Raw genomic sequence first — 72,089 nt, forward strand, 5'->3', positions numbered from 1 at the left:
CCTAGGTTCTTCACTTGGTAGGGTGTGGTTCAGTCAACTAGCTACCGGCTGCGCTCACCTCGAGATGGGTCCTGGTGTACATGCTCTGCAGAGTTAAAACTATACGTATAGCCGCGTCCTCGGTCAAGGACAACCCTATGACATCACGACTATCCATTGTTTTGGGATTCTCTACCTCTCCTTTTACCTACTTGTGTGAGATGTGAGCCACAACTGCAGTCGGGAAGAGAGAAGTTGCTCCCTTCTGCCTTTAGGATCCGACTGTGGTTGTTAAGAGGCGAAGAGAGCTGAGTCTTCACCTCGACCCTAGTTTGGAGTTGAGGTGTTGGTGATAGGGACCCTGTCGAGATAGGTGGGCCCGATGTGTTGAGAGATTGGGATGGTGGTTTTGATGTTATCTTTATGCTTGCTGCTACATAGGAAACCTGAGCCTTTCCCTTGTCTATTTCTTGACCCTTAGCAATAGGCCACTTAAAGCTTGCATACGGTTGGTGACGTGGACCTATCCCATTCCCTGGAGATAGCTCGTGAGTTTGCAAGTTACGCGAGTCCGACTTCGACAACAACTTTGATGGATGGTACGATTGAGAGCTGAGTGCTACACTCAAGAAGCCTTTGGAGATGACCGTGAAGATGGAGGAGTCGCCGAAAGCTAGTTTCCACTGCATTGGTTTTCTTTATGTCGTTTAGCTCAAGGGGCTTGTACCAGACCGTACTCTCATATTCTGGGATGTAATAATTAAATATGTACTATTATCGTGGTATGGATTTGATATTTATGTTGAAATGAGTTCTGTATGTGATAGCTACTGATCCAGGAACTATCATGAGGATACAGGGAGTCGAGTTTTCGGGAATGAAAACCCGATTCGTTTCATTCGTCTTGGACAACCACCATGTCATCAACCCGCAAGGATGCAATGTTGTTTTTCCGACTACGATGGCAAGCTTGTAGGTGGAAAAATTTTGTGTTCACGAGAACGTTGCCGTATTATCATCCATAGCAACAATGACAAAGCTAGACATCTGAGCTTCATCTTATTCCTCAGTGCACGCTTGTGATCCGCTAGCTGCATGTGGTCTTGAGCAGAATTGAACCTGTATACCAGCTCCTTGGCGATCGCAAGCTGAAGGCGAACGCTTCCTACATGTTTTGCACTCCACCTCTTGAGTGCAACGGCCATGTTGCGCAGCTTGTAGTCTAGCACCCGGAACGCATCTGCCTCCAGCCACGGGCAGTGCCATGCTTGTGCCACCGTCTTCAAGTACCCATCATACTTTGGCCAGATATTCTCGAACCTGAAACGCCTGAACGACCGAAGTGCACAGCTTGTTTGGAGGAGCAGCGGCGCGTGGTTTGATCCTTCCGAAGAGAGTGCAGTGAGGTTGTAGTCAGAAAAGGATTCGGTCCATTCTCTGTGACGAAGGCGCGTCAATGCGCTCAAGGGTGGGGTCAGCCTGCTCATTGCTCCAAGTGTACAAGCGACCGTGAAGACAGAGTTCGAGCAGCTCAGTGTCATCAAGAAAACGCCTAAAGCAGTTCATCATGCAGAATTGTTCTTATCTTCAGCTTTGTATATGAGATTAAAATCTCCGCACACAAGCCATTGTCCTGAGCATCCTGCACGTACCTCACGCAGCTCCTCCAGAAATCTCACTTTGTCTTCATCAGATTGAGGGCCATACACACACATCATTCACCGTTCTCCAGGAATCTCACTTTGTCTTGAAAAATCACGAACAAGAGGGTTTGAAACCGACCATATGTCAAGCCGTGAGGCCAGAAGCACCCCACCACAAGTGTTTGTGGCTGGTAGAGTAAAAAAACCAAACCCTGCTGCAAATAAATCTAAGATCATCACATGGGCCGGGAACACGGGGGTTAGACATGGGTTTTTTTTTTGCCATTCCCTATGCTTTTTGTTTTCTTTTCTTATTTCAGTTTGAAAAATGTTTTTTTCTTAACAAAAGGCATCCACAAACTCTAACTGTCTAGCCGTGCTCGTAGTTGTGTCTACTAAATAAGGTTTTCCTAATTCATATCCATATCCAAATTATGGATATCCTGATGATATTAGCATGTTTCAACTTTCTGTCTTCGAAGCACTCCTACCACTCTACGCAGAGTGGTAAACAACTCAAGGAATTTGAATGTAATTAGCAAGGAACTTGACATGTGATTCACAAATTATTAGTTTTAGAACAAGTTCAGCTTATCTTTTGTATGAGATTGTGTATTTTATTTTATTTGGAATTGAGTGCATTGAATGAGGAGCTCTCAAAGATCATACTTTTCAAATCTTTCATGTACACAACATCTTAACGTTTTTTTTCCTATTTTGCCTACGCACATCTTAGGCCACTTCTTTTTTTTTCTTTTCCCATTGAGCATATATCTCAAACCGTCTTAGTTTAATATTGGTGGAAGTGGTGAGTAAAAGATTTTCATAGAAAGGATGAGGACCCAGGGAAAAAAAGCAATGTGGGGTCGTGAAGTGTGGATGCTCTGAATTTACGAACCATGGGACCCAAATGTAAGGAATCGCTAAACATAAATTTAGTACCATGAAATTCGTATCTGAAAGACCTGTATTACTATATTATAAGGAATTACTATAAACCCACTACTATTTTACTCATGAGGAATGTAATATAAATCACATTGACGATTAATATACAGCTTTGTATAATACACTGGACCCGATCGTGCCTTGCATTTCAATGGTAGTTTCATCAGTAATCTTTTGGCATCCGCTCAAACTACCACCTACAAACTCATATTGTCTAGTCATACTGCACACGAATGCTTGAAGGTATTGCACCAACATGTTTCCATTGCAATGGCTTCTTTCCTGTTGCAGTGGCTTCTTTTCCGGTATGTTTACTAGTTTCAGCTTCATATTTGTTTTCTACACGCATCATTTCCAATTCAAATTTGGAGGCAGACTATGAATGTCGGAGTGGTTAAGGACATTTCCTACAACTTTTACCCTATTCCACAAGCAGTGACCGCACGTCGCCCGTGTCGAGTTCCATTGCCACGTGCAAAAATTAGGCAATTCAGGCCTTGTTCAGTTGAATCCCGTATTAAAATGGATTGAAGGGGATTAGGATCTTGTTACCTCCTAGAGAGAAGGATTAACCGGAGACATCATCAAGCTTCCTATTTACTTTTCGGCTTCGCACATCACTCGTGGGGTTGATGAGGGGGGTGGACGGCACTTAATTGCGCGCACCCAACTCGCCACCCACGATGCACAGCAGCCAGCAGCCAGCCATCACGCACACGGCCGGCCGCTGCATAATGCAATTGCAAACGTGGCCGGAGTTAATGGCCAACGCCGGCGCGCCAACCGTCCGCCCGTCATCCCCATCTACACGGTACACGGACGGAAGCGTGGAGATCTTCTGTAATGAAGCTGCGCTGGCCGGGACGTGCCGTACTACATTTACACAGCAGGGTGCCCGGACCCATCTTGTCTAGTGTAAAAACGAAGCGCCTTCTGGCATATGTCCTTCAAAACTCCAGTTTTTCGGATTCGCTGGATAATGGTTTTTCGGATTGCTTGGACGATGAACAGGATGTATCAGGTATTCAGGTTAACAAATTGCTCGAGGATTGATTTCACGGTAGTGTAATTTTACGAAATAGAGACCAAAGCTGCTACTAGTATTTTGTTACATCTTAGTGGCCCATAATGGTACTTATTGCAAGTAAACAGTAGCGTAGATATTGAACTCGATAAAGATGACTTCTCGTTTTGGTTCGAACGATAGGTTACGTATTTATACAGGGTAAAGAGACAATGTCTGAAAATTATGATGTCTTTTCAGAAATTGTTTTCTGCCCCAAACAAATATGTTCATTCCGATAGATATCTCTATCATGTGGTGTCTTGTAACTAATGGACACAACCTAAATGATTGTGAGCTCAAATATGCCCTGCATCAGAAGTTATCTGGGTCATAAGCAATGTAATACATATATACAGTGTTTGATTATCTAAATAATTGTTGATTTGCAAAGTCCCTTAATCTTCCAAACACATATATATTAGACATATGTAAGGTAATTATTTTTTTGCCGTGTGGACATTTTATTTCCTGATGTTAGTACTATACTAGCACTATCAAAAATAAGTACACAATTAATAAGCATGCAAAGAATGGTGATCCAATTCATTGCCTGGCTTTTATTTTTAGCATTTGTTAACATGTGGTACAAGGAGCTAGCATAAGTTGCCTGGTGCCACTAGGTCAATGCGATTGCAAGCATTGCCTCAATTCTAGAATGTTTTGCATATGCTGCGTTTTTGCTTCCTTTTCATTCACTGGATAGATTATACATGATAATACTAAATAATACCACTTGAAGACAATTTCTTTCACAACTGCACATCATTTCTAGCAATCGGTACAGAGAACGATGGCCATCTTTTCGTAATATCGTAATAACCTCACACAATTTTCACCCCTGGCCAAAATCTACCACCATTGGAGGAAAAAAACAGAGAAGAACCTACACTGTCTCTTACACTGAAACCTTGATTCCTTTAATTACCGAACAAATAGAAGAGGTAGGGTACCTATTTCATTGAATAGAAAATAATTTTTTAAGAAAAACATATAGTATATGCCTCAAATCAAAACTTTATGAAACTTAATTTCATAACCTAGTACTACTATATCTCCCTAGATAAAATGAATAAAGCATCAAAGAACGCACCTTGTACTGCCGCCTCACTGCACTGCACTGCACTGCACCGCATCGCGTGGCTTCCCCTCCTCTGCCTCTGCTCTGCTCCGCCCTGCGAGAATAAATGCCACGCCTCACCACACCCCACACAAAACCCCTCCTTCCTCTGCCTGCACACCCTGCCACAAGATGGCTTCCTGTTCCTCACCACCATGGCCACCCATCCCTCTCCTCCTCCTGCTCTTCTTCCTCCTCTCCTCCTCCTTCTCCGTCCTCACCGCATCAGCAGCACAAGCCTCCTCCCGACAGGTACATGACGTCTCCCTCCCTTTCTTGCTCCGTGTGGTTGGTTGGCAGCACCATCATTTTCTTGCTCTGCGTGCGACCTGCAGGCTGAGAGCGGCGGCAATGCGACGGCAACGGCGGCGCAGGGAACGGAGACGGCGGCGTGGACGCCGCGGCTGCGGAAGACTTTCCTGGACGGCGGCGTGGAGCGGTGGCGCGGGCGGCGGCTGGTGGGGCGGTTCCAGGTGTGCGCGGTGTGCACCTGCTGCGGGGGCCCGCACGGGATGTGCATCCCGGCGCCCTGCTGCTACGCCATCAACTGCAACATCCCCAACCGCCCCTTCGGCGTCTGCTCCTTCACCCCGCGCACCTGCAACTGCCTCAACTGCCACCTCTAGGCAGGATCTCCTCCTTGCTCGGTTCCTGGCGACGAAGAGATCGATCGATTCATGGTGAGGGATTTGTTTGTTTGGGGTCTCAGGTTGGAAGAACTCATATAGTGGTAGCAGTACCAGTAGTATATATACTCCTACATTGTAGTAGCCATGACTCGTAAAGTAGCGGTATGGCGATGGTTGGATTAATTCAGCTTTTTTGTGCGATTTGTTCGTCCTCTTGAATTGAACTGTGGATATAAATCAAGTCAGTAGTATCTTTCTTTGCAGTAACTTTTATTGAATTTTTTGCCTCTAGGTAGTGATGACCTTTGTTTTTGGAATTTGTCGGAACTAGTAGATGTAGGACTACATTTGTGGTGCCAATTTCGAGTGAATTAATATTAGGAGGAACTAAGTACTTACTATATAACTTATTAAAGTAAGAAATCTTGTGGCATCTGTGGGTTATTAGAGTTTATAAAATGATTTCTTCTGGTATCTAGATGATGATATGGTAGATTCGATAATTGTTTCGCATCATGAATTACCAATTGTTACGCTCTTTCCTCTGGCCATGGTTTTAATTGTTTGGAATTGAACGTTACTGATGCAGAGGAGCAGCAGGCAGTATCATGTGGTTGTTGTGCAGTTGCAGTTTCTTGTTTTAGTGATGGCCATTAATTTTCATTATCACAGTTATAATGAGAATTTCCTGAATTTTATCTCACCAGTTTTAATAACCAATAACAAATGAATGTTGAAGAGCACTACTTGCATTTTTAGATCCTTTTCGTTGCCTTTATTTTGAACTTGAGACCTGATATATCATAGAAAAGAAAGTTTGGCCTGACTGCCATGTTGCATAGAAATGGCATAACATGCCTCTGTTCCTGTTGTCCTTAAATTCCTGTACCTATAAGCCGGATCTCTTCTTCAGCGGAAGTCAATGGTGTGGTTGCGCACTGTCTGTTTTACACTCCTGTTTCCGTCCCAAGCCCTTGTCTCTGTTGACGATACGTTCATGCTTTCATGGCATTGTCGTTGACAGTTGACACACGTCCTAAACTCGGTAACTGTCCTATTCGTCTCTTCCATTTTCGCTTGCCAGTTGCTGCATGTGTGTGCCTTGATTGAAGGATGGAGGTACATATCAGTCAATGTCTTTCCAAAGCATTTTTCTCTCCATGTTACTCCTTCAAATCGCAGATTCGTAGTCTTTTCATTGCATTGTTCGCTACATGCCTACCCCTTCTAATCCCAAATATAAGTTTATTAGGACATTGAGATGGTCTCCAATTATATTGTAATAAAATAATATTTAAATTGTATTATCTTATAGAGAATTGCATTGTGAACATTTTTTTAGAGTGAATCCAGATACATCCGCCTTACATTGATATATTTTTAAATTATTAATTGTTAACCTTTACAATGTTTTACTTAGGTTAGACCTGAATGCATTTGTTTTAGACAGAGGGAACTACTCTCTACAACTATGTACTCCCTCCGGTCAACTATGTACTCCCTCCGGTTCTTTTTACATGTCACATTAGGTTTGTCCTAAGTCAAATCTATCCAACTTTAACCAGATTTATAGAAAAATATAACAACAATTTTACTACCAAACATATACATTATCAAAATATCAAAATATATTTCTTGGTGCCTTCAACGAAACAAATTAGATATTGTAGATGTTGTTGTATTTTTCTATAAACTTTTAAAATTGAACATGCATGGCTTAAGACAAACCTAATATGACATATTAAAAAATCGAGAAGTAATTTTCACCTCACACCTCTCCATATAGCGGTTTCATGGCTACAGTTGGCATGTTTGCTTTTTCATTATTAGCAAAAAGTGACTTGGTGATTATTGGCTGAAAGTGATCTTATGGATAAACTCTATAAAAAAAAAAAGCGATCTTGTTCTTGGAATTAAATTAGTAGATAGTCATTTCAGCTCTATCTTGGTTCATTTTAGAAAATCACTTTATAGAATCGGTTAGGAGTGGTTATTTGTAGAATATCATTTGCCAGAGATCCCCCACTAGTCAACCTATGAGCAGCTTTCGAACGGCTCCGGCAAACATATCTTTAACTTCAGTTGAGAAGCATGGGTGATTGACACTTTTAAGAGGGTTTGTTTTTTCTCATTTTCACTTGGATGATAAACTAATTAAGAACCACCATTCATGTGACGAATTACATCACGCTCACGTGAATCATTATTGGTCAAAGATTCAAAGCTTTTTTACCGAACGCACGTTATTAGAGTGGGAGTTTCATAGAGGTTTTATGCACATTAAATACGGTGACACATCAGCATATGTGATGACATGGCATGGTAATTATGAAGTGAGAAAGGGAAGGAGTTTCATCAGGATGAAACTGTGTATACATTGTTTCCAAGACTATGAAACCTATTGAAACTTGCATTGGGGGCTATAGAGTTTCATTTCATCTAACCATATCCAATCACATGCCTCACACTTAAATGTCATGGGCATCCTATGAAATCGTGAAATGAAACTGTGCATTGGGATTCCCTATTTCATTCATGAGAATATACCTTATGAGATGATGTGGCATCTTTGGAAACAGTGTAATGAAATCTTGCACTAGGACTAGCCTTAGGACCACAACCACTTTCGAGTTTGGACCTAGCTAGGAAAGTTCACCGTCACCAAAGGAAATTGTGTTGGATGGAAACGAAGGAAAACCGGCCAGCCCTGCTTATGTACACGGCATGTTGATCTCTCTTTCACTTTTTTTTTTACTTTTTACGTACAAATGGCATGCCAATCAGCCAATGCCGTTGATCTTACACGACGATCCGAGTGGCAATCTTTTGATACACGACACGACGACTGCAGCTGAATCCACCATCGGCCATTCCCGTCCAGGTCAACAACAGCGCCATGGCACTGTCCTTTTGGCGCAGCGTCGTCCTCCTGCACGGCCACGACCAGCTCGGCATGCATGCGGAAAGGGCCGCTAGTAGCTCACCCACATGGCTCCCGCAGGCGTAGGACTCCTCGGTGGAGACCATGGCCATCTGGTGTTGTTTTGTCCAGACGCCAAAGGTCCGCCACATGCCAAAAACTCGTGGCCGGCCTGAGACGATGCCTATAAATGATGTCCCTGGCGTCATTCGTCCATCAACGAGCAAGGAGATGCTTTTTTTTAAAAAAAAACGCCTAGTTAATTTGTAGATCAATTAATGGACCGTCAGCATAAAACGTTGGACATTTTTGTGATTTCAGATCATCCCTGAAGTGAACCGTAGAAGCCGATAAAGCTAAAAGAACTGGTTTCGTTCGCCGGCTCTCGCGAGCCAAAGGGGCTAAAGCCCTACCAAACGCGACCGTGCTAGTGCTACTTCTACTAGTACGTGGGAACGCAGTTTGGGGGCAGGCAGCCGAGCGCGGAGCCAAGGCACTCAGGTGATAATTCTGGCGGGTCGTCGTTGTCTCGCCAACCAGAAACCTGGGAGCGGGAGGGCGGAGGGTGGTTGGGGGTTGTGCATTGCATCCGATGGGGGTGGGCGGCGTCCCACTGCATTGAAGCACGCCATTGATGCTCCTTGCTCGCTTGCTTGCTCGCGCAGGGCAGGGCAGGGCTGGGCACATCAATCATCCATGGATGCAGGGGACCATCGCCGAGGCCCGGCCTGGCCTGCCTGCCTGGCTGCCCATTTATAGCGGGCACCCTTGATGGCCTCCCGTTCCTTGATTCATTTGCTGCTCTCCGTCAGCAGCAGCCCGGCGGCTTTGATTGCGTCCACTGCACATCCTTTTGACACTGCGATTCCGCGATTGATTTTTATCGTAGGATTTGACATTTTGGCATGGGGCCAGTAATTGTTTTCCGGATATGCCGTGAATTCCATTGTAGCTCCACCACGGCTGATGACTTGAGAGCCGGAGAATCGACCTTTTAATACTGGTGACCCGTTTAGTACGTACCATGCATTTTGCGAAAATTGACGAACAGTCGGGAGATCTCCACACACGCGTATCGTCACAAGTACTAAGGGGGTGTTGGATGCGAGGTACTAAATTTTAGGAGGGTCACATCGGATGTTCGGACGCTAATTAGGAGGACTAAACATGAGCTAATTATAAAACTAACTGTAGAACTCCTATACTAATTCGCGAGACGAATCTATTAAGCCTAATTAATCCATCATTAGCAAATGGTTACTGTAGCACCACATTGTCAAATCATGGACTAATTAGGCTTAATAGATTCTTCTCGCGAATTAGACTCCATCTGTGCAATTAGTTTTATACTTAGACTATATTTAATACTCCTAATTAGTATCAAACATCCGATATGATAGATACTAATGTTTAGGGGGTATACACCCCCTAAATGCAAAAATTGACAAACAGCCGAGAGGTTCCCGCACACGCATATCGTCAGAAGTCACGCAAATTTGACGTATAATGTGCGCGTGCTCGGTCCATGGGATTCGAACCCACGACCTCAAGCATCGTGCGAATTTTCCTTACCATCTCACCTACACAACACATATGTGATTGATTTAGATATATTTTTTAAGTAACCCGTGGAGAAACCTTTAGTATCTTGCCCAATACTAAATGTAATGTTACTGCATGAGGTACTGGTGTTATTGTCCGGTACTATTCATTTAGTACCGGTTGGTGTTATGACCCGGTACTAATTTCGCGTGTTAGCACGTCAAGAATGAAGGCAGTCAAAATTGAAATAAAAACATGTATCGACATGGAAATTGACTGGTTGGCAATCTCACAGCACCAGCCAAGCCACAGGTTCAGGTCTCTTTAACAGCTAGGGCAAATTTTTTTTGGAAATGGAGAGCTAGGGCAATTTTCCAACGCATCCATTAAAGACATACATAAAATTGGAAGAAAAAAATGACAAACACATCCATTTTGAATTTTGTTTCTTTCAGAACAACGAATTATTTCCACAACCAACTCTCAACAACTTCAATCTTAAAACAGCAGCCGTTACAAGCCCAAAGGACAAAAAAAACTTGAACAGGACCCTCTAAACAAAATTAAAGCTTGCTTCGAGTATACGCCATCGGCATAACACAACATCAGAATGCTTAGAAAATATAAAACGCAGAAAGTAATATGACAGCATTGTACGCAGGGTTGGAGTTTTTTCCTTTTTTACAAAAAAGTGAGCCCAACCAAGATTTATGCACTGACAACTCCAATAACTAAAACACACACCTATTACCCAAATAATAGTAGGCTACGGGTTACATTCTCCAATCTCCATCCATCCATCCATCAATATCAATTTCCCCTATAATATATTGTTGATGGATACAAAATCAACACCAGCTTACGAATATTTTAAATATGGATTTGCAGATGTAGTGCAATCAGTATGCATGGACAGTTATGGCTAATTGTTTCTTGATATTTACAAATATGTACAATTACGACTAATTGTTATTTACAAATATGGTTTTCACAAAATGAAATAACCCCTACAGTGATGGAGAGGGAGTACATTTCTGATGCCCCAACCCCATCAAAAACTTGCCATCGAAGCAGCACGGCGCCCTAAATCCTAGCCTGGACTGCAAGGGCTAGACTCCCCATTCCAGCATACAGATCACGCAATATAGCATAGCAGATAGGAAATGTTAACCTCCACATAACCGATGTATCGACCACAACATTAACAGAAAGGAAAATGAATCCTAAAGACATACCCCTCTTTACCCTCCAACTAGGTATACTGTTTACAAAAGCAGGAAAAGAGACCAAAGAAGTATACTCCAAGCTATACGACACCCTTGGAGAAGTGTCTGGAAATTCTCAAGGTTGCAGTGAGACCAAAGAGACAAACTCAGTGCTCAGCCCCCCAGCATTCCTAATGTTGATCACGAAATGCTCAGGGTACTTCCTTAGCAGCAATGCAAGTCCATGCCATGGTCTACCATCAGTTTGACTCCCTGGATAGTCTTCCGATGTCAGATATTTTCGCACCCAGCTGTGGTGCCACAAATTGCCGTACTTATCAAACATCTGCGACAACAGAAAGCTTGTTAGAAATAAACAAAAGGATATAATAGCTAAGAAAAGAAAGGCTAAAATATAAAATAGAGTGAATGACTACAGGAAATCTGATAACAACGACCTTGTGAGCCATTGGAAGTTTGAAACAATAATTGCAACAAGAAACTGTACAGCACAGAATAGGAAACAGAGAAGGGCACCAAATGGTCCTTGATCATGATCCAATAAGAAAGAGACCCACTGGTTGTGCCCAGAGCTATTAGTGCTGGAAAATAAGATAGCAGCTACCAGCTTCTAGAAGATTTTAGCAACCACATTCGCAGTAGACAATCGTCAAATACTAACTAGTCATTGACCATGGTACGGAAGCTTTCAGCATAAAATTAGTAGAAAGGTGCTGACTATGTCCAGTTTCCAGTAGAACACAGTATCTTGTTTAAAAGCTTTATTGCTTTACAGGAGAGAATGACAGCAAAGTAGAAACTACCAGCAAAATCTATATAGTAGTAGCATGATGTATTTATCAGGTGAAGATGCAAAAGCTAGGAATACGTCCAATTTGCTGAAACCAAACCTCAGGCTGCTCAAGAAACAATTCAGAAGCTTAATTATCTTGTATTTCATGATTGTTTTACAAACAAACTTCTGCCATCAGATTATTGGTTCTTAATTCACTTGGACTACAAGGTTGACTCTTATTTATCAAGAAGCTTAGATCATCATATGTAAGATTCTTTTCTCCTGGGATTGCACAGATACACTTAGCATAGACAAGAAAATGGGTGTCTGTGGGTGCCATAATTCGTCTCAAAGGAATGACAGTAAAGTGGAAGGGGTAGGCTAAGGCTGTTATGATCATGGTTTTAAATAGCAGGCTACAGTACCCCTATAGTGACCTCAGCAGCATCTATGGTAGGCTATAGCAACCTCTGCAACTGCTATAGTGGGCTATAGCGTTCTATAGCAGCGCTATTAGTGGCTAGAGAAGGCTGGCCATAAACCCAATATCCTGCTATTTAAAACACTAGTTATGGTATAAAGGTAAAGGGACTGACAGCATCCATAATAACAAGAATTTAACCAAAAAAAGAACAACAAGAAACAGTATCTGTTGACACTCATCCATGAGAAAAAAACTTTCTTACCACTTCATGAAGATTGTTCATAGAAACCCATTCCTGAGGTCCACAGAGATCAGACAATATAGTAGCAGCTGATGAGATGACATCTTTCTCCTCCAACTGAAGCAATAGTTGATCATCTGATTCCCTGTAAGCTTTTGATCCTGCAGCGTCCAACCTTCTTCCTGAAGAAAGGAACAGCTATTTGTCTTCAACATGATCAAAAATCAGTTTGATGACGCTGGAAAATATTAAAAAAATGTGTGTACGCGTGATTCCATGGAAAAAACATGCAATTCTACTGAAAGTGCTGAACAAGAAGTTAAGTACTAATAATACAGTATCTAAAGCAAATACTAGAATCTAAACAGTTCATGATACTTCAAATGTATTATGTGCTTATTTATCTATACTGAAATGTTTTGCACTGCAGGCAACAGAAAGCTATATATATTTGCCTTATAACAATATTTCAATCTTCCAAATCAAACATAGCTCTCAATCCAGGTCCTATTTCAAATTAAAACAAGGTGATGGGGGAATGTGTGCACGAGCTATCCTGTCAGCAATCAGTTTTCCTAGCATCAGCCTTCGGGGGTGGGGGTGGGGGGGGGGTGGGGGGGGGGGGGGGGTTAAATCATATTTAAGATTGGTATCTAATCTATTTTTCCTGGCAGCAATAACTGCCATAATGTGGCATTATTGAGGCTCACAAAAAAAAACCACAATCCAAAGATACTGGCAATGTAGGATAATACCACACACAAAATGGAGTGATAAAAAGATCTGGACACATGCCCCGAAATGCATACTACATTTGTTTGCAATAAGGTGTAAATTTTCATGACAACAAAGAACTCCAAATCCGGCAGGAACAATAATTCTAGCACCAAAAGATACCAATGCCAGTAGTCACCTCCAACTATTGTTGCAAAATAAACCTATGACCAGCTAGAAATAACAATACAAGATGACAGACGGTCATCGACAAAACTCAAAAGCAATACTGAACTATTGCACATTCATTCTACCCTTTTCTCCCCTTATCTCTTGCACATCCAACAGGACAAGAACAACATCTCAACCATGAATTTCACATTGCCACCCATTCAACAAACAAGATATAATGCTATTACTGTGCCATCCACTCTCTTCATCCAATTGGCAGACACAGGTGCAGTAACTAGACCCAGCAATCACCGACTAATCAGTAGCAATAGGTACATGACAATGCAAAGACATTAAAGCGACGAAGCGCTATTGCCACCAAATTCAGTCATGTCTCCTATGATGTACCATCCATTTCATTTAATTGAAATATGCAGGAAGAATTACGGCAAAAGCATGACATATGGCCTCATTTCCAATAAGTTTATCAATCAAATGAACAGTATAAAACAATCCCAATTTCAAACAGTGATTCATTGTATAATCAAATAAGTAGCAATTCTTCACATCCAACAAAGATCAAGAGATGTAAGAATTCAATACCGTTATTCCCGTTCCTCAGATGCGTTGCCGCCGCCACGGCCTCTCCATCTTCCTCCCCTTCATCCTCGTCGTCATCAGATGGAGGCGGCGGGATGGCGCGCGGGACGGCGGAGGCGCGTCGCGCGGTGCTGTTGCCGAAGACGGAGCGGGTCGGGAGGAGGAAGTAGAACTTGGCTTCCCCCATCTGGAGGAGGTCCTGCGAGTCCAGCTTGACGTGGGGCGAGCCGGGGAGGTGGTGCACGCCCTCGACGAGGCAGCCGTTCTTGCCGAGCACCTCGAGCGCGAAGCGGCGGCGCGGGAAGTCGTAGAAGATGCGCGCGTGGCGGCGGGAGACGTTCATGCCGCCGCCGAGCGCGCCGAGGTCCACGTCCACGCCATCGTCGGCCTCCACCACCGGCGGGGCCGCGGGGTCCTTGCTACTGCGGCGGCTGTGGCGGCCGAGGATGATGGAGTAGGTCTGCATGTAGTACTCAAAGCACTCGCCCTGCAGCTTCGCGAACCCCACCTCAAACTCCGCCGACGCCGGCGCCGCGGCGGCGGCGGCGGCGGGGCGGCGCGGGTTCCCCATGTGGGTGCGAGGGGTGTGTGAATTGGACCGTTTGATGGGGATTAGGGCAGGGCAGAGGGGTCCCACCGGCGGATTGCACCACGGAGACTAGTACCCCGCCGGCGGCGAGAGAGGAGGGTATTTCCGTTGAGCCTAGGGCTAAAACCTTGGCGGCGAAAATTAGCTATGTTGGGCTACATCCTGAAATAAAATCCGGCCCATATAAGATTGCATACTAGCAGCGTCGTCGGGTGGTGTAGAAATTTTGGCTCTTTTTCTTGCGAGGAGCATTTGTTGAATTGATCTTTTTGTTACCAATTTCTTGTGAACATTTGTTTCGTTGGTGAATATTTATCTAGTCAGGGTTTTAATGGAAAATTCATTTAGGTTTGCATAATTTTGGTAGGAATGTTGTTGCACTGTACTTTTGGATGAGTTGTGAAATCACGAATGTATACTTCCATGAGGCTGCTCCAAGGAGCGGATTTATTCATAAGAAAATGGGTAAGGACTTCATGTGTTCCTTTATTATGTTGGGTTTTGTAGAATATTAGGCTATTATGGCCAACTACATTACATCTACTACAAGAAGAGGGATGGTGTAAGTAGGGGGTGTGCAATCTTATTCATATAGAGAATGATTTTGTGTTTATGGAATCTCACAAGATGTGAGCTAATGATGGAAGGACTGGATGGAGAAGAATTGAAAGAATGAAGAGGACATGTGCCAAGAATCATATCATGATGATTCAGAAAAGATTGGTTTTATAAACGAAGGGTGAGCTGAGGAGAGAAAGTAATTGGTTGACATGAAGAAGAAAAGTGCTTACCCTATATATGTGAAGGTGACATTAAGGTACTGTTTGGTTGGACTACGGAAACACAAACGTAAAGGGAACTGAAAAACTCTGGTAACATAAACAATGTAAGTGATTACTTGATATGTTTGGTTGGCGCTGGTAACGGCAACAGAATGAGCAAGAGCCCGATTTCCTATTACGCCCGATTTGCAGCGGAATCAAATTCCTATAGCGCTGTTATCCGATTACATATAGCACTATTATCCGATTACAGGGGATTTGATTACAGAGCTGCCAAAACAAACACGATCTATCATAATTGGTTAACGCTGTAATCCGTTTACGTTACAAATCATCGAACTAAACAGTATCTAACATTGAGGACTGAGAAGGATGAAATGGCCTTTGGAAGCTTCCTCCTGATCTTCTTTCCTAGCTCGCCTTCCGTCTCTATTTAATTTCTTCATCCATCATGGTCATAGCCATACACACTTCCCTACTCATTAACCAAGCAATGTTGTCCCAGAGGTGTTGCATGATTTTCTTCACCCTTTCATCCAACTTGGCATCCACCCACTACATAGGACCTCTGGTCCAAAAAAACTTAAAGACATGAAACATGTCGGGTTACCTCAAGGGGGCATCTACCATTGTACTCCTATTCTGAGCATACATTCTTTCATGGGGTACAAGCCATGGTGACCCAGAATCAAATTCCTTGATTTGTCAAGTGTTCCAATCCTATGCCCAAATGATAGGAACCCGCTAGGGTTGGTTCCCAATCTTTCGATGAGAGGGCATGGGGTAACTCAATTGGTGGATGGAGATGACGTTCACGGCCCGACTACAGCCTTCCAAGCTGCGCCTTAGCAACCGGTACACCACCTCCAATGGATGCCGCGATCTTGTGGAGCGCATCACCCGACCAATAGGGCACTCGTCTTGCAAGAAATCGAAGAACTAGTAAGAACAAGTATAACAAGTACTGAATTTACTAGATGAAGATGAATGTTTTAATCTCAATCTCAATAAGGTGGGGTTTTGAAGATAAGAAGACGGGCGGCTGATCCAGCACGCACACTTACAAGCAGTAGCGAGAGCTAAACTTGATCTAAACAAAACCTAACTGTTCTTGGTGACGACTAAGGAGTATATGAAGGTGGGAGGATGACCACCAGAGTGTAGAGGTCGTGCTCCAACCCTAGGACGTGTCCCTAATGGACCTGACTTGATACACGGCACATTGGGCCAAATTAAAGTAGCGCAACATCTTTGGACAGAAAATGTCTCAATAGTAATTTGGTCATTGCGGCCGCCTCAGACAAGATATGGCCTTGAGTCTAGATCCATATGAAAATAGACTTCATAACAAATCTGTGAAGTACTTGAACACCCAAATCCGAGTCCGTATGTGACCGTGGTGACCATCACAAGTTGGTGTTGTCCTGGAGTCCGAATCCAGCCTACGCGAGTCCTTTTCCCTTTCGGTCTTCTCCCTGGTTCCTAACCAAAACAAGAGTGCACGCGTTTCCATGGTCTAAATGTGATGGACAGGAACTCAAGAGTGAACTTACTTGATGATTAAGTTGATGAGCACGGTCGCGAGTAATAGGACTGGTACTTGTGTCGGCGTAGAAACTGGTACTCGTGTCGGCATAGATGTATTATTGGTGTTGATGTTCTCATCATCCTCCCCTTCTTGCATTTGAGTCATCCTCGACTCAAGCTCTTCTTCTTCTCCTAAATATGGCTTCAAATCTGCAATGTTAAATGTAAGACTAACCCCAAAATCTGCAGGTAGATTGAGCTTATATGCATTATCGTTAATTTTCTCTAACACTTTAAATGGTCCACCAGCTCTAGGCATCAATTTAGACTTTCTCAATTAAGGAAACCTATCCTTTCTCAAGTGCAACCAAGCTAAATCTCTAGGTTCAAATATTAGTTCCTTTCTACCTTTATCACCAGCAAACTTATATTTAATATTCATACGCTCTATGTTTTCTTTAGTTGTTTCATGCAGTTTTAACATCAATTCGGCACGCTTAGTAGCATCAAAATTTAGTTTTTCAGAAGATAGCAAAAGCATCAAATCAATAGGAGCACAAGGCAAGAAATCATATACAATCTGAAATGGGCACATCTTTGTAGTAGAATGCAGCAAACGATTATAGGCAAATTCAATATGAGGCAAACAATCTTCCCACATCTTAATGTTCTTCTTTAAAACAGCCCTTAACATGGTAGACAAAGTTCTATTTACAACTTTAGTTTGACCATCAGTTTGGGGATGACATGTAGTAGAAAACAAAAGCTTAGTTCCTAATTTTTCCCATAAAGTCTTCCAAAAATGACTAAAAAATTTAGCATCACAATCAGAAACAATTATGTTGGGCACACCACGCAAACGAACAATTTCACAAAAGAACAAATCAGCAATATGAGTAGCATCATCAGTTTTATAACATGGTATGAAATGTGCCATCTTAGAAAATCAATCAATAACCACAAACACACTATCACGTCCCTTCCTAGTCCTTGGCAAACCCAACACAAAATCCATATAAATATCCTTCCAAGGAGCTCTAGAAACAGGTAGAGGCAAATACAAATCGTGTGGATTTAACCGTAACTTAGTCTTTTAACATGTCGTGCAACGAGCAACAAATCTCTCCACATCTCTTCTCATCTTTGGCCAAAAGAAATGACCAGCAAGTATGTCCTCCATTTTCTTGACTCCAAAATACCCCCATCAAGCCACCTCCATGCGCTTTTTGCAGCAACAACAAGCGAACGGAGCTAGCTGGAATGCATAGCTTGTTAGATCTAAACACAAACCCATCACTAATGATGAATTTGTTCCATCCTTTCCTATCTTTGCAATGCAGCAACACATCTTTAAAATCAGCATCATTAACATATTGGTCTTTAATTGTTTCTAATCCAAAGATTTTGTAATCAAGTTGATTCAGCAAGGTGTATCTCCTAGATAAAGCATCAGCAATAATATTCTCTTTCCCTTTCTTGTGTTTAATAACATAAGGAAAAGATTCAATAAATTCAACCCACTTAGCATGTCTACGGTTCAATTTCCCTTGACTACAAATATGCTTTAAGGATTCATGATCAAAATGAATAACAAACTCTTTGGACCACAAGTAATGCTGCCATGTTTCTAATGTATGAACAAGAGCATATAATTCCTTATCACAAGTAGAATAATTCAGAACAAGTCCGCTCAATTTTTCACTAGGTTTGCCTTTTTGTAGCAAAACACCACCCAATTCAATTCCACTAGCATCACATTCAAGCTCAAAAGTCTTATTAAAATCAGAAAGTTGGAGGAGGGGTGCATGTGTCAACAACTTATCTTTCAGCATGTTGAAGGAGTTCTCTTGTACTTTGCCCCAACTAAAAGGCACTCCCTTCTTCGTAAGCTCATTCAAAGGTGCAACAATGGTGTTGAAGTCCTTCACAAAATGGTGATAGAAACTAGCAAGTCCTACGAAACTCTGCACTTGTGTGATAGTCTTTGTTACAATCCATCCCTGTATAGCTTCTACCTTGACTTGATCAACCTCAATTCCCTGTGAAGTCACAACATAGCCAAGAAAAGACACTCGATCGGTGCAAAAGGTGCACTTCTCAAGGTTACCAAATAAATGTGCATCTCGTAAAGCATTAAAAACAGCACGTAAGTGATCAAGATGTTCATCCATAGATTTGCTATAAATCAATATATCATCAAAATAGACCACAACAAATTTTCTAATGAAAGCACGCAGAACCTCATTCATTAATCTCATGACAGTACTAGGTGCATTAGTTAACCCAAAAGGCATGACTAACCACTCATATAAACCAAATTTAGTTTTAAAAGTCGTTTTCCATTCATCTCCCAATTTCATACGAATCTGGTGGTACCGACTACGCCAATCAACTTTGGAAAACACAACAACACCACTAAGTTCATCAAGCATATCATCCAAACGTGGAATAGGGTGTCGATATCGAATGGTGATATTATTGATAGCTCTACAATCAACACACATACGCTATGTTCCATCTTTCTTAGGCACTAAAATAACCGGAACAACATAAGGACTAAGAGATTCACGCACATAACCTTTGTCGAGTAGTTCTAGCACTTGTCGCTGAATTTCTTTTGTTTCTTCTGGATTTGTCTTGTATGGCTCACGATTTGGCAAAGATGCACTAAGAATAAGATCAATTTGGTGCTCAATCCCTCGTATTGGTGGTAGCCCCGCTGGTATCTCACTCGGAAACACATCAGAATACTCCTACAAAATGTTAGCAACAGAAGGGGGCAAAGAATGCTGCATGCCGTGAACTGAAATCAATGCATCCTTGCATACCAAAGCATTGGCAACAGAAGTGGAAGCAACCAATTCATTAATATCAGATTTAGTAGCAAGCAAGCAATATCCTTTCAATCTTATATCATCTTTCTTATTACTAACAGATTTGACATTTTTATCGCTCTCAGTTTTAGTTTTCTTAGCTTTAGCAACATCATCACGCACAATAGCTTCAGGAGACATAGGAAGTAAAACAATTTTCTTATCATGGTGTATGAGAGAATACTGATTTGATCTACCATGATGCATACAATCCGTATCAAATTGCCATGGTCTACCTAACAGAATATGACAACCTTCCATAGGCACAACATCACATTCAACAACATCATAATATGATCCAATAGCAAAATTAATTCACACCAGTCTCGTTACCTTAACCTTACCACTATTGTTGAGCCATCGAATGTGATATGGATGTGGGTGCGGTTTGGTTTTAAGTGCAAGCTTCTCCACCAAATCGTTGCTAGCCAAGTTGTTGCATATACCTCCATCAATTATCAAACGGCACAAATGCTCTTTAATGACACACTTTGTTTGGAACAGTGTATGCCGCTGATTTTGCTCCGCCTTCTCCATTTGTGCGCTCAGCGCATGCTGCACAATGAGATTCTCATAATGATTTGCATCCTCTGCACCAATCTGCTCTTCTGGTTGTTCCTCACTACCTGCGTGGTCAGTAGCAAGCAAAGCAAGAGTATCTTCAACAAAATCAGTACCAGAGGAATACCCACCATCTTCTTTGACCACCAAAACACGCTTGCTAGGACAATCACGCTACACGTGTCCAAAGCCCTTGCATCGTGGCACTGAATATCTCTTGTTCTATCCGTGGATGCAACTGAATAGATACTAGTGGCTGGTTTCTGGGCAGTCTTCTGGGAGGAGCACGTTGCTTGTCGCTGGATGGTGGTGGTGGTGCCGACCGACTCGGGGATGGAGAGGATGGAGGTGCATGTCCGGTCAAAGAGGTAGTCATGTGTGGCTGCCATGATGTAGATTTTCCTGCAGAAATATTAGTCTTGGTACTAGCATGTCACCCCTGCATTTCCCTTTCAGCTTTACAAGCAAGATGAAACAAACGGGTTATGTTAGTATAATCTTTATAAGCAAGGATGTTCTGAATTTCACGGTTTAAACCATCTAAAAATCTAGCCATAGCAGATTCCTCATCCTCCTCTAAGTTACAACGTAACATACCCATTTGTAACTCCTGATAATATTCTTCTACACTTTTAGCACCCTATCTCAATTGTTGCAACCTCTTTAAAAGATCACATGCATAGTAAGAAGGAACAAATCTAGCTCGCATGACCCATTTCAAAGCATCCCATGTTTGTGGCATGTTATTAGGATTTTTCTTGCCATGTTTTATCCACCAAACAGAAGCAAAATTAGTGAACTCACTAGTACCAGCCTTAACACGTGTATTTTCAGGAAATTCATGACATGCAAACTTTTGATCAACAGCAATTTCCAAGTAATGTAAGCATCAGGATCATATTTTCCATCAAAAGGAGGTATCTGAAATTTTATCTTACTGAAAGCATCATCATTATTATTTTCCTAGCATCGTCGGTAAGCATCCATACCTCTGCGATTATTGCGTAGGTATCGGCGAACATGAGCGTCTGGGTCTGTTCAGTATCAGCATCCCAATTGTCCTCGACACGCTCATCCTTGTTGTTATCTCCATCATGCCCATTAGTGGTTTTGGCATGCATCTCATCAAAACGCCTCAAAATAGCAGCAAGGCTTTTGTCAATACGAACAACCGACGTTTCTAGTCCTGTAAGCTTGGTGTTGGTGGCAAGCTGTGTGACCTCCAATTGCCCAATCTTCTCATTCGTCACCTGCAAATCATCATCAAGCCCTTCCACGTGCCCCTTCACTAGCTTTTCAAAATGTTGTATGATGCTCTTGGTGCGGGGAGAATGTGGCATATTCTAACTATCCTCTGATCTTGTCATGGTTAGATGAACAAAGGCAACAAGAAAACAGGTGAAGAAATAAAAAACCCTACAGCTATTAGGATATAGCTATTGCAAGGCGCTCATTCTCAACCTGTTACACAAGCTCTTACCAATTCTTACCTTGCTCAACAGGAGGGGACGACAATCAACAAGTCTGCAATTGTGGAATGAAGTGCATCGGTGCTGCAACAACAAGACCTGTCAAGCTGTAGTCGAAATATGTGGAGCTGTAGGTGGGTTGAAGCAAGGAAGTACTAGCACCACGTTAGTCACAAAAGCAAGCTAAATAATCGTTCAACGGTGGTATTGTGCTAGTCCTAGCTTAGTCCGTGCTAAAGGCGCGAGCCTGGATGCAACGAAAATCACAACACACCATTAGAAAACAATAGGCAAGCACAATGAACAACCCCTTTTTCTTCCTGTTTTTTCTTTCTTTCTTTCTTTTTTCTTTTTTTTTCAGGGGTCCTTAAAACTGATTATATGAACAAAAAAGACTTCACAAGAGCCACACACCACACAAGCTTTTTTCGAAAGGACAAGGGTATTCCGGTAAAGAAAAGATGGAATATGCACAATGTGGAGAAGTCAAGTATATGCATGAACTACTGCTGCAACCAATTCGGATATATATAGAGTACAAGCGCAACAGGATTTGGTAACACGGCGTAGCAACCAATTCGGACTCAAAACCGATTCCAACTCGAACTTCAACACCACGTGGGATTCGATCTCAAACAAACTCAGATTCCTACACGAGCTTGAACACAAGGATGTACTCGGATTCAACCAACAGAAGGTTTATATGGTAGCACATGGCTGTGACTAGAACGTGATAAGAACTCGAAACTCTAAAGGACTAAAACTAAGACCAGCAACTCGACACAACCGATGCAACAAAAAATTCAACAAACCCTAACTAAGCAGTGCTAGCAAAGGCTCAAATTGTTGGAGGTATGCCCTAGAGGCAATCATAGAGATGATGATATTCCATTTGTATCCATGATTTGTATACTGTGTTCATTGAATATCCATTAAAGGCTACTTGAATTGATTTGCAATTATGTGAATTGTATGTGAAACTCTTTACTTGTATGGTTATTCTAAAGTTGTCCCTAGTCGGAGTTCATGTGAGGACACACATGAATATTAGACTAGCACATGTATTAGTTGATGACTATGTTTCACAAGTCATGGACATGGAGATGTTGAACTAATAATGTGGACACATGTGGAGACATGTGTTAGGACTGACCCAACACGAGAAGTAGTTCTCTCTTTAAACAACATATACGCTTTGTCCTTAGACCTGAGATTGTCGCATGTGTTCTAGATGTGGATTGACCTACTTAGGGGCTATCAAACGCTACGCCGTAACAGGGTAGTTATAAAGGTAGCTTTCGGGTTTGTCAAGAAGCATGCTATGAGACATGGTCAATCAAGATGAGATTTGCCCCTCTCTGATTGAGAGTGATATCTCTGGGCCCCTCGAGTGATCGGATCAGAAAATGCATGGCCATGCTACGTACGGTTAAGAGTTAACCTACAAAGGGATTCCGAATCACAGGATCGAGAAAGAGCGGTCGGCTTGAAGCTAGACCAAATATCGTGAGGCAAAGGGAATAGCATGTATATTATGTTGTGATGGTTCGTCTAATATGATCTTCGTATGCGTATAGGAGTTGGCACGTCTTGCTAGAGGCCGCTACCGACTATTGGGCCGAGTAGGAGTACTCGGGCCATGTCTATACGTATCCGAACCCATAGGGTCACACACTTAAGGGGCTGGAAGCCCAATTCGGATCTGATCCGAGTTGGATTAGGTTTAGGAGTACTAATGGGCCTCGGATCCAGAGGCCCATCAGGAACCCCTATAAATAGAGGGGTGGGGGCGCCCTAGGGTTTTACACCTTTTGGCTGAACACACTTGCCGCGCCTCCCACGCCCTCGCTTGTTGCAACTCGCGGATCTAGCAATCCGGCTTGCGACGCTTCCTCCCTGCACGTGTGGATACCTTGGAGGTGTTGCGCCTGCAGCACTTGGACGAGCCATCGACGAGCCGCCGACGAGCCACGACGAGCCGACGACGAGCCGCGGCACCGGAGGCGATCTTGCTGTGCACGTGGACGAGCTGCTGAGGAGCTGCTGGACGTGATCGACTACGTACGACTACGTTGATCGACTACGTACGACTACGTGATCGTCTTCACTGCACCGACGCATATCTACATCTTCCGCACCAGTAGTGCGTCGAGTGGTAATCCCGTGATCCTTATACGGCAGTTCTTCCTGGTTGTACGCGGTAGAAAATTTTGATTTGCGCTAGCGTAGCCTACCTCGTATCCCAACACAAATGGTTTATAGCATTGTGGGTAAACTAATCTACTTTTTTTTAACTTTTCTGGACTATAAGAAAATTAAAACAGTGAAGGATTGGAAGTCTCTCACTGATAAACCTTGCTCTGATTACCAACTGATAGGAACCCGCTAGGGTCGGTTCCCGATCTTTCGATAAGAGGGCATGGGCTAACTCAATTGGTAGATGGAGATGATGTTCATGGCCTGACTACAGCCTTCCAAGCTACGCCTTAGCAACTGATACACCACCTCCAATGGATGCCGCAATCTTGTGGAGCGCGTCACTCGACCACTAGGGCACTCGTCCTGCAAGAAATCGAAGAACTAGCAAGAACAAGTACTAAATTTACTAGATGAAGATGAAGGTTTCAATCTCAATCTCAATAAGGTGGGGTTCTGAAGATAAGAAGACAGGTGGCTGATCCAGTAGTCGCGCTTACAAGCAAGTAGAGAGAGCTAAACTTGATCTAAACAAAACCCAACTGTTCTTGGTGACGGCTAAGGAGTATATGAAGGTGGAAGGATGACCACTAGGGTGTAGGGGTCATGCTCCAACCCTAAGATGTGTTCCTAATGGACCCGACTTGATACACGGACCATTGGGCCAAATTAAATTGACGCAGCACCTTTGGACAGAAAACGTCTCGGTAGTAATTTGATCATTGCAGCTGCCTCAGACCAGATATGGCCTTGAGTCTGGACCCATATGAAAATAGACTTTATAACGAATCTATGAAGTACCTGAACACCACAATCCGAGTCCGTATGCGACCATGGTGACCATCACAAGTTGGTGCTGTCCTGAAGTCGGAATCCAGCCTGCGTGAGTCCTTTTCCCTTTCGGTCTTCTCTCTCGTTCCTAACCAAAATAAGAGTGCACGTGTCTCCATGGTCTAAATATGATGGACAGGAACTTAAGAGTGAACTTACTTGATGATTAAGTTGACGAGCACGAGCGCGAGTAATAAGATCAGAAACTGGTACTTGTGTCGGTGTAGAAACTGGTACTCGTGTCGGCATGGATGTATTGTTGGTGTTGATATCCTCATCACCAAACCTCCATTACAAAAGTCCAATTGCCCAGATCCCATCTCACAAACCCCAACCCTCAAGTCCAATGATCAGAAAGAATAGGCCCCAAAATCACATGATCTGAAATAATAGGCCCCAAATTGCATGACCAGAAATACTAGTGCTCAAGTCGCATTCGCAACTTCCATCATGAACCATCCGATCGTAACATAATCATAACTCAAATCAGTTCAACAACAAAAAAGCCAATACTCCAAATTTATTCCTAACCTAGGATATAGCATATTTAACTTACCATAAAGCCTTAGTTTGCCACATCGTGCCTATTTTTCATAGATCCTTGATTGCTTTCCCTGATCGCCCCTTCTCTCCGCTTGCCGATGCCATCGTTGTGCTTGGTTTGGGTTTAGGAGGGGGCAACAAGAGGTGGACAAGAAAATGGTTGGGAGTGCGGCGGCGTGGAGGTGTTAGGGTTACTATATATGAGGATGTTAGGTTGGGTTGCTAACTGGGCTGGCCCGGGGGATAGTCGTATGTGTCGGATTGCCCATATGGTACGGGCCTATGTGCGATGTGGTAAGTCAAAATAAGGTGACCATCTATATATCTAAATGATGTGTAGGTCCTATGGTCGAATATATCGTAGATTTTGAAAGTTGTATATCTTTTCTAAAGGGGCCTAACTAGTTCTACCTACAAAGTTCACACTACAAGTTAATAGTTCCTAATCAAAGATATTGCAGTTATGTAAACTTAAGCATGAAAAACTTGCAGGAAAATAGTCTAAGGAGTTGGCCTAAAACACCTTTTAAGTTTTAACGAAGAGGAATTTCTGGCTACAAATCATTTTAAGCTCCAACCTTTAATTTCAATACCAGACAACTTGCACCACTTAACTTTTAAAACAAGACCCATCCTACCCTATACATACATGTGTAAAGTCAAATTTTCATCTAAACTTGGTACAATTTGAATTGATGGATGACCAGAGGAGGAATTGACGGCTCGCAAGAGAGGATGCCATGTCGGTGCTAGGTGGTTCAGCTTCAACCAAATCTGGTACAATTTGAATTTGAAATTGGAAAGAAAATGGAAACATGAAGCTTCAACCCTGTGGACCCGTCACCCCGTCTTCGTGCTCTTTTCGTCTCCTGTAAAAAAAAGATAAGAAAAGGAAATCTTTGCATCCCCGCGGACTCTCCTGCACAGATTCTCTCCTGCATCGATCCCTCCAACGTCCGTCCTGGCCTCCTGGGAGGAGTAGGCGCACGTCGTCCCCCGTCCACCTGAGAGGTGTGTTTAGAGAGTTTTTGCTCTGTTTAAGAGGAAGAGTAGGGTGCGATGTGGGTTCTCAGAGTTTTGTGCCATCTGCGGAATGGGGGTTGCTTTATCAGTTTGTCTAAATTCGGGCGATCCCGAGTGGTGACGAATTGATTCCCCATTGCAGGGTATGGGACTTTGGATCGCTTCTTCAGTCCTTGGAGATGATTCCTCTAGGTATGCTGTAGTCGATTTTTTTAGCATTCATGTGGATTTTGTTTATTGTTTAGATGAATTAGGTGTTAGGGTTATTCAGTGTATTAGTGAGACGGCTGGATGCAAATGGAACTAATGCTATGCTTAGACATGAATGAGACTGTGTTTTTTGTTGTAATACTATTACGAATATGCTTGGAGCTATTCCAATAAAAGATTAATCTAGCTGGTTTCAATTATCTAATTGGATCTGAAATACTGTTGCAGGTTGAAAGGAGGAACGTTGATGATTAATGATTTAAACTTTTAAAGGAGGAAGTTTGAGAATTGCGATACCTCATGTGGTAACTGCTGCTTTCCATGTTATGATCTTCTCTTGCAAAAATCAGTAGTGTTTATTGTTGGAAATATATGCCTAAAAAACATTCCAGATTTAATTTGGAGGGAAAACACATTGGTAAAAAATGATGCAAGCAAATAAAACAAGTAAGCAGGCAACATACTGTTTAGAACAAGATTGCGCAAGGAAATTACTCAATGATCCTGCGCAGAACGTAGTCGAACGTGTTAAAGCAGATGTTGCAGAATCACCAAGCAGTCGCGTGAAGACGCTGCCAAAAACCTGATTGCTGCCCCGTGCAGGAGTCTCGTGACAGTGGTTTCAGAGATCCCGCTTTCCTTCAAGCCCGGTGTACGCCGAATTCGAAGGTCGACGAGGCGCAGCAGCAAGAGATTCAGCACAACGAGTGGGAAGATGAGCATGTAACAGCGTCAATTCAACCAGGACGTCTCTTGGTGTTATAGACCTTAGTAGTGCATCAGTTTTCCCATTAAACAACCTCATCAAGCAGTAGAAACTGCCAATTTGAATGACAGAAACTGCTGCCATCAAATTGTTGAAACTGACACACCTTATTGCTGTTTTAAAATGGCAGTTTCAATCACAAACATTAGCATGCTGTACCCGCACGCGTCACAAGTCACGCGATTTTTCACGTGAAAATGCGCGCGAGCTGCGTGTGTGTGTAGCAACAGTCTCCTTCTCTCTCATTTGCACCTATTTTGCATAGAGAGGAGACTCCCATATTTAAGCAAGGTAACCTCTCCTTGAATTTGCGCATGCTTTGGAATTTTTAGATTGGCCCACGTATGGGCCTAAATCCAACATTTATTGCTTCAAAGAAATAACTCTGTGCCAGTTCTAGCATATGCACACCCTGCATTAAGGTTCTATTTGGAAAAATAACTCTGTAAAAGTTCTGGCATAGGTATACCCTGCATTAAGGCTCCATTTTTTTACTTCGTAACTTGTCCAATTTATCAGTTGTCAATTCTCTTGTGGGCTTTTCCAGTGCTCAAAGTTAATTAGTCAAAGTGCCCAATAAATTTTCCATCCACTTTCGGTTCTGACAGAGTCGATCATGCTACTTTCGTAAAGTTATTGGCAAATTGAACTCGAAGTAAAGCTTAGCATGGTAAAGTTGAAGTGCTGCAAAATAATGATTGAAGTCATCTGATGTTGCCACCCAGTTCACCACAGGAACAAATAAATATCTGCTCTTGTTGTTCTAAGCAACTTTGGAAGGAAACATTATACTTTCATATTGGTGTCTGATTTTTGTTAGATGTTTTTTTCCTTTTGCTTTCTGATCTCATTGGTTCTATGGTATGCATGCTGAATAAAAATAACTGATGCAGCGGGGACATTTTCAGATTTCCCATGTTGAGTCATGGCGTATGACATGCAAAAGTAGATCAAAGGATTTTAATTTTGGAAGTGGATCACAGTAATTTTAAGGGCTTGTTTGGCTAGACAGGGTTTAAGCATCACCTCTTCGGATTGGAACGGACGCAATGGATTTTTTTTCATCGCAACCCAAAAGTATTGGTCCGATCAAAAAAATGGATTGGTCCTAATCCCCATTCAAAATAAATCATAAGTGGAATACAATATTTATGCCATACACAATAACTATGAATTTATCTCTTATTTTTTTTAATTCTGCTAGATGATTTGTTTTTCAGTCTTTCTCTCGTATCCATGAATTTAAACCTCAGCTGTCACAGTTCATTCTCTATTTACATGTATGTTCAAATTAAATCATTTGGGAGTGATATTTGGCAATGAGACAATTGCATAGTCAAGAAAAAGAAGTCATCTATCCTTCAAATGCAATGGAAAACAATTTGACTATTAGCCATTTAACTTGATGTAACCCTTGTTTTGGGAAAGAATGACTGAAAAAAACTCAATAAATACAATATAGCATATTGTATTTATTTAACAATTTGACATTCACTTTGATGAACATATCATTTAAAACTACTTTTACATATCTGGCATGTTTACTGATATTCTGAATCAAATAGAGTCACCAATAGAAGTACAGAGGACAACAAATAGCTGAGCATTTTTAAATGCCAGCTACCAAATGATACTGAAGATGAATTAAATGCAACATACTGGTTTGAACCTCCTGCATGCATGGTTCCAAAACCACCCTGTGCATATTGGTGCCATGATTCGGATGCTGCATGAGACAATGTTTCAACAACTTTGATGAATTAAAGGTATATTGCATTAATTTACATATGTTTGCAGAATTCAGTAGCTACTGACCTTGCTTTGATATTGTGCTGTTTGAATCGTCGAAGCCGATAGTCCAGAGGAAGTACCCAAGCAGCTGAGACCTCACTGCAAACTCTATCTTGTGCTGCACCACCTGTGCACTGTCGAAGCTGACCCAGAGGTCACCGTTGTAGAAATACTCTGCCACTGACTGGTTGTCGTACGTAACAACGGTGCTTGCAGAGTTCATGTAATCTTCAACCTCTGTATACGCAATTATCCCGGTCTGGTTGCTCTTCCTCTGTTTTGTCCCAGCAGCTGCAGTTGGTGATCCTATTCCATTCTTGGCCTTGTTTCTGAGGAACCAGGACCTTCCAAATAGAGGTATACCCATCACCAGTTTACATGGTGGGAGTCCAGCATCCAGCCATGAGATGACCCCGTAGCTCACCGAGAAGTGCGAGGTTGTGTCATATAGAGGTGCGTCGACTGTAGTGACATTGCTGCCCCCATGGAAACCGAAGGTGAGAATGTTCACCCAGTCGAGGTTGTTTGAGATGTCATCTATTGGGTAGTCGAGATTGCTGTCAGGCATGCCAAACAGGTGGTTCGAGAAGTAGAGTGTTGCTGTAAGGAGAAGAGGCTCGGACAAGGAGTTCGTGGCGGATTCCTCCATGATCCTTGCCCGCCATTCCGCAAGCAGGACCCCAAGGTTCTCCATGTCCATCTGTGTGGCTGGGAAAATCCATGACATGTCAATACCGTCGAAGCCGTTGGCTCGAGCAAGTTCCACCGAGGAGTTGATGAACACTCCCCGGAGGTTCTTGTCCGAAGCCATTCTGGAGAAGGCGGCATTTGACACGTCCACCTTGTACTCATCTGTGCCTATGGACAGTATGGTCTTGACGGATGGGCTCCCGGACTTGACGGTACTGGAGAACGCAGCGAGCAGTGAGCTCTCATCGGTCGGTGGAGGCGCGACAGCATAGCTCGTCTCGTCAAAGGATACCGAGCTGTAGTAGAGGTGAGTGTACAAGGAGGTGTCAATGCTACTGACCGGCGAGTAGCGGCTTGAGAACGGCGACCAGTAACCAGCTCTCACTCCAGCAGGCATGCCACCACTGTCACTGCATTGCTGCTGCGACTTCAATCCAGAAGCAGAAGTAATTGACAGGAATTCAACAAGGGGGATCAAGGATATGATGAAACACCATGCCGGCTCCATCTGTGTAGTGGGAAGGTGGTGAGGTGGTTGCAATGGAAGGCTGGAGTGAGGACGAAGTGGTTACAAAGGTGAGCATGGCTCTGAGGGAGCACAGTTTAGGAGGGGAGAATCTCAGAGTTGTTGGTGGGAGTAGATGGATGGCGATCACTGAGTGCATTGCGCGGCTGTCCCTCATCAGGCTGCCGGATGGAAATGAGGGGGCTTTTGCTATTCGTCTTCTCCTTGGTTATGGCTGATTAGCTTGAGGGTAACAAGTAGATTAGCACTGTGTTCTGGGGCTTAATCGCCCTGCCTCTGACTCTGTACTCTCTACAGGAAATGCGTGAAGGGAGCTGTTGCTTCTGCTGGCAAGACATGCTTGGCCTTGGCCGGCGACCGTACCCCTGCTGGCATTTTTGGGACTCCTTCTGAACCCTTTCAGTTTAATATATTCTCATTGTCTAACCTCGGCTTTGGGCTCTGCGAACCAGTTTTTAACTGCAGTAAACAAGCAGTGGTCAGCACAATTGTGGCTGTGCGACCTTTTTACAGGCTTACAGCACACCTGTTGCATCTTGATGAAGCGCGAGGCTACTGCCATTGAGTGTTGACCGACCGCTTTCGTTTGAGCTGCCACCACTTTTTTTTTTTTTGGGTCTGGCAATCAAATAGGGTTGGTAAAATGGGGTTGGCATGTTCTGGTACAACTTTCTGTTAATCTACTGCTTTTGTTTAAGAGGATGGTTAACTGCTCCTTTTTTTTTGAAACATTGGTTAACTGCTCCTTGAATTGTTGTTAACTTGTTATCCCCTCCTTGTACTGCGGTCCACGTAGGTACGTGCATGCAGGCAGGCCATGTGCTCAGTGCCCAGAGTGTCAATTATGAGGTCAGCGTGCGTGGCGACGCCGTGTCCTCTTGTGTTCTGGCGCTATTAGGGCCGGAACATTTCTGAGGGTTCTGGATTCCGCTTCGGGTGAGGCGAGATGTGTTGGGAGGAGAGCCTGTTCTCCAGTTCGTCATGGATCCATGCCGGAAAGCTGGCTACATCACGTGCTCGCTGTTGTGGCATGTTGTCTGCCGCGTTTTAGCTCGCAGAGGCTATCGGATGCATGGATGGATAGACTGGCTGACACGCCATGCTGTCGAGATTTTGTTGAATTTGTTTCCTATGGAGATCTTTTGTTTGTACACTTCTTAAAGACGTGTTTTGGGATGGACAAATAATGTTCTTGTTTGGATATATAGATTAAAGAAATGTCCTTGGTTGGATATTATATTGGTACAAAGAAACGAGTACTTGTTTGGATGTGCAGATGCTACACTTTTTTTTTGGCGAGTAAGTGCAGATGCTACACTTGAATTATTGTATTTGCAATGTTCGTTGATTCTTGCTCGTTTCGAAAAGATGAGCTCATACCCATATCCATATAATATACTAAGATGTTTGGAGTGGAATTTACTTTGGAAGGTTGCAATATTACAAAAATGTTTGGATGGTACCCAACCCAAACTGATACGTCATTTATGTAAATCTATAAGTATCGCTAACCATTCCAAAAAAATTCCAATCACCTAGTTTGGAGGTCTTCCCAAAAACTGTTGGGATAAAAGACACTTCCGCCATCTTCGACAAAAACGCGAGTCTAAAAAAATATTTTACTCACCGCACCTATCCACTTTGTCCACTTAATCTCTACTATAAAAAAAGCAAAACTAAAACTATTTTTTCGTACGTCTTATCCTCCGTTAACCCATCCTCCCGCACTATATTGATTCTGCACCATTCGTGGCAGAAGCGGCGATGCTAGGCCCTTGATCTTTCCTGAGATTCTTTCCTCCCATCCGCCCCCTGCCCCCCGCCCCCCACGCCATTCGGCCTTATCCGCGTGCCTTGCTGCCTCGCCCCGTCACCAGCCGCCTCTCCTCGCCCTACGCCGTGGTCGTCTGGCATGCCGTGCTGCCGTCGCACCACCGCTCGCTCCGTTGGCCGCGCCACCGCCTGCGCTGCCGACCCCGTCCCCCATCCCCCAGACCTGTGCGGCCGCCAATGGTGAAACACCGCCTCTCCCGTGGGATCAAAACAGAGGTAGCCAGATGCCTATGAAGGGGGCGGGCTCAGTTATCGGCGCCCCGAGGACCGCGACTTCGGCGACCACTGCGGCGCGGTCGGGGGTCGGGTGGGGTGGTGGCGCGGCGCGGAGGGTGGCCAGCCGCCTAGGGAGCCTCCTTGGTGCAGCGAGCGCGCCGTCCCTACCTCCGTCCTCCAGCTGCGGATCTGGCTGCCCTCTCCGACCGAAGCCCCCCGCTACCCCGAGCCGGGTGCCGAGGGGTGGGGTGGGGAGCGGTGATGGCGACGCACAAGCGGAAGACGATCAATTTGGGGCAAGGTTGGGAGTTCATGTAGAAGGGCATCACCAAACTCAAGAACATCCTCGAGGGCAAGCCCAAGCCAGTTCGGCTCCGTAGTCCGTACTCAGATTTTGTATTTTTGCTCGATTAGTTGTTGCTTCGCTGATCTAATCGAGGCAATGTTCCGATGATGCAGGATGATTTACAGCATGTGCACGCAAAAGCCGCCTCATGACTACTTGCAGCAGCTCTACGAGAAGTAGCGCGAGTCATTCGAGTACATCACGTCCATGGTCAGAGTCTTGTTGAATTGATTATCGGGTGAATTAGCTCAGCTCCATTTGATTGTTCATTCTGCTAGCTTGCGTGGTTGTTGAGTTGGGGGAAAGATATTCATGGAAATGTTTGCCTATTGCGCATAAAGCGGTGGATGGATTGACATCACACATATGCCTAGAAAGCTCTCAGGAAGTCTGTCTACTTATATGTTTCTGAATGGTGAGGGTACAATGATAGAGAGCTACCACATAATGATCTTACGTAGTCCATTATATTTGATTATTACCTCCTAATTTTTGTCCGCTTCTTTTCTTTTCTTCCTATCTTGCTTGTATGTGATCGGTACAGAGAAAAGCTCGAGACAGCATGACGAGAAGAAAGGGAAGCTAGGGCTGCTCATGGAGATAAGAAGAATGATTTAAAAGTCTATGTGATAGGAAAAATGCACCAAGCAAATTCGTTTGAAGAAATTGATAAGTTGGTAAGAATTCTAACTTTGTTAGCATCCTTTTAATATTGCACTATGGTCCTCATGAAGCACCGTGCCGTCACCGCTGGTGTGGCAACTCAGAGGCCATGCTACTGCTTGGGCCATATGGCAGAGAAGATCGGCGTGACCTCCGCGGCCAAAGGAGCGGAATGCGAGCGGCCGAATAATTTGTAAGAAGATGGGTAGAGTTATAATGGTGAAAAGATTGATCACAATTTCTTTTGACTCATTAGATTGCCACAGGAGCATGTGCATATTTTAGGTGGTGTGAGAGGTAGCATGCTTAGAATGTGTTTGTTATTTAAGGTGGCATGAGATGTAATCAAGATTTAGCAGGTACTTTTGGCTTTAATGACACCTAAATTTCTTAATTATATTTTAACCTCATATTTTTTCTATATGTCATATTGTTTTTCTTGTATTCTTCTACTCATAAATAAAGTTGAATTTTCAAGCAAAGATTAGAAGACAGGAAATTAATATGTTTCCCCCCAAGAGTTTTAGGTCAGAGGTGGCAGTGTAATAGTTCAATTTTTCAGTTACATCGATCTACTTAAACTAATTTATAATTTTGGCTTATTTGATGATTGTGCATTTCAGGCAGCTCTGGTGATCGGAGATGGCTCCATGAGCAGCAACAGCAGGAGGAGGATGTCATCTCTTTAATTCCTTATATGCTTACCATTTTCTTTCAACCTTAATATATATAGCAATCTGCCCAGAACATCTGCTACAAATCCCGTGCCTAATTGAAAATTGTGACTTTCTGGAGATTGAGGAGATCAATGCCATTGTAATTAATCTTGTCCTTTGCTTCATTTTTTTCCGATCATGTTGCATTTGCATCACAAGCTCAAGTCCCATTTTGTTTTGTTCCTATAGGTTCCAAAACCAGTCATCTGACTACCATTGTTTCATATCCTATTGATTTTCCTAAAGGTGCAGGCGAGGTGGACCTGGACCTCATGCACTCTGCATGGCGTGGCCGTGCTCGCGCTTCCGCATGGTGTTGTGGTAGGTGAGCGGCGCTTACGCCGTGCTCCCTTGATAAGCTCGCCGCCATTGCAAAGCTCTTGGAGGGCCAAGAGATCCCTGAGGCCAAGACTGGCTCTCGGCCGGCCTCTCCGCCTTCCCTTACCTCTACACCTCCATTTTGGAGGTTGGTTTTTTCTGTACATATCAATCTTGCAAGGAAAAAGTTCTAGAAGAGTAAGTATTTTTGTTATATTACCTGAATCTTGGGCCTAAGAACAGAACTATCGTTATCTTAATCTGCAACTGATCCTTATTTTTTTCTATGATTCAAAGGCAGCACTGGGTGGATGTGCAACTATTGTTTATGTTTTATTGGGACTAAAAGGCAGGATTGTTGTTGGATGTAAGTTATGGGTTCTCTTTTGTTTGCAAACATCATATTATTGCTGCTTACTGATTAAATACTGCTTATGATCATTAAATACCGCCAAGTATTAACATACTCTACTATCACGCTGCCATTATATTCATACAAGCAAATGGCATTTTATGCATCTTGCACTGAATTTTTTTTATTCACTATGCTAAAATTCACTGACTAACTTTATAGTTTTATTTTGCTATATACTTATTTTCCTTGTACAGTTGTATGTGCTCGAATCTTTGCCCTTTGTAGAATATAAAAACATTTGAAATTGTTTGCTCTATACTTTTACGGACTTGAGAAATATGTTATGACAAAGCTGTATAATCGGGTATTTGCTTTGGTCCCTGAAGATGTGAAGAGTGATGAAGAGCTTTTTGAGAAAATGTCTTTGCTACAGCAGTTTATAAGGCCCAAAAACTTGGTTATAAAACCAGAGTATCAGAATGAAACTTCTTGGCTGGTATGAAACTTAAGTTGTCTTGTTATTGTGATTTTTTATATCGCTGGATGTCTTGCACCACTTCTGTTATATGGCCACTGTAACATTTCTGCCATTCAATTCCCTGTTGCTTTCAGACACCCTCTCAAGGAATAGTTGATGACCCTTTTTTTAAATGAGCATGAACTTGTGTGATTCATTGTCAGCAAGTTTACCAATCTTCAAATTAGAGCCAACAAATGTATTCTGCTGCCTACTGGCTAAGCCATTTGTTTAAATAGACCTTATGACAGCTGTTCATTCTTCATATCAGTGTAATTCATTAATATTCCTTACTTTCCTTTCCTTTTTGTTTATTTATTTTCTTGTTTTTGTCGTACAGCTCGTGCAGAAGGAGCTGCAGAAGATAAGCATGTTTAAGGCTCCAAGGGATAAGCTTTCTTGCATCCTAAACTGCTGTAAAGTCAACAATAACTTACTGCTGAATGCTTCTATTATATCGAATGATAATCCCCCTGGAGCTGATGAATTCCTTCGAGTCCTCATCTATGTTTGGAAATTAGTTACATGGTTATTCTTTTGCAAGTTGAGATAAAGAGCATACAAGCGTACTTATACTTATGTTATTACTCACCGCAAAGTCATTTTTTGTTTCACATTGCGGGCATTTTGAAGTAATTATTTCACACGATAATGTTTGATTCTTATAGACAATATTTGTTTTGCCCATAGCAACGCACGGGTACGATCCTAGTCCCGAACAAAATTTAGACTTACCTTACACCCCTAAACTATTTCATTTGAGGGAGAACATGTAGTGCAAACTAGGTGGTACCGTGGTACATGGAAACCTGGAAACTAGCATTGTGACCGTCAGATTGGAATCGTGCGGCGCAAAACGAGTGAAACGTTTTGTGGTACATTATGCATTTTGATGCCCACACTGTCAGTGTTTTAGACCGGCAACCCGCCTAGGGGTACCCTAGGTGGTCTTTTATGCGGTAAGGGTCGTCGAGAATCAAGGAATCAATGGTGACGCAAAGAACACGATTTAGACAGGTTCGGGCCGCTAGATCGCGTAATACCCTACGTCCTGTGTGTTGGTTTGTATTGATGTATGTTCTGGTCCTGAGGGATCTGTTTTGAGGGGGGTCCCTGCCCGGCCTTATATACCCGGGAGGGCAGGGTTACAAGTCTGAGTTCTAGTCGGGTACTATTACAGAGTTCTACTCGGTACCGACCCGAGTAGTTTTCCATAAACATACAAGACTAGTCCGACAAGGATACGCCTATCCTTGTTCTGATCACGTCCGAGTACGTCCCTTAGTGGGCCGTCCAAGGCCTACTCGTGGGTCTGGGGAGTAGTCCCGACACACACCAGCTCAGTACATTTTTGGAATGGGAAAATTGGTTCTATAGCATCCAAAGAACATCATTTTTGAAAACCAGAAGATCTCTGTCATGTGAAATACCACTCAAAGAATAGACCGTTACCTGAAACTAGCATTCTGTAACTTTTGGCGTTAACACCGTCTTCTTCCTGTTCCATCGGTCACATCTTCTTCATTGTCTGTCTTCGTGCTGTTGCATCCCTCGCAGGCGCAGGGGAGCTACAGGGTATGCCGGGTGGGCCCCGGCATACCCTGGGTCCCAGAACCTTGTACATCCGTTGCGCCTGCCGCCCACTTGGAAACCGCGCCCCGCGACGATTCAGCTTCGTGCCCAGGTGACGATTCAAATGATTCAACTTCGCGCCTGGAAACCGAGCCGCACCCCGCACCCCGCAGGCGCCAATCCACCACGAGGCAGGAGCCCACGTTCCCCACAACTATGACGATTCCTTTCCTCCCATGATCCCCCTGGGCCCTGGACCCTGGTCCTCTGCGGCTCTGCCACGGCACCCCGGCCCAGTAGACGATTCGACGCGTCATGACAGTCCAAGACTCGACGACTCAATGATCCCTTCGCCCAATGCCGCCACGACTCCTTCGCAGTCCGCCCGCCAGACGTTAGACCGCCACGACTTCTCCCTTCCTCCGCGGCAACGCCGCCGGCCGCCGCACCAGGCCACCCGAGCTGGCCAGCGCGTCTGCGCGACTACGCGTGGGACTTTGTGCTGTTGCGCGGAAACTTCTGATCGTCCACAAGGAAAACTTCTCATCATCCACAAGGAGGTTTAAGATGAATCTATCTTCTATTTTTTCTTATTTGAAAAAACTTATATTCTTAAATATTTTTATTTATTTATGTATGAGTGCTTTTTTTATTTCAGTTCGTGAGTTTATTGAACGGACCATCAATCCATCAACATTCTTAAATTAATATCGTGTGAGGCTGTGATTTGTAAGTTTTCTATCCAAAAGTTTAAAATATGATTCTATCATTACATGTTTGTTTTGCTATAATGTCTAGTTAGTTGTTGTACTTACATTACATAGATATTATTTTTTTCAGAACGGTTGGATTATGAAGAGAGGCGGAGATATTGCATCACTTTTTTAGAAACACGCAGCAAAGAAGGCAGCAATTGCTGCTGCTTCAAACACTGTCCCATCTCCAGTTGAAACTTTTGTGGAAGAACAGAATCAGGAGCAGGATAGAGTGGTAGTTGAAGAAATCGCGGATCCTGCGCCCTCGCCTCCGCCACTTGTTTAAGAAGGGTACTGGGTCAAATATATTTATTGTTGGAGGATGGAATATTTGGAATATAGGAAACAAAGCACTTCTTAAACATAGTGGTTCTATGGCACACAATGCAGCTCAGGAGAGATACATTGGTTTTATAAATCCCAAGGTAGCAATTGATTATCACATTGAGAAGTGGACTGATGAGGATCTTCGTCTTTATAAGAAAAGGTTGACATATTCACTTAGATGTATCAAGTTTCTTTTGCATCAAGGATTGGCATTTCGTGGACATGATGAAAATGAAGAGTCTAGCAACAGAGAAAATTTGATTGAACTTTTGAAGTTTCTTGCAGGAAATAGTGATGAAGTGAACAAGTATGTCTTGAATAATGCTCCAGGTAATTGCACCTTAACTAGCCCAGAGATACAAAAGCAAATTATTCATTGTTGTGCCATAGAAACTAGAAAGAAAATAATTGAAGAACTTGATGATGAGCCCTATGCAATTTTAGCTGATGAGTCCAGTGACATATCACATAAACAACAACTAGCTCTTTACTTGCATTATGTTGATAAACTTGGAAGGCCTTGTGAACACTTTATTAAAGTTGTTCATGTAGATGATACTACCTCTTTGTCACTTAAGGAAGCTATTGAGGGTTTACTTGTTAGCCATGGATTGACTATGACTCAAATTGGAGGTCAAGGTTATGATGGGGTCAGCAATATGAAAGGAGATATTAAAGGGCTAAAAACATTGATCATGCAAGCATCACCTTCTGTGTATTATATTCAATTCTTTGCACATCAACTCTAACAAGTTCTTGTTGCTGTTGCCAAGAAAAATACTGATTGTAAGAGCTTTTTTGATCAAGTATCTATCTTATTGAATATTATTGGAGTTTCTTGCAAGCGTCATGGTATGCTTCGAACTGCTAGGCTTGAGAATATCAAGAAAGCACTTGAGTGTGGTGAGCTTGAATCAGTGAGTGGATTAAATCAAGAGATGAGTTTGTCTAGACCTGGTGAAACTCGATGGGGCTCTCATTACAAAACTATATGCAACATCATTACAATGTATTCCTCAATCCATGATGTGCTCATTGATCTTGGTGATGATATTTCACATAAGGATGATTGGACAAAGATACATTTGTGCTTGGAGCATTTGAAACTTTTGAGTTCGTTTTCTTTGTGCACTTAATGTTTGTTATTCTTGGATACACAAATGAGTTATCCGAGTGTTTGCGGAGAAGGGATCAAGATATTCTTAATGCAATCTCCCTTGTTAATGTGGCAAAGAACAAAATGCAACAATTAAGGTCTGATGGTTGGGACCACTTCCTTGAGAGGGTTACTTCTTTTTGCATTAAAAATGATGTTGAAGTCCCTACTATGGATGGTGATTATGTGCTGTATGGAAAATCAGCAAGGTATGCCCGTACCTGAAACCAAACAAATGATGACCATTTTAGAAGAGAAGTATATATTGATGTCATTGATCAAATTAGTCAAGAGCTTGATAATTGGTTTGATGAGATCAATATGGAGCTATTTCCGTGTATATCAGCCTTCAGTCCTTCCAATTCATTTTCTTCATTTGATGCACAGAAGGTACGTAGATTGGCTAAATTTTATCCTAAGGACTTCTCCAACAATGATTTGCTAGAATTGCAACTTGATAATTATATTGATGACATGTGACGAGATGATAGCTTCAAGGGTCTAGACAACATCGTTGGATCTCTCAGTTAAGCTTGTTCAAACACGGAGGCACAAAGTGTATGATATGGTTTACTTGCTTCTCAAATTGATATTGCTTTTACCAGTGGCAACAACAAGTGTTGAAAGGGTATTTTCTGCAATGGTTAAAGTGAAAACAAAGTCAAGGAATAAGCTAGGTGATAGTGTTTTGGATAATTGTCTAGTCACATTCATTGAGCGGGATATTTTCTTCCAAGTGAATGAAGAAGATATAATTAAGACATTCATGTCATTCAAAAAGCGGTGGGTAAACAAAGCAGAAAAGTAATATTGTAAGTTTCTTTTATGCTATATTTTGAACTATTTATATTTTGATTTGTTATTGTTTCTAGCTTAATCTTTGAATTTATCGAATTGTAAATGGTTTTATCGAATTGCATAAGATTTTTTTTTGGCATACCCTGTGGTAAAATTCTAGATCTACCACTACGCAAGAGCTGCTGCGTTGCCTCGTGCAGTCGCCACTTGCGAAGTGCCTAGTCCACTGCTTCCTTCGGCTCATGGATGGTGGATTTTCATGTTCAGCAAGTCACTTGCCGGGCTCCAGGAAGACGCCGAGCTGGGTCACCGGTCACCACCCCCGCCAAGCTCACCGGCTCATCGAGTGTTAGACGAAGGCAGGCGTGCTCTGGCAAAGCTTGTTGTCATTGGTCTTGATTGTTCGTCATGACATACATTACGGCGTGTGCTAAAAGTGCTAGCCGAGACTAACACGAATTAGAAGTGTCTGATGCTATTTTAGTATACCTTGCTTTTACTATTAATAATGATCTAGTGCTTGATCACAACGCTTTCAATTTTTTCTCGTTCACTAGGTTGATCACAAGCGCCGAGTCCCCTCTAATAAGAAGGCGCTTAAGTGAAATCGCAATGCATAGCCCATGGAGGGCCACTTCATACTATGCAGCGTTGTTCGATACTGGGAACATTATCTGCAGGACATACTTGAGCATGTCCCCTTTATGGGAGATGAACAAAATTCCAACACCGCCTCCCTTGATCTTAAGAGATCCGTCGAAGTACATGGACTAGTACTTGAGCTCCTCTTGTGGGGTGGGCGTCTGGATCTCTGTCCACTCAGCCATGAAGTCAGACAAGATTTGCGACTTGATGGAGGTCCGAGGGACGAAGGTGATGTCGTGCACGGCCAATTCTATGGACCACTTCACGATTCTTCCCATGGTGTCTCTATTGTGGAGGATATCGCCTATGAGGTAGCTGGACACAACAACGATCTTATGCGCCTCAAAGTAATGTTTCAGCTTTTTGGTGGTGATCAGGAGTGCATATAGCAACTTTTCACCTGGTTGCAGCGGTCCTTGGACTCCATCAGGATTTCACTGATGAAGTATACAGGTTGCTGGACATCGTATGTGTGTCCTTCTTCTGACCGCTTGACCACTAGTACCATGCTGACCACGTGGGTGGTAGCAGAGATGTAGAGGTAGAGCATTTTCTTGTCTATTGGCGCCGTGAGGATTGGAGACTTTTGTAAGTAAGCCTTGAGTTCCTCGAACGACAACCGAGCCTCCTAGTCCTAGGTGAAATTGTTGTGGTGTTTCAGGAGCTTGAAGAAGGGTAGGCCACATACACCGAGCCTAGAAATGAATTGGCTGAGCACTGCCATGCATCCGATGAGCTTCTATATGTCCTTTAGGCTTCTGGGAGGCTTCATCCGAGTGATTGCGCTGACCTTCTCGGGGTTAGCCTCGATGCCACAATGGCTGATGATGAAGCTGAGTAGTTTCCCAGATGGGACGCTGAAAACGCATTTAGTTTCCACCAAAACCTTCTGAGGTTGTTGAACATCTCGGTCAGGTCGCTAATTAGCGAATCAGCCCTTCTGGTATTAATGACCACGTCGTCCATGTAAGCCTCTAAGTTTTTCCGATCTGTGAGTCTAGGCACGCTTGGATTGCTTGCTGGTACGTTGCACCGGTGTTCTTGAGACCGAAAGACATAGTCATGTAACAATACACGCCGAAGGGCATAATGAACAACGTCTTGATCTGGTCTTCTTCCTTTAGGTTGATCTGATGGTAGCTTGAGTAGCAATTGAGAAAATAGAGCAGGACGCATCCTGCTGTGGAATCTACAACTTGATCTATTCGCGGGAGGGTGAAGGGGTTCTTAGGGCAGTGTTTGTTGAGATCGGTATAATCAACATACATTTTCCATTCCTTATTTTTTTTACAAGAACTGAATTAGCTAACCAGTCAGGGTGATACACCTCTTTGATAAAACCGGCCGCTAACAGCTTTGCAATCTCTACCCTAATCGCCTCCTTGCGGTCCTGCATGAAACAACGAAGCTTTTGCTTGATCAGCTTGGTCTTCTCGTCGACCATCAAGGAGTGCTTGGCAAATTTCTTTGGAACCCCTAGCATATCTACTGGCTTCCAAGTGAAGATATCCCAATTAGCCCAGAGAAACTCGATGAGCGTGCTTTCCTATTTGGGGTCCATGTTGGCCCCTATGGTCGCCACCTTGGACGAGTCTTCGAGGCTAAGCAACACCTTCTTCATCTTTTGTGGATTCACCTTGATCGTCTCCATCGCTAGCTTCTTGGTCGGGATCTCTAGCTTCTCCAGTGCTATCTTCTTAGAGGCGGTGAGGACTTCCTCCATGCATGCTGAGAGCTCCAGGGTGGCTGTGATCTGATGAAGGTTTTCCTTCTCATAGTCGTATGCCGTGCGCACGTTGCCCAGGACTGTGATAACTCCAGTTGGAGTAGGCATCTTCATGATCATGTAGACATGTGCGGAACAGCCATGAATTTTGCCAGAGCTAGTCTGCTGAGTATGCCATGGTAGGCGGTGTTAAAGTCTGCGACGATGAAGCGGAGGTACTCGGTATGGTAGTTTTCAATCGTACCAAAGGAAACCGACAGCCTGATCTGTCTTAGAGGTACCGCTGGGTCGCCCGAGACGATGTTGAAGAAGGGCATCTACGTTGGATTCAGATCCATAGCATAGAGACCAATCTCCTTGAGCGTGGTGGTAAAGAGGATGTTTAATCCGCTGCCGCCGTCAACGAGGACCTTTCCAAGGCACACGTTGCGGATCGTGGGGTTGATCACCAGGGGATTTTCCTGGCTTGGCAACCATGCCTGGGTGGTCAGCTCTACTGAAGGTGATGGGAACCTCGAACCACTGCAGATACTCTGGGTGGCTGGTTCTATGGTGTAGACCACCTAGCGCTAGGTCAGATTCTGCTTCCTCTTGGACTCGAACAGCTTAGGCCCACTATAGATCATGTTGACTGTCCTATCAGTTGTCGAGAAGTCTTCATCGATGGGATGTCCTTTGCAAGGCTCCTTGTCCTTGTCATCCTTGCGAGGCGGCTTCCCAAAGCCTTTCCCGGAGAAACCCCTCTTGAGGCCAAAGCATTCCCGGGCCGTGTGCTTGTGGTTCTTGTGGTACGGGAATTGCATGTCTAGCATCTTCTAGAATTCCTCCAAGTTGATTAGCCCGTGCCCTTGCTCCACCGTGGTGACGACCTCGATGGTCTTCCGCTTCCGGCCGCGCTGCTCTCCCCTGCGGGAGGATTCAGGATGGTCGATGCGTACTTCCATGTCATGGGCCCTTGGGCGAGAGCGGCTCTTCTCGTCCCATCGAGCTACTCCTTCTCAGCTTTGCGAACATCTCATTGACGTTCCTTGGCGGCTTCCTAGTCCACTTGTTGATCAGCTTGCCATTGGCGAGGTCGTTCTGGAAGGCACTCATCACGTCATGGTCCTCAACGAAAGGGACCAAGTTCTTCTTCTTAGAGAACCAATGGATGTAGGCTCACAACATCTCATTCTTCCGCTGGCAGATCTGACCCAGGAGCCTCTTGCTTCCAGGCCTCTCCCAGGTGCCGATGTAGTTACCGGTGAACAGTAGGCAAAGCTGCTCCTAGTTGTTGATGGCGTCGCGTGGAAGTCCTGCCAATCAGTTGCGATAGTCCTTGGTGAGCATGCTGGGCGGGTAGTTAACCATCATGTCGGTGTTTCCTCCTACCACCTTAACAACAGTCGAGTAGATTTGCAGCGACTGAGCGGGGTCTGACTTCCCATCGTATTTATCGACGTCAGAAAGCTTGAAACCACGTGGCCATCTTACTTGGCGTAGCCTCTTGGTGAGGGAAAGGAATCCATCATATGATGGAGCCCTCCCTCGACCTCTACGGGAGCGACCAATGTTGACGGATCTTAAGTACCAAATCTAGACCGTCAACTCCTGCATAAACACATAAAGAATGATCATCAACAGTAGTGGTAGGAGTTATAACTAATGAATTTCACAAGTGTTGGTGAATATTTGTATGCAGGTTCATTAGTGAAGAAAACACACCTCAAGAGCAACGAAACACACTCTCAACCAATCAGGATCAAGCACACCGATCCATGGGCCCACAACTGGAAGGAAATTGACTACGTTCACCACCAAGAACCCTATACCCACATGAGGAGCCACACAGCAGTGACCCAGAGTAAAGGCGGTGCAAGAGGCGGTTATAGGGGGTCTGCCGAACCCCTAGTTCAGTCGACCTACCCTTGGCTCCTCTCATCCCCAGCTGACGCGTGGCGGTTGTTGACGGGGTCCCAAAGGCGGTTGTGGTAGATTCCCTAAATATTCCTACCCGGAACCGACCCCAAGTTTCTAAAATATGAGGGGAGGGGTGTCATTTGAGAACAACAACCACACCACCTCCACTTGGAGAAGTCCCTCACTCCTATCAAGAGAAGAGCTCCACTCCATGGCGAAATTCTGCTTAGGCTAGTGCTTAGCATAGGGAGAGAGAGGGAGAGTAGATTGGAGGAGTGCTGAGTCACTCAGCACTCCACTCCAATCATGTACCTCTATGGATGTTGCCTTCCTTCTAGTTAAGTAAGTGAATATTCATGATTCCTTATCTAGTTTAGTGTTTATATCTAAGTGAGATCTGTTCTCTCTACTTGCAGGCTCGTCGCTCTGTATTTATACAAAGTGCCATAGTTTTCTATGGGTCAACAGATGTAGTTAGACTACGGTAGTAATCAATAGTGTAGATGTGGTGTCTAGGCTAGGGGTTATCCTTCATTTGCCTTGTATCCCACGGATTGCTAGAGGCAAGCCGTAGGTGGTGAAAGTGTAATGACCTTGGATAATTAGCCGAGTTAATCTTCAACCGAAGTCCCTAATCTCGCTGACTCAGCTTTCCGGAGCTTAAGCGCTTAGGGTCCGGTTCTCAGTCCCGACCCCTGAAAACCCAACCCAAAACCGCCGGTTCTTTCTAAGTCCAAAGGCAGTGTTCCTTCCAATCTTGGAGCAGTGGAGAAACCGAGACTGACTGGTGGACCCGTAATCTTTCCCCGGTTCTGTCGAGGCAGACGCACCTGAGCAGCATACGCCCGCTTCAGAGCTCCCCCGCCGCATGGCTTGATCTCTCCGACGCCCGCCGCCTCGCCCAGTCGCCGGCCGCGACAGGATGGATCAGCGCGCCCTCCTCCCCAATCGCAGTGGAAGCCCCCTGCAACCCTTTCTGCCTTGCCTCGTCTCGCTCGCGCCCTCGCCGGCCGCGCCAAGGTACTCCGTCGCCGCCGTGGCAGAGTTTTGCCGCTGCTGCGTCAGACCGCCTCACGACCCGAGCCCATCATCTCGCCCGGATCCCTAGCTGCAAGCCCCGATGCCTTCCGATTTTTTTGCCTCTCCATAGTTGCGCCGCCCACGAGCTCGCTCCACGACGATACCTCCCTCGCCAACCCCGACTCCGGCCGCGATAGCTCCTTTGTCCGCCTCGCCAGTAATATGCCCCGGCAAGCCGCTGTTTCGCCCTCGCCTACGCCGTCGCTTGCCCTGTCACTTCGCCTGCTGCAACCTCGCTTGTAGAGCCCTTCTCCCTGTCATGCTAGTCAAATCCGCCGCTCGACACGACCAGATCATGCTCGCCTCCGCCAAATCTAAATTCTGGCAAAGCCGCGCCTGCGCCGGTCTTGTCTCCAGTGCCCAATAGCCGAAGACTCTATCTCCAAGGTCCTGTTCCACCGCCCATCGCCGCTCAATCGCCGCCATGGTAGCACACTCCATCCTTTTCTTCCCGGTCTTCGTGCTGCTCAAAAATCTCTCTCTTCCGCGCAGCTATAAAAAGGCATACCAGAGTCCCACCGAAGTTTCCTTTGCCATCGCTGTTTCGCCGCCCATACTCTGAGCGCACTTGAGCACTCCCGCTGAATTCTTGAGAAGTTCCCCTCTCCGCTCAAACCCGCTTCTCCCCCAATCCACCAAGCCGTCTATTCCTCCGCGCTGTGCTAGAGCTTTCTTGTTGCCCACAAGAAGCTTCGTCGCCGTCGGAGCACCGTCAAACCTCGCCGCCACTCAAGCCTTAGCGCTTTAGCCTTTCCGCCCAAGTCTGTTCCTTCCCGACCCCAAAACCTTCACCAGTAGACCTGAAGGTAAGCTGCCGACCCCTTTCCGGTTCGCCCGACCCTTTTTCCGTCTCGCCTAACCCTGTCTGTTCGCCAACCCTTATCCACCTCACCCAAGGGCTCGGCCGTATCTTTTTCCTTGACCCGAGGGTATCTGTGTAAAATATCAGGGACTTCTCTGTGTTAAGTCTGAGGACCCCGGCACAGTTGTTCCTTAACTTTAAGGGTCAGATCACAAGTTTATCCCCATCCAACCCTTTTATCCTGTTCTCCACCAACTAAAGTTGAATTCCCCCACCTTTTCTGTAGCTTTGCTACAAGTGTCTGAGCTTTAACTTGCAAGTGTTGTTGAAATAACCGTCTAAGTGCTAACTCCTGCATTTGCATTCATGTAGAGTTACACCTCACCAATGGCACCTACGAGCTACACCCGGCGCCTGAAGATAGAGTTGTAGCAAAGCCGCCAATCCCAGAAGCCGAAGCAGCAACCGTTGAAGACCAGTTCACCTCCACTCTGCTTGAAGGCAACCCCGGAGCATGCACCCAACTTTCTAAACTTGCACATGCCTTCCTTCTCATGAATGTGCATTTACGTATAGGAGTTGTTTGAAACCATAGAAGCATGACTCAGTTCCCTTGATCTGAACAATAGTCTGTTGGGTTCGAGTAGTGGCAATGCTTAATAGGACTCGGTAAAAGTCGAGTGATTTCCTATCACTCGCGAGTTATAGAAGTTGGTTGTTTCTCTCCTGTTACAACTATAAGAACAATGGACGGGGCAGGTTTATGGTTAACTCTTTTGGTGGTCGCCTGATCGCCCCGTCTGTTTACTCAATCTGTTAAGGCCCGACAGTGGTGGTGTTCGTGATCAAGTGTTTGAAAGTACTAATCTCATACCCATTATGGGATGGGGAAGCCTAGTACGATTGAGCCTAAACGTGAGCGGTTTGATCCACTGTCTCTGGAACGAAGTTCCCCTGCGGCTGCACGTGGTGGCAAGTGTGGTCACAGAACGGCAGAGGCCGGGTCTGTGGAACCTTGCACCAAGGGAAGTGGGCCCGACACGGGTTAGGGAATTGATGGGGAAGGCCGACATAGGAAGCGACCCTCGGTGGTGCACGGATGTCGTGAGGTTAGGTTCACCATGCATGGTTAAAGAACTCGAATCGGTTCGTCTGCCTCTCACAGTTTGAGACTGCTTGATCGCTATGCTACACTGAGTAATGAAGGAGTCCGATGATGACATGGTCTGAATGTTGAGCTTGTATACATAAAGTTGGATCTATGATTGTTTAGTGTAAGTTGCCAACATAGACTGGTTAATGAACTTAGAATCTGAGCTAAAACTTTGAAAGCAAGGACCTAACATAGTCGCTTTTGGCAAACAAAACCCCTCAGCCAAAGAGCCTTGCATGTCTAGAAGTGGTGAAGTAGCTTTTCACCAGTCGGTTAAGTCTTGTTGAGCTTAGCAGCTCAGCCTTGTTTGTGGCTTCTCTTTTCAGGTGAAGTTGAAACTTCCGAGCTTGCTGTTGGCACTTGGCCACCCCAGCTTCCTCCTGGGTGGACGGTCGAGTGGGATCCTTCCTCGGACGGCGGGGAATGGGATCATTGATGTCCTCTCTGGCCTCACCAGGGACATCCGACCCCGACGATAGCTCCCGCTACATTTTGCCTTCTGTTGTTTCCTTCATAACTTGTAAAACTCTGATTTTCAACCAGTGTGTCATGAACTGTTAATCAAATGGTGGATCTATTGTATTCTCTGGAACCACTCACCTTCGTGTGAGCTATGCTAACCCGATCCTGTTAAGTGGTTAAATCGGATGAAATCCGACGGCACATCGAGTTAACTTGATTAAGGCATGCGGATCACATGTTAAGCGACTTAACCGTGCCTTAGTTGAGTTAATCCGAGGTGTTCCACCACAGCTGGTACCAGAGCTGGTTTAGCAGGACAGAGAAAACAATGGGTCCCAAAACATGTCTTTTTGAATAAAATTTGTAGGAAACATATTGAAAAATCTCGTACAATCGTTAAGGATGACTTTAGTACGAGAGGCCCTAGGGGATTTTGGGGTTATTTTAGGTGGCTATTACTTATTGGTTATTTTGCTAACCCCCAGCACTTTGCCACGTGTATCATACGTGTGCCGAGTTTCGCATCACGAGTATGCGAGGGTTGATAGGGAGTTCTATTCAAAGGACCCTATCATCACGGTTGTTTCGCCCATGTTAATCATACGTGCGTAGGTTCCGTATGTTAATTCATACGAAGGGTGGTATGGTTTGATTCCAACGAGCCTATCATCACGGTTGTTCGCCCACGTCTATTATACGTGCGCAGATTCCGCATCTCGAGTATGTGAAGGGTTATATGGTTCCATTCAAAGGGGACCTATTTCCGCGGTTGTTGTGCTGTCCATGCAGCATTAAATGCATGGGTTCCATTTCTATAGTGAACGGTAATGCTTGGGGACGCTTTCGTGGGTGCTGGCACGAAAGGTTCAGGTGGCTGTGTTTTCTGCAGGTACAATAACCGCGTTCGCTTAGGGAGATGCTGTTAGAAATCGACTAGCTACTATAGGAAGAGACGTACTGGTTGCCTTGCCACCGGCACTGACTGCGTAAGACCAAAGTTTTGGCAGTTGTTTTGGTTAAGAGGACGAAGTAGGTCGTGCATGCGTCATAAACTAAAATCTGTGAAACCACCTCCCTAAAACAACCTTGCCATGGAAAAGCTCCTCTTCGCTTTAAGGATTTCTAGCTACCTTTCCAGTTTGCGCTCTGGTGAAAGTCCGAGTGCTTTTCCTGCCCGATTTGTTCTTCTTGGGGTTTCTATCTCACGCTTGTTTTGGTTCTTGGTTCCAGATGGCTGCCCCCGGGCACGTGTTTTACGGCGCTGAGGGCATTTCCCATTCTACGTGCCTACACTTTGAGGGTTTTCCTGCTATTTTGTGGGATACCTTGAGATGGTTTGGGTACCAGTCCCCGCCTCTATATGTGGGATGGGAGTACCAGGAATACGGAGTGTAGAGATGCAACGTGCAGGTGGTTGTACCTCCACCCCGTGTACAGCCCGAGTGGCCCCTGCTTGAGGTCTTGACTTACGGTCACGCTCTGGAGGACACCTGGGAGTCGGCTGCCCTGCAGGCCCTCACCCAGTTTTGCCGGCTACACTCGCTTGAGGTCACTTTGGACCCAATCGGCTTGTTCCCCACCAGGGATCGGTTGGACCCAGCCTGGCTTGACCGCGTCAACAACATGGAGGTGTTGGCAACCTCCCACTCATTGGTCACCCTCTCTACCACCACCAGTTGCATGTCAGCCTTGTACCGGCTGATTGAGCTTCAAGGCTGAGCTATGACTGTCTTGGCTCGGATAGCCGTGGACACCCAAGGGCATTTCAACACCGCCAAGAGAGACTTGGTGGAGCGGTCATATCAACTCATCTAGAGAGGCATACAGATCCATGACATGCAGGCCAGGATTACTGAGCTGGAGGAAGAGGTGACAGACATGGAGGATGACATGATCCAGCTTGCCGAAGAAAAGATGGAAGCTGAGATGGAGCTCGCAGTTGCTAATGCTCATTTGGACGAGCACCACGCCGAGCTCGATGCTATCCATGCCCTTGAGATGCAGCTGGACAAACAAGAGGATCCTGAGGAGGTAGTAGGAGCGTCCAGTATGGACATTGAAGATAGTGACACCCCTTCTCCGACTCATAGTGTTCCCTCAGTCGGCAACCTAGATAACTTTTAGGTTGAGAACTGTAGGAAGCTAATCTTTTGTTGTACTCCTCGGCAACCTAAGTTTTGGGTAGCAATGTAATAGGTTAGCCTTGAGTTGAGTATTCCTCCGGTGCTATGAGAACAGCAATCAAATGGTCTTGGTGAAATCAGTTCTTGATTTGACTTTTGACCCTTTGTGACACGCCTTGAATGCCAAGTGGTGTGGGTTGTTGTGCTGTGACCGCACGGGAAAGTTCTGTGGGTCTGTCCCAAAGCTTGGCCGACCCCGAGTCGCATGGTCGAATGCGCTCGACCCCTTGAGGCAGGTCTCCGCCTCGCCCAACCCCTTGTTGCCCGGTTTTGCTTCGCCCAACCCGAGCGCCTAAGGTCGGATGTAGTGGAACCCATGGGATACGGTTTTGGTTCGCCCGAGGTTGTGTGCAGAACCGAGATAGTTGCTAACTGAGATGGCAAGAAGAAGTGTATATCTCCTTAATGAGAAATGTTGTTGTGTTGCACTATCGGCAAGAGTCGCATTTGAGGATTTAACGTATATGTTCCCGCATGATTGGAATACTTTTGAGGTTTTGGAATTAATGGAACGTTGACTCTTGCAGATGGCGCACCGCACCCGATCTGGCTCTGTGCCCAGTGGCAGCGAGCAGAGGCAGGACCTTCCTCCGCCTCCGCCCCACCTTCGCTGGAAGCCATACTAGCGGCTCAGACTGAACTGCTAAGGCACATTGTACAAGGGCAACAACAGCAGCCCCATGGAGGGAGGGCTCCTCAACAACCACAAGTTGCTCGTTATGAGGACTTCTTGAGCACGCAGCCCCCAACCTTCCACAAGACTGAAGACCCGCTCAATGCCGATGCATGGGTTCGTACGATCGAATCCAAGTTCGAACTCCTCACCACCCCGTGCCCCGACCAGAACAAGGCCCGGTTCGCGGCTCAACAGCTACATGGTTCTGCCCGGCTTTGGTGGGACCACTACCATGCCATGCTGCCGACCGACCATGATGTCAGCTGGAACGAGTTCAAGACCGCTTTCAGAGGGCATCACATTCCAGAAGGTCTTCTGGAATGCAAACTCAACAAGTTCTTAGCCCTTACCCAGGGAAGCTGTGACGTCCTACACTACGCACAAGCCTTCAACGACCTGTGCCGCTACGCCGGCTATCACGCGGACACCGACGAGAAGAAGAGGGATAGGTTCCGCAGAGGCTTAAGCCTGGAGCTCAAGGAGAGGTTGAATCCTATCAAGGTGGATACCTATAACGAGTTGGTGAATCTGGCCATCTCTCAAGAAGACTGCATGCAAGCCCTCAAGGCCGACCAAAAGCGGAAGACCTCAGTGGCATTACCGAGCCCGCCCACTCGATGATTCAGGATGGTTCCCCCTCAGGTGCCCCACCGGCCACAGCAGTCGGGACGATGGATTGCTCGCCCTCCACCGCCCGCGGCACCTCATTTCCCCGGTTTCCAACCGCAGGCACCCCGGCCAACCTTACCGCCATCGCCCCCTATGAATGGCAACCGCTGTTTCACCTGCGGAAATGAAGGGCACTTTGCCAAGGACTACCCCAGAAACAAGAATCAGCGGCCTGGCCAAAACACCACGGCCAACAGAGGAAGAAGGCCCAAGGTGCAGGTTCGCCAAGGTCGGCTCAACTACACCAGCCTGACCGAGCTCCCCGAAGGTGCGCCAGTGATGACGGGTACCTTCCTTGTCCATAATCAAACTGTTGTTGTTTTGTTTGATTCGGGAGCATCCCATAGCTTCATCAGGAATAAGACTGGTGAGAGATGTAAGCTGAGCGTTGGCCACACTAAAGGGTCATATGTGATCTCTACCCCGGGAGGGAAGATAGCCTCAGACAAGATAGTTAACCTTGTACTTATCCAGCTAGGCCAAGCTCTTTTTAGGGAGAATCTCATCATCCTTGACCTGGAAGGAATAGATATCATCTTGGGGATGGATTGGATGACCCGACACCAAGTGGTTCTAGATGTAGCTGCCCGAGCTCTCCACATCAACTCACCCTTGCATGGCAGCTCTACCCTATCCTTGACCCGCCTTGAGTATGCAACTCCTTGTGCGTATCCTGTATCAGAAGCCCGGATAGAAAACCTTCCTGTTGTCCGTGAGTACCCGGATGTGTTCCCAGATGACTTACCCGGCATGCCGCCAGATAGAGATATCGAGTTCACCATTGAACTGTAGCCCGGCACCGCTCTGATATCAAAGAGACCCTATCGGATGCCACCCGCTGAGCTGGCCGAGTTGAAAACCCAACTACATGATCTGTTGGAGAAAGGCTTCATCCGACCCAGTACTTCACCCTGGGGTTGTCCAACCCTGTTCGTGAAGAAGAAGGATGAAAGTCTGTGCATGCGTGTGGACTACCGACCCCTCAATGCGGTGACTATCAAGAACAAGTATCCACTTCCCTGCATTGATGTTCTGTTTGATCAATTAGCTAGAGCAGAGTGTTCTCCAAGATTGATCTTCGTTCCGGTTACCACAAAATCAAGATCAGACCCTGTGACATTTCCAAAACTGCTTTCTCCACAAGATATGGACTCTACGAGTACCTGGTTATGTCTTTTGGACTCACCAATGCACCCGCCTATTTCATGTATCTCATGAATTCGGTGTTCATGCCCGAACTGGACAAGTTCGTGGTGGTGTTCATTGATGATATTCTGGTGTACTCTAAGAGTGAAGAAGAACATGCCGAACATCTTCATGTGGTTCTTCAACGGTTGAGAGATCATCAGCTCTATGCCAAATTCTCCAAGTGTGAATTCTGGTTAGAGAGTGTCAAGTTCTTGGGACACACCATCTCTCGGAATGGCATAGCAGTTGACCCCAGCAAAGTACAGGAAGTCATGGACTAGAAGCCACCCACTTCAGTTCACCAGATCCGCAGTTTTCTTGGACTAGCAGGCTACTATCGGCGCTTCATTCCGGATTTCTCCAAGATAGCTAAGCCGATGACCGAGCTGCTGAAAAAGGAGGTCAAATTTGTGTGGAACAACAAGTGTGATGAAGCTTTCCACACCTTGAAACACCTGCTGACCTCAGCCCCAGTTTTAGCTCAACCCGACCCTTCCAGGCCGTTTGACGTGTACTGCGACGCCTCTGGCACTGGACTTGGGTGTGTTCTTATGCAAGACCACCGAGTCATTGCCTATGCCTCGTGGCGTTGCGACCTCATGAGCTGAACTATCCGACCCATGATCTTGAGTTGGCACCAGTGATTCATGCCTTAAAAATATGGAGACACTATCTGATGGGCACCCATTGTAGCATCTACACCGATCACAAAAGTCTCAAGTACATCTTCTCTCAGGGCGACCTCAACATGCGCCAAAGAAGGTGGTTGGAGTTGATAAAGGATTATGATTTGGAAGTGCATTATCACCCCGGCAAGGCCAACATGGTGGCCGATGCTCTTAGCCGCAAGACTTATTGCAATTGCTTGATGGCAACCAACTTCACAGAGACCCTATGCCAGGAAATGGGAAAGTTCAGTCTGGAAATTGTTTCCCATGGAACCCTCGGCCATATATCCCTTGAGTCTATTCTAGAGGACCAAATTGGGTCAGCACAATTAGAGGATGAGGAAGTGAGGCGAATCAAAAGGAAGATTTCATGAAAGGACGAAGGGTACAAGCAATTCCGACAGGATGAGAATGGGAGAGTGTATTATGGAAATCGACTTGTTGTACCATCCGACCCCAATCTGAAAAAGCAAATCCTAGATGAAGCTCATCTCTCCAAGTTCTCGATCCATCTTGGCAGCAATAAGATGTATCATGATCTCTGTCAAACTTTCTGGTGGAGTGGAATGAAGCTAGAGATTGCACGCTATGTTTCGGAATGTGACACTTGCCAATGTGTCAAAGCCAGCCATTTGAAGGTAGCAGGTACCCTGCAGCCCCTACCTATTCCCTCTTGGAAATGGGAAGACATCAGCATGGACTTCATTGTTGGACTGCCCCTTACATCGCAGTGACATGACTCCATTTGGGTTATTGTGGATCGTCTTACCAAGTCTGCCCACTTTCTTCCTGTTCACACCACCTACCTGACCAAGAAATATGCGGAGTTGTATCTTGACCGCATTGTTTCCCTGCACGGTGTGCCTACGACGATCATATCTGATCGAGGTGTTCAGTTTGTAGCACGTTTTTGGGAACAGCTGCAAGCATCTTTTGGCACCAAGCTCATTCGTAGCTCTACCTATCATCCTCAAACCGATGGTCAGACCGAAAGAGTAAATCAGATCCTTGAAGACATGCTACGAGCTTGTGTCATCCATTATGACAAGAATTAGGATAAGTGCTTACCCTTAGCAAAGTTTTCCTATAACAACAGCTACCAGACTAGCTTGAAGATGGCACCGTTTGAAGCCCTATATGGTCGGAAATGTCGGACACCATTGAATTGGTCACAAGTTGGCGAAAGACAGACCTATGGCCCTGATTTAGTAGTAGATGCAGAAGAGCAAGTGAAGGTAATCCAAGCAAACCTCAAGGCCGCCCAATCTCGACAGAAGAGTTACTCCGACAGGAGAAGGAGACCCCTGCAGTTTGACATTGGTGATCACGTATATCTTCGAGTCTCCCCGACCAAAAGAGTGCAACGGTTTGGAATAAAGGGAAAATTGGCTCCCCGTTACATTGGTCCTTATGAGATTGTGGAAATTTGTGGACCCGTTGCTTACCGGATCCAACTACCAGAACAGCTTTCAGCCATTCATGATGTTTTCCATGTATCCCAACTGAAGAAGTGTGTCCAAGTTCCAGCTGAGGTCTTGGAACAAGAGCAACTTCAAATTGAGCCCGACCTGACTTACACTGAGTATCCAGCCAAGGTCCTCGACCGAAAAGAGAGACATACCCGACAACAGACTGTGAAAATGTACAAGACACTATGGAACAACCACACAGAGGAAGAAGCAACCTGGGAAATAGAAGAGTATCTGAACAAACACTTCCGAAGTTTTCTTTCCAACCAAGGAGGTAAGGACTGCACACCCCCACTAGTTACCCTTACACCCGAATCTCGGGACGAGATTCTTTTTAAGGGGGGTAGGCTGTAACGACCTTGGATAATCAGCTGAGTTAATTTTCAACCGAAGTCCCTAATCCTGCTGACTCAGCTTTCCGGAGCTTAAGCGCTCAGGGTCCGGTTCTTAGTCCCAACCCCTGAAAACCCAACCCAAAATCGCCGGTTCTTTCTAAGTCCAAAGGCAGTGTTCGTTCCAATCTTGGAGCAGTAGAGAAACCGAGACTGACTGGTGGACCCGCAATCTTTCCCCGGTTCTCTCAAGGCAGACGCGCCTGAGCAGCATGCGCCCGCTTCAGAGCTCCCCCGCCGCGTGTCTTGATCTCTCCGACGCCCGCCGCCTCGCCCAGTCTCCGGCCGGGACAGGATGGATCAGCGCGCCCTCCTCCCCAATCGCAGCGGAAGCCCCCTGCAACCCTTTCTGCCTCGCCTCATCTCGCTCGCGCCCTCGCCGGCCGCTCCAAGGTGCCCCGTCGCCACTGTGGCAGAGCTGTGACGCTGCTGCGTCAGACCGCCTCGTGACCCGCGCCCATCATCTCGCCCGGATCCCCGGTTGCAAGCCCCGATGCCTTCCGGTTTTTTCGCCTCTCCACAGTTGCGCCGCCCGCGAGCTCGCTCCACGACGATACCTCCCTCGCCAACCCCGACTCCAGCCGCGACAGCTCCTTTGTCCGCCTTGCTAGTAATATGCCCCGGCAAGCCGCTGTTTCGCCCTCGCCCGCGCCGTCGCTCGCCCTGTCACTTCGCCTGCTGCAACATCACTTGTAGCACCCTTCTCCCTGTCACGCCAGTCAAATCCGCCGCTCGACGCGACTAGACCACACTCGCCTCCGCCAAATCTAAATTCCGGCAAAGCCGCGCCTGCGCCGGTCTTGTCTCCAGTGCCCAATAGCCGAAGACTCTATCTCCAAGGTCCTGTTCTGCTGCCCATTGCCACTCAATCGCTGCCATGGCAGCACACTCCATCCTTTTCTTCCCGGTCTTCGTGCTGCTCAAAAATCTCTCTCTTCCGTGCAGCTATAAAAAGGCATAACAGAGTCCCATTGGAGTTTCCTTCGCCATCGCTGTTTCGCCGCCCATACTCTGAGCGCACTTGAGCACTCCCGCTGAGCTCTTGAGAAGTTCCCCTCTTCGCTCAAACCTGCTTTTCCCCCAATCCACCAAGCCGTCTATTCCTTCGCGCTGTGCTAGAGCTTTCTTGTTGCCCACAAGAAGCTCCGTCGCCGCCGGAGCACCGTCAAACCTCGCCGCCGCTCAAGCCTTAGCGCTTTAGCCTTTCCGCCCAAGTCTGTTCCTTTCCGACCCCAAAACCTTCACCAGTAGACCTGAAGGTAAGCTGCTGACCCCTTTCCGGTTCGCCCGACCCTTTTTCCGTCTCGCCTGACCCTATCTGTTCGCCGGCCCTTATCCACCTCGCCCGAGGGCTCGGCTGTATCTTTTTCCTTGACCCGAGGGTATCTGTGTAAAATATCGGGGACTTCTCTGTGTTAAGTCTGAGGACCCCGGCACAGTTGTTCCTTAACTTTAAGGGTCAGATCAGAAGTTTATCCCTATCTGACCCTTTTATCCTGTTCTCCACCAACTAAAGTTGAATTCCCCCACCTTTTCTGTAGCTTTGCTACAAGTGTCTGAGCTTTAACTTGCAAGTATTGTTGAAATAACCGTCTAAGTGCTAACTCCTGCATTTGCATTCGTGTAGAGTTACACCTCGCCGACGGCACCTACGAGCTACACCCGGCGCCTGAAGACGGAGCTGTAGCAGAGCCGCCAATCCCAGAAGCCGAAGCAGCAACCGCTGAAGACCAGTTCACCTCCACTCCGCTTGAAGGCAACCCCGGAGCATGCACCCAACTTTCTAAACTTGCACATGCCTTCCTTCTCATGAATGTGCATTTACGTATAGGAGTTGTTTGAAACCATAGATGCATGACTCAGTTCCCTTGATCTGAACACTAGTCTGTTGGGTTCGAGTAGTGGCAATGCTTAATAGGAGTCGGTAAAAGTCGAGTGATTTTCTGTCACTCGCGAGTTATAGGAGTTGGTTGTTTCTCTCCTGTTACAACTATAAGAACAATGGACGGGGCAGGGTTATGGTTAACTCTTTTGGTGGTCGGCTGATCGCCCCGTCTGTTTACTCAATCTGTTAAGGCCCGACAGTGGTGGTGTTCGTGATCAAGTGTTTGAAAGTACTAATCTCATACCCATTATGGGATGGGGAAGCCTAGTACCTGATTGAACCTAAACATGAGCGGTTCAATCCACTGTCTCTGGAACAAAGTTCCCCTACGGCCGCACGTGGTGGCAAGTGCGGTCACAGAACGGCAGAGGCCGGGTCTGTGGAACCTTGCGCCAAGGGAAGTGGGCCCGACATGGGTTAGGGAATTGATGGGAAAGGCCGACATAGGAAGCGACCCTTGGTGGTGCACGGATGTCGTGAGGTTAGGTTCACCATGCATGGTTAAAGAACTCGAATCGGTTCGTCTGCCTCTCACAGTTTGAGACTGCTTGATCGCTATGCTACACTGAGTAATGAAGGAGTCTGATGATGACATGGTCTGAATGTTGAGCTTGTATACATAAAGTTGGATCTATGATTGTTTAGTGTAAGTTGCCAACATAGACTTGTTAATGAACTTAGAATCTGTTTTTTTCTAAAACTTTGAAAGCAAGGACCTAACATAGTCGCTTTTGGCAAACAAAACCCCTCAGCCAAAGAGCCTTGCATGTCTAGAAGTGGTGAAGTAGCTTTTCACCAGTCGGTTAAGTTTTGTTGAGCTTAGCAGCTCAGCCTTGTTTGTGGCTTCTCTTTTCAGGTGAAGTTGAAACTTCCGAGCTTGTTGTTGGCACTTGGCCACCCCAGCTTCCTCCTGGGTGGACGGTCGAGTGGGATCCTTCCTCGGACGGCGGGGAATGGGATCATTGATGTCCTCTCTAGCCTTACCAGGGACATCCGACCCCGACGATAGCTCCCGCTACATTTTGCCTTCTGTTGTTTCCTTCATAACTTGTAAAACTCTGATTTTCAACCAGTGTGTCATGAACTGTTAATCAAATGGTGGATCTATTGTATTCTCTGGAACCACTCACCTTCGTGTGAGCTATGCTAACTCGGTCCTGTTAAGTGGTTAAATCGGATGAAATCCGATGGCACATTGAGTTAACTTGATTAAGGCATGTAGATCGCGTGTTAAGCGACTTAATTGTGCCTTAGTTGAGTTAATCCGAGGTGTTCCGCCACAGACAGCCCTATTGGTCTTTTATAATCCTCCACATTCGGATATAGGGTAGAGCTGCTAGCCGGAGTCACTTGGCAGACCAGGAGTAAGCCAGTGCCTAAAGCAAGTATCTGTAGAGAAGTAGATGAGAAAGCACCACACACCCTAATGAGGGGGGGGTGACCTCTATATATATGGTCAATATGGCTTGGAGTACAAGGAATACATCAAGTGTACAAGAAAAGGATAAATACATCCTAAAATACACATATACTTCCTAATACCCACCCGTAGTTGAAGCGGAAGGATTACGGACACACAGACTGGACCTAAACTTAGTAAACAAAGGAGTTGGCAGGCCCTTCGTCATGATGTCCGCGAACTGATGAGAGGATGGCACATGGAGGATCTGGACCTCACCTAAGGCCACCTTCTCATGGACGAAGTGAATATCAATCTCGATGTGCTTCGTGTGTTGATGATGCACCGGGTTGGCTGTCATGTAGATAGCACTCACATTGTCGTAGTAGACAACAGTGGCCGAAACAAGCGGGACATGAAGCTCCTAAAGAAGTTGGCGCAGCCAGCAACACTCTACCACAACATGAGCCATAGGTCGGTACTCTGCCTCAGCACTGGAACGAGACACCGTGGTTTGGCGCTTGGAGAACCAAGACACCAGATTGTCACCGAGGTAGACGCAGAAGTCGGAGGAGGAGCGTCTAGAGTCCGGGTAGCTAGCCTAGTCGACGTCGGAGTTGGCAGTCAGAGACTGAAGAGGGCTGGTGTCGATGTGAAGCCCAGAGGAAAGCATGTCCTTTACATAGCGCAGGATGTGCCTAATCAGGGCCATGTGGGGCTCACGCCGGTCATGCATGAAGAGGCACACCTGCTGAACCGCATACGCCAGGTCATGTCAAGTCAGAGTGAGGTATTGAAGGGCCCCAGCAAGACTCCGATACTCAGAGCTGTCCTGGAGCTTTGCGCTGTCGTGTGCTAAAAGCTTGGCATGAGTGTCAATAGGAGTCGCTGTAGAGTGACACTCAGCCATGCCAGCACACTGAAGAAGATCCAGGGCGTACTGTCGCTGAGACAGGAATAGGCCTTGGGAGGAACACGTGATAGAGATGCTGAGGAAGTGGTGTAGGTCGCCAAGATCCATCATGATGAACTCGGAGTGAAGATGCCCCATGATGTGCTGAGGATGAGTCGAGGACGAGGCGGTGAGGACGCCCCATGATGTGCCGAGGATGAGTCGAGGATGATGTCATCGATGTAGAGCAACAGGTAGGCGATACTCGGCCCCTCTTTGTATCTTTGTATACAAAGAGGGAGGTGTCGGAGGTAGAGGTGACGAAGCCGAGTTGTCGAAGGAAGGAGGCGAATCGCTGGTACCATGCCCTCGGGGCTTGCTTCAGTCCCTACAAGGACTTCTGTAGGAGACAGACGTGATCGGGGGCGGCGGGGTTGATGAAGTCAGGAGGCTGCTAGCAGTAGACAATCACCCGGGACTGCTTGTTGGCGCGAAAGAGGCCCTCGACGGTGAGTCAAAGATCCCGGGTGGTCTGGTCATCATCGGTCATGGTGAGGTCGAGGACGGAGTCATCGACAGAGCCAAAGAACCAGAGCGGACGCAGCAATCCGCTTGATCCCAGTCGGGATCTTAGGGTCGGGGCGCCACCGTGCCATCGATGTGCTACTTGAGGCCGAACTTACCGCACATGGACTTGAAGAAGGACGCCCATCGAGAGCAAGTGTTGGACTTCATTGTCAGCATCACGGGGATGTGAGACTTGACGGAGATGGTGGTGTAGGGGTGGACGGCGGGCGGTGGCGCCACGTACACGATGAATCCACCACGGCCATTGCCGGTCGCGTCACTGGTAGGAGGAGCTTGGGGTGCACCGCCAAAGGAGCCGCAGGTGGCGGCACAGATGCACCACCATTGGGAGCAAGGGGCGGTCCAGGAGGCGGCACAGGATTAGCAGCAGGAGCAGTGGTGTCGCCGGACTTAGAGGAGTCGGCGGAGGACATGGCGCATGACCGGGAGGGGGGAGCCGGTCGGGGAGGGGGTGGTCAGGGAGATGCAGTGGAGGGTGGGTGGTGGCGGCGTAGCAGGGGTGGAGCCACCTAGGATTGTGTGGAGCAGGGGGAAGGCACAGGGAGAGGAGGCCCATGATCTTAGTCTTGTGATACCATGTAGAGAAGTAGATGAGAAAACACCACACACCCTAATGAGGGGGGTGACCTCTATATATCCAATATGGCTTGGAGTACAAGGAACACATCAATTGTACAAGGAAAGAATAAATACATCCTAAAATACATATATACTTCCTAATAGTATCATTAACCGAAAGAACGACCTTTAACTTTCCTCAAGTACTAATCTTAGGAATCCTCTCTACGCTTCGCCCACCGTGTGATGTTGTCCTTTGATATTAGAGTTGTAGATTTACACTCATGTTCCCCTAGATTCGATACCCTTGGAATTCTCTGAGGTGAATGCTACAACGGTATCCGTGCGTTTGCGGATTCTTTCGCACATCGCTAAAATACTCAACAACCAACTAGTCTTTCCCTAGAGCTGTAGCCATCGTTTGCGGAGTCTGAGTAGTCCAAGTAGGATTAGGGCACCCAGCCCTCAAGGAGAGGATTAGCAAAGGCTGCGGAGGTGCGCTGAGCAGGATTAGGGCACCCAGTCATCGAGGAGAGGATTGGCAAAGGCTGCAGAGACGCGCCGAGTAGGATTAGGGCGCCTAGCCTTCCAGGAGAGGACTGGCATAGGCCGCAAAGGCGTGCTGAGCAGGATTAGGGGACCCAGCCCTCAAGGAGAGGACTGGCAGACATCGTGGAGGCGCGTCAAGTAGGATTAGGGCGCCCAGCCCTCAAGGAGAGGTCTGGCAAAGGCCGTAGAGGTGCGCTGAGCAGGATTAGAGCATCTAGCCCTCAAGGAGAGGATTGGCAAAGGCTGCAGAGATGCGCCAAGTAGGATTAGGGTGCCCAGCCCCCGAGGAGAGGACTGGCAGAGGCCATGGAGGCGTGTCAAGTAGGTTTGGGTGCCCAACCCCCAGGAGAGGACTGGCAAGGACCTAGGAGGCGCGCCGAGTAGGTTTGGGTGCCCAACACCCGGGGAGAGGATTGGCAAGGTCCTAGGAGGCACGCCGAGTAGGACTAGGGCACCGGCATGTTTACGCGGCATTTACGGAAGGCCCACGGTTTCTGTCTATGAATGACGCTGTCATCTCCCTTAATGGCATGGGTGTTGTACGACCGTTGCCATTCTTCGTCTTCATTTTCTCACTACGCCATCATATAGAGCATGCAAAGCGCTCCGCCACCGAGCTCAAGACCTAGGTTGCGCTGCCTCATCTATGAGCTTTCTCTGCATTTGCGCTGCCACCACTGTTTGGGTTGATGTGCCTCCTTTGCCCCTGCTCGTTGCGCAACTTATATGCACAGCAAAACCCTAGTGCATTTTGAATCCACTCCGCAAGCTCGTGAGGCGATGGTAGAGCGCAATGCCCTAGATCCCACCTCTGTGTGGATGAAGAGCGTGATGACGCACGAGAAGATTCAAAGCCCCATCGATCGCAAGCTCCTTGGCCCGTAGGAGCTGCTTTACTAGTGCGCCACCGACGGCCAAGATGTTCCAACCAAGGACAAAGAGCTGGCTATGGTCTTCGCCCCATTCTTTGAATGCGGGTTCGGGGTCCTGGCTGGGGATTTCTTCCGCGGGTTCCTTCAATATTAGAAGATTGAGTTAGTGCATCTTAACCCTAACTCAATCTATGATGTTGCTGTTTTTATCCACTTGTGTGAAGCGTATTTGGGTATTCCCCCATTTCAATCTTTGGCGATATCTGTATCAACTCAAGCCTGTGAATACCAAGAACAAGAAAGATAGGGTCATTGGTGGTGCTGGATTTTCTTTGCACCCAAAGAGGATGCCGAGTACTTTGATCTCCAGCTGAAGGAATCACACAAGGGGTGGCACGCCGAGTGGTTCCTAATTGCCAACTAGAAGCCCGAGTTGCCACCATGTTCCGATTTTGGTCCTGTGTCCAATTTTGCATGGCACGAGCAGCCCACTGATGCCGAGCTGGTATAGGTGAATGAGCTTCTGGTGAAGATTGCTGACCTAAAGGCTCAAGTATTGACTCCCATGGCGATCGGGATCAACTTCTGCTGTTGGGCCATTCAACCCATCAAAAACCGAGTACATCCATTGTACGAGTACTTGGGGGTTGGGGATCTGACTCGGTAATTCAATGGCCCGGTGGATGTTGATGAGATTTACCATCGGTTGTTGGGATTATTTAAGGGCGAGTTTGGCAACGTGACAGTTACCAAAGCCTTTTTGCTGAAGAATCCGCCGACCAGCATGGTAAATCTACATTTATTTGTGCTGTGATAAAATGTTCTTTGGAGTTTCAATTTTTTCTGATTTGAGACCTTGCTTGAATTTATAGAGTGATCCATGCGTGTATTTCTGCCCTCCACCGTTGTTGGATGGAGCTCAGGCGGCACCACCCAAGGTCGTGCCTGTTGATGTGCCGGTTGCGCCGCAACTGAGCCTCGCGTTTGAGTCAGACCCGTCTTTGGGGTCTGCTGATGGTGGAGATCAAGGTGCAGGTCAGGAGACACGGTAGGCAGCTCGCAAGCGACCCCTCTCAAAGTACATAGAACTGGTCGGGAAGAGGAAAAAGTTGGCTGGCCGAAAGAAGGTTGCACCGACTCCTGTTGCTACCTCCGGGTCGGGTGGCGAGGCAGGGGCCAGCACGGCTAGCCCAGCTACGCAGGAGGTCGGGCCAGAGCTCACAACAGCTGTCGTAGCTGATGCAGCGCGCCTAAATGAGGCGCTGAAGCAAAAAATGTAGAGCGGCTCCAGTGGCGATGCTCCTGCTCCGCCGCAAGAGTTGCGGCCAAAAATGCACCTGAGGAAGGGCGATGTGGATGTTGTGCTTATCTTCCTATGATCTATGAAATTGTGGTGATCTAATTTTGTTGTTTTTGTTTGTGTTGCTATGATGACGAAGCAGGTCTGTGTTGCGGTTGGATGATAGCAGCACCCAGTTGATCAGTTGTTCCTCCCAAGCTGGCACCAATAGTGGTCGTGCCACTGAATAGTTGCCGACCACTGAGGTTGGGATGGGCAGTAGCACCCTGTCGGAAGAAGCCACGCCAAGTCGCATTACACAACATGGTGAGGTCGGCGCCGAGGCCGCCGAAGACAACATGGCCGACCCCGGTGTAGTGAGGGAGTCAGAGGTGGAGGACGCAGCTCAACATGTCAAGGTCCCAGCCAAGGCCGATGTCGAGATTGAAGACGTTGCATGAGGTGGTAGGTAAGACATCGAGCTCGGTGATGTGGCCGAGGAGGAGGAAGCCGCCGGGGTGGATGATGAAGTCCAAGGGGACGTCGGGGCTGAGGATGCGACCTGTGATGATGCTGAGGTCAGGTGGGCTGTGCGTGGCAACATGGTGTTGGAGGACGAGGCTGAGAAAGGGACTAATGCCAACCGCCAACGGGATGATCTACCCCGGCATGATGTGCAGCCTGCGCACCAAGCGCATGGTTCTAATGCCATCTCCTATATTGACGCCGAAGCTGAGGAGGATGATCAGAAGGACAGGAAAGCTCTTGCTAGGCTGCAGGACACCGGGGTCAAGATCACGGAGTATCTTAGTGTAAGTATGCCGATCAGCTTTTGTATCTGTGGTAGGTCTTGTTTTCGTCTGTGGAGTTCTTGATTGTATGAGCTTAAATTAGGATTGGCTGAGCATGCCCAGAAAAGAAAATATGTGGTCTACCATTGTGACTACTTTCGTGAGAAGGCGTCACAATTGGAGGCCGAGCTCGAGGAGGCGAAGAAGGCTTTGCAAAGTGTGCAAGCTCATAATGACATTGAGGTGGTGGCTCACGATGCGATGATGAAAGGTGTGATGCCCCGACTTTGATAAGCTGTAGTTTTTTTAGTCTTAGGTATTAATCAGTTTGTGTTGCAGATTCCTCATTACAAATTGCAAGGTTGAGGCGGACTTTGAAGGAAAGCGAGGATGCTAGCGTGCGCCGCGAGGCTAGCCTCATTGCAGAAAAAGAAGTTATCAGCTCGGAGCTGGCAGGTAAGTTTGGCTGATCTGTAAGACCATCTTTGTCTTCATTGTTAATGTACTGATGTAAATTTGATTGGCCGAGAAGCTTCGAAGAGTAGAGAGACGAAAATGTGACAGGATTTGAAGGAGTGTGAAGATGCCAACGAGCACCTCTAGGAGCAGCAAAATGCAGCAATGAATCGTGAGTATGTTGTATCCCGAAAGTTTGTATATGAAGCCAATGCCCGCAGGGACCTCCAGTGCTGCTTAGAAGATGTTGCGGGTGCCCTCCAGAGTGACCAATATACAATTGCAGGGTTGGAGGTGGAGTTGGAGGAGCCGCGGAAGGTGGCCAGCTATGTAATAGATATGATCGAGGCCGATGCCGACCTGACCAGGCCTACACCTCTTCTTGATCGCCTTCGAGCTGCACCAGGTCATTTGAACAAGCTGCTAAAGGACACCGCCGCGAAGTGCCTTAAAAACACCTTTGCACTATTGGTTTCGCATTTCCCGACCACGCCTTTTAAGCGGGTTACAAGTGGTATTGCCACCGGCTTTGAAGAAGACAAGATTCCAGAGGTGGCCGAGGAATATCATGATATGACGGCGGCAATTGCAAATGATCTTGACCTGTAGGCTAAAACATTAAGATATATCAAAATGCTTTTGTATTATGTTAGAATGAATTTATTTATGTCTTGATAAATGGAAAAATTCTGTCCCGCTTTTGGCATGTACGATAGGATTATGAGTGGACGTGGCGTACAACCGCGAGTACCTAGTCTTGCCTGACCAGTGTCCCGCTAAGAGCGGATCTCGAGCTTAGGAGGAGTGAAAGCAAGGTTTTCCTAGGTTTTGTTAGCTGGGATGCCGACCGTATTTGTTAGTCGTAAAGCATCAAGAGGGGGAGGAAGGGAGAAGTGATGACCAAGAGGTCAGCGAGGGGAAGCCCCCGAGTTTGAGAGCACACAGGCTACTGAGCAGGTCGAGCAGCCCCCGAGCGTGTAGTGTAGCTTAGAGAGGAAAAAGCATTACGACAATAGGTATGCAAAAACGAAGAGACCGCAGGGGTACCGATTTATTCTAAATGAAAGAAAGAAACAGAGTAAATAGTTGTATATGTTAAGAGTAGAATCATCGCAGATGTTCGATATTCCATGGATTCAGGATGCCAGATCCATTTGCCCATCGGAGTCAGTATGTGCTGGGTTGGATGACCTCTTTAACAATGAGGGGGCCCTCCCAAGGGGCGGCCAGTTTGTGCATGTCTCTGGTTGATTGTACTCGGCGAAGCACCAAATCGCCAACGTTGAAGGACCGTTCCTTGACGTTGCGGTCATGATAACGCCGTATCTACTGCTCATGGTATGCATGCTACAGGAGAGCTGCCACGCGATGCTCTTCAAGGTTGTCTATGTAACCTTGTCGACTTCTTTCTGCCTCACCTTCTTTGTAGGATAGCTTCTGAGTCGTATACCATGAAGTAGGGGGCGTAGCCGGTGGCCCTACTTTTCTGAGTTCTTAGGCCCCAGATTACGTGAGGCAGCTTAGGTAGCCACTTGGTGGCGTACTTGGATGCATCGTCAAAGATGCAAGACTTGAGGGACTGGAGGACCATCCCATTTGCACGTTCCACTTGGCCGTTGCAGTGTGGGTGCGCTACTGAGGAGTAATACATGTCAATGAGATTGTCTTGGCAAAAGTCCCAGAACTCGGCACCTGTAAACTGTGCGCCCAGGTCAGTTATAATTCTGTTAGGCGCTCCGAAGTGATGCATGATTTCTTCCACGAATTGGACGGCTTTGGCTGACTCGATACTGGTGACAGGCTTTACTTCAATCCATTTTGTCAACTTGTCAACGGCCACAAAAATGTGTGTATAGCCGCTTGGGGCTGTTTTGAAAGGTCAGACCATGTCCAGCCCCCACCATGTGAAAGGCCATGATGGGGGGATGGTACATAAGGCCTGAGCCGGAAGGTGCTGACACCCTTTGGAATGCTTGACGAGTTCCTTTGCATCGGCTACTACTGTGTGATGGGTTACGAGGTAGGCTACGCTAGCGCAAAACAAAAGTTTCCACCACGTAAACTAGGAAAACTGTCGTATATGGATCACGGGATTACCACTAGATGCGCAGATGCGGAAGTTGATGAAGCGCGTCGGGGCAGTGTAGTAGATCACACGTCACCACAGTGTAGTCGAACACGTCCACGTCTAGCAGCTCCTCAGCAGCTTGTCCACGTGCAGCGGTGTCCAACTCGTGCGGCAGCACCTCAAGCTCCTCGTCGGCTCATCAGGCTCTCGTGTGGTAGCTAGTCCAAGTGTTGTAGATGCAACACCTCAAAGGTAACCACACGTGCGGGGAGGAAGCATCGCAAGCCGAACTGCTAGGTCCGCGAGTGCAACAAGGCGAGGGCGTGGGAGGCGCGGCTGCTGCTCATGCGAAAAGGAATGAAACCCTAAGCCGCCCCAACCCCCCAATATATAAAGGGGTCCCTAACAAGCCTCTGGGTCCAAGGTCCATTAGTACTCCTAAACCTGGTCCAATTCGGATCAAATCCTCATTAGGCTTCCAGCCCCTTAAGTGTGTGACTCTATAGGTTCATATACATATAGACCTGCCATGAGTACTCCTACTCGTCCAATTATTGGTAGCGGCCTCTAGTAAGACGTGCCAACTCCTATATACACACGAAGATCATATCAGACGAACCATCACAACATCACGTACATGCTATTCCCTTTGTCTCACGATATTTGGTCTAGCTCCATACCGACCACTCTTTCTCGATGCTGTGATTCGGAATCCCTTTTTTTAGGTTAACTCTTAACCTCACGTAGCATGGCCACGCACTTCCGAATCCGATCACTTGAGGGGCTGAGATATATCTCTCTCAAAAAGAGAGGGGCAAATTCAATCTTGACTGACCATGCCTCACAGCATGCTTCTTGACAAACCCAAAAGCTACATTTATAACTACCCAGTTACGGTGTAGCGTTTGGTAGCCCCTAAGTAAGTCGATCCACATCTTGAGTACATGTGACAATCTCAGGTCTAAGGACAAAGCGTACACGTTGTGTAAAGAGAGAACTATGTAACTCACGTTGGGTCAGTCCTAGCACATGTCTCTACACGTGCCCACATTATTAGTTTGACATCTCCATGTCCATGACTTGTGAAACATAGTCATCAACTAATACATGTGCTAGTCTAATATTCATGTGTGTCCTCACATGAACTCCGACTAGGGACAACTTTTAGAATAACTGTTGACGCCAGATTTTGACACGTGTAAAATCGGCGTTAGGAGAAGAAAAGATCGGAAGATGCGGCGAGATACAAGGGCGATGATTGGAAATCGGCCGATTGCTACTACAGTCAAGGATCGGCCATTTTGATGCAACAGTCGAGGATCGGCCGATTGATCCTTGGGTTTCCGCCTCGCCCGACCCCTAAGGCTTGGGATCGGACGCGCCTGACCCTCCAACGAGGGATCTCCGCCTCGCCCGACCCCTAAGGCTTGGGATCGGACGCGCCCGACCCTCCAAGGGGGGGATCTCCGCCTCGCCCGACCCCTGGGGTTTGGGATCGGACACGCCCGACCCTCCAAGAGAGGATCTCCGCCTCGCCCGACCCCTGAGGCTTAGGATCGGACACGCCCGACCCCTACAAAGGAGGATCTCCGCCTCGTCCGACCTTAGTGCCCAGGGTCGGGATGAGTCTGAGCCCTTGATGTGTGGGTCCTGATCGGTTACCCCCTTGCTAAAGAGGTGATCGACCGATTAGGAGGTTGGAATGGTTGGGCCGATGTGGGCTTAAAAAGGATTATGAAGATGAAGAAGGGGTCAGCCCATGAAGTGCGTGAAGATAGTACGAGTCGTACTTGTAAATATTCGTTTTTTGTTTATATTTGGGGATAGAGTTCTAGTCGGATAAGAAGTTTTTCTGTTTAAATTTAGAGATAGAGTTCTAGTCGGATAAGAAGTCGTTTGTACGGGGCAATAAATAGCCACCCTTATGGATCTGTAACAGGACAATCAACTCAATACAACAAACTACTTTTTCCTCGTACTTACTTTCAAGCAGGCGACCTCGCCAACACTTTTTCTCTTTTTTTTCACGAGTTCGTATGGGTTGGCGGGGCTGCATCAACTTGACCTCCGGCTGATCTTGTAAGTTCCGTTTATCGAGTAATTTCTAAGCTTTAACTTCGGGCGCATCGCTGTCGTTTCGTTTAGATTTATTCACTAGTTATCGATATTCACTAGAATTCTAGGTTTTACCTGTTGTTCTAGTTTTATCACCAGTTATCCAGCTTGGAATTAGAACCTTCGGCTTTACTATATCTTGTTACTTAATTTACCGCTTTCCACATAGCCGATCGGATCTGTTCCTAGTGTTGCTACTGTAGCGTTGTTTAGATTACTCTAGTAGTTTTCTTTGCAAACATTGCCTGGTAATCGGTTGCCCCATAGCCGATCCCGTTATTACTGCAAATCGACCGATTCGCTGATAAGCTTTTCTCAAGATCGGAACTTTAGCCGATCGCAACCCCTGGGAACTGATACGTTTATTTCCTTGCCAATCAACAGGTCAGATTGGCTGGCACGCCACGCGAACCGCACTAGGGCGATCACCCGAACAGGAGCAAAGCAGATTCTCCCGGATCGTGTGTCCGACGCTGGGAATACGATCAGTGATTTCTAGCGCCAACACACTTTTGGCACGCCCGGTGGGACAAATACAACCGCCACCATGTCGAAAGCTGCTGAAGTCTCCGAAGATAACGTCATCAAAGTGACAGAGGCAGATCTCAGGGACGACCAGAAGGAAGAACTAGAGAAGCAGACGGCATACTACCGGAAGGCATGCCTGCAGTCCTTCAGTCGCACCAGAAAGCGGGGAGACTATCAAAAAGACTTCGTTTCCAACTCCTCGCCAGATCACAATCACCGAGGACTCGGACAAGATGTCCGAGATGGTTCAGCAATCCGTTTATCAAGCTTTCATCGATCAATCCCCGGTGCTTGCGAATACGGTGTACAACGCCATCATCAGCACCTTGGCTAGCGGAGTATCTCAAGGGTACAAGGGACAACGCCATACCATACTATTCCTTCTGCCGAACAGCTGAAGAAGATGAAATATTGCAAGTGGCACAACGCTACGTCCCATGACACTAATGAGTGCAAAATCTTCCGACAGCAGATACAGACGGCCATTGAGCAGGGCAGACTTAAATTTGAAGTGCCAACAAAACCAGCCAAGCCGATGAAGATCGATCAGCACCCCTTCCCCACCAACATGGTTGACACGGGAAAGAACTCGCTCCAAACCAAGGTGCTGACATCCGAATCGGCTAAAAAGAGTGGTGCCGTAGACCCCAGAAATCAAGCGGCGCCTGAAGACGTCAAGGGGAAGCGGCGGATGGAGGATGATGATGGCGGATTAGGTGAACCACGCATTACTTCCCAATTCCTGCTCCACAAATATCAGCGGCAACATGAACGCTCAAGATCCCGGGAAGAAGCGATGCGGCGACATGAAGATCACTGGAGATGCCCGTTCTTCATCCACTGTTGGGAAAGCAACCTCAGGTTACCTTCGGCCGATAATTGCTCGGAGTGCAACGGCCCGTATCGTAACAATCGGCCGTTCAACAGGTCTCGCTCCAGAGACGGGAGACCAGAGCCGATCAGCAGGAACTGGCGCGACCAAGACGACCGGCGCCCTCCCGTACGTGATCGGCTGGGGGGCAGAAGTGACTGATATGACCGGTCGGAAGGCAGGCGCCATGATGGGCTGGGGGGCAGATTTGATCGACATGACCGGCCAGAAAACAGGGCCAGCATCCACAGTCGGCTTGAAGAGATGGCCGATGCTCGAATGTCAGACGAGAACCCTTTAGGACGCGAACTAGAATGGGAACACGCCAGGTCACGAACCCAACCAGTGAACCTTAGGTGGTGTCCTGATGGATTGACCAAGTCTCAAAAACGAAGAATCCAGCGTCTCCGCCAGTGAGAACAGCAGGAAGAAGAACAACAGTACACGACGGACGAGAGGGAAGGTAGGTCTCAGGTATGGCGCCCCAAAAGAAACGACAGAGGAGGTGACAAATCGGCAGGCGACGAATCGGCAGCCGACATCGGCATGGTTTTCATACTGCCGATGGAGTTCATGACTCCTGCCGACCGACAGGACATATCGGCGATGGAAGAATAGATGGCACAATTGGCTTTGGAGCCAATGATAGCCACATTCGAGAAGCCCGAAGACGACAAACGGCAACACCTGAAAGCGTTGTTTCTTAAAGGGCATGTCAACGGCCGACCCCTCACCAGATTACTGGTAGACGGAGGGGCTGCAGTCAACATCATGCCGTACGCCGTGCTCCGGAAGCTTAGGAAGAGCGATGATGACCTGACCAAGACAGATATGATGCTCAAAGACTTCGACGGCAACGTATCTCCCGCTCGCGGCGCTCTCTGCGTCGACCTCACCATCGGCAGTAAGACCCTCCCTACTACTTTCTTTATTATTAATGGCAAGGGGTCCTACAACATGCTTCTCAGCCGAGACTGGATACATGCAAATTGCTGTGTTCCATCTACAATGCATCAATGTCTCGTACAATGGGTCGGCGACAACATCGAGGTGGTCACCGCTGATTCCGCATACAGCATCGCGGCAGCCGACACGCAGCAGTGGAGCTGCGAAACCGTCAAGTGCATATCCGGGAGAGTATGAGATACTGACTTCTTGAAGGTATCCGATTTTGGCCTACAGCCGATCCGAGCAGTCGGCTCCGAAGACTCAGATTAAATGGATCAGTTCGCCCGAGAAGATGGGAAGCTAGGGCACGGGTTCACGTCGGCCGATTCATTAGAGATGATAGACTTAGGCGATGGCACCAAACCAAGGCTGACATATATTAGTTTAAATTTAGATCCGGAATACAAATGTAAACTGACAAGTTTGTTAAGAGAATTTAAGGATTATTTTGCTTGGGAGTATCATGAGATGCCTGGATTAGACCGATCTATTGTTGAGCATCGTTTACCCATAAAGCCAGGTTATCGGCCGTATCAACAACCTGCACGGCGGTGCAATCCTAAAATCCTACCAGACATAAAAGCCGAAATAACTCGGCTAATCGAAGCAAAATTTATTCGGCAATGCCGTTATGCCGAGTGGATCTCCAACATTGTACCAGTATACAAGAAGAACGGAAAGCTACGCGTGTGCATCGATTTCAGGAACCTTAATCAGGCCACACCAATGGACGGATACCCCATGCCGACGGCCGATGTGCTGATAGATGCCGCCGTGGGACACAAGGTTATTAGTTTCATGGATGGAAACGCTGGGTACAATCAGATACTTATGGCCGAAGAGGACATACCCAAAACGGCCTTCAGATGCCCAGGTCACCTTGGTTTATTCGAGTGGGTGGTAATGACTTTCGGCTTAAAAAATGCCGGCGCTACGTATCAGAGAGCCATGAACTATATATTTCACAAACTCATCGGCATACTAGTAGAAATCTACATCGACGACGTCGTAGTCAAGTCAAAAGGACACGAGGAGCATCTGGCCGATTTGCGAAAAGTGTTGAAATGCACTAAGAAACATGGGCTAAAGATGAATCCGAATAAGTGTGCCTTCGGCGTATCCGCCGGACAATTCTTAGGATTCATGGTGCACGAGCGAGGAATAGAAATCAATCAGAAGACTATAGCGGCCATCAACAAAGTCGTGGCCCCGCAGAATAAAACTGAGTTGCAATCTCTAATCGGCAAGGTGAATTTCATCAGAAGATTCATATCTAATCTGTCTGGGCGAATCCAAGCTCTCACACCACTATTAAAGTTGAAGCCCGACCAGGA

At 46.4% G+C, this 72,089-nt stretch overlaps 3 protein-coding genes across 3 annotated transcripts; 1 reads left to right on the forward strand and 2 right to left on the reverse strand.

Annotated features, from left to right (window-relative positions):
• Window positions 1–4,822: 4,822 nt before the first annotated feature.
• LOC117866472 (uncharacterized) lies at window positions 4,823–5,601 on the forward strand. Its single transcript, XM_034750680.2, has 2 exons — window positions 4,823–5,005; window positions 5,089–5,601. The coding sequence occupies exons 1-2, from the start codon at window positions 4,886–4,888 to the stop codon at window positions 5,377–5,379; spliced, it is 411 nt and encodes a 136-aa protein (XP_034606571.1). The 5' UTR covers window positions 4,823–4,885; the 3' UTR covers window positions 5,380–5,601.
• Window positions 5,602–10,760: 5,159 nt separating this feature from the next.
• Window positions 10,761–14,728, reverse strand: LOC117866398 (FHA domain-containing protein FHA2). The gene is made up of 3 exons (XM_034750592.2): window positions 13,999–14,728; window positions 12,532–12,692; window positions 10,761–11,395 (listed from the first exon to the last, which is right to left on the reverse strand). The coding sequence occupies exons 1-3, from the start codon at window positions 14,564–14,566 to the stop codon at window positions 11,186–11,188; spliced, it is 939 nt and encodes a 312-aa protein (XP_034606483.1). The 5' UTR covers window positions 14,567–14,728; the 3' UTR covers window positions 10,761–11,185.
• Window positions 14,729–28,731: 14,003 nt separating this feature from the next.
• On the reverse strand, window positions 28,732–30,536 carry LOC117866373 (nod factor hydrolase protein 1). Its single transcript, XM_034750573.2, has 2 exons — window positions 29,181–30,536; window positions 28,732–29,091 (listed from the first exon to the last, which is right to left on the reverse strand). Exons 1-2 carry the CDS (start codon window positions 30,352–30,354, stop codon window positions 28,907–28,909), a joined length of 1,359 nt encoding a protein of 452 aa, XP_034606464.1. The 5' UTR covers window positions 30,355–30,536; the 3' UTR covers window positions 28,732–28,906.
• Window positions 30,537–72,089: the final 41,553 nt, after the last annotated feature.

Source organism: Setaria viridis, chromosome 8 (genome assembly GCF_005286985.2).
Source record: "Setaria viridis chromosome 8, Setaria_viridis_v4.0, whole genome shotgun sequence".
NCBI classification, from domain to species: Eukaryota; Viridiplantae; Streptophyta; class Magnoliopsida; order Poales; family Poaceae; genus Setaria; species Setaria viridis.

Bases quoted from the DNA above. Each gene is read 5' to 3' on its own strand.
- LOC117866472 (XM_034750680.2), top strand. From the start codon at position 4,886: ATGGCTTCCTGTTCCTCACCACCATGGCCACCCATCCCTCTCCTCCTC. The intron at 5,006-5,088 runs GTACATGACGTC...TGCGACCTGCAG, and splicing joins CACAAGCCTCCTCCCGACAG to GCTGAGAGCGGCGGCAATGC.
- LOC117866398 (XM_034750592.2), bottom strand. From the start codon at position 14,566: ATGGGGAACCCGCGCCGCCCCGCCGCCGCCGCCGCCGCGGCGCCGGCG. The intron at 12,693-13,998 runs GTATTGAATTCT...TCCTTTCTTCAG, and splicing joins TCTGAGGAACGGGAATAACG to GAAGAAGGTTGGACGCTGCA. The intron at 11,396-12,531 runs GTAAGAAAGTTT...CTGTTGTCGCAG, and splicing joins TGAACAATCTTCATGAAGTG to ATGTTTGATAAGTACGGCAA.
- LOC117866373 (XM_034750573.2), bottom strand. From the start codon at position 30,354: ATGGAGCCGGCATGGTGTTTCATCATATCCTTGATCCCCCTTGTTGAA. The intron at 29,092-29,180 runs GTCAGTAGCTAC...TGTCTCATGCAG, and splicing joins CAGCACAATATCAAAGCAAG to CATCCGAATCATGGCACCAA.